Genomic DNA, 72089 nt, shown 5'->3' with positions numbered 1-72089 from the left:
TTTAGCTGTTCATTTCCAAATCCCAAAGATAAAGGAGGTGTTGTGATGCCATGCAATGGAGAAGAAAGACTAGAGAATCTACCTGGACCATTCTTTGAAATGAAAATGATTGGTCAAAGTTACAGTATCTATAATGCTGTGTATGCTTTGGCTTATGCTGTACATAAACTGTATAAATCCAGACCCAAATCAGGATTAATGGTATCCAGAGAGAGGCTAGAACATGGGAAACTGCAGCCATGGCAGGTAATCTCTCTTGATACTCCTCCTCAATTGCCATGAACTATATGAAAATGCAATATCTTGATGCATCAACAATATATCTTTTGTTTCTAAAATCTCAGAACTCGACTGAGATGTGGCCATTAGTAGCTGGTGGCTTCTTTATGAGTTGAGTGGTGAAGATGACTCGGACTTAATCTGAACTATAAAAGATCTATCTAAAGTGTTGAAATGAATCCCCTCCAAACAGGCTTTGCACTTTGATAGCTCTATTGAATCTCAAATTAACATTCACCATCCGCTAACATGGTAGCTAGCAGCCATCACAAAATGTAGTCTTTACATTTTACCCCAGATCATAAAATGGCACTGAGTAGCATGACTTTTATGTGGGTTAATGTAAATTGCTGAAATTAATCTCAGTTCTATTTCAACAGTCAGAATGGTTGCCAAAAAATGGAATCTAAATGAAATGTCAGTAGTGGACTGTTTCTTATTTTGTACCCCCATGTTCTATATGTAAAACTAATATTGTATTACTTTAATAATTATATTATTTTGAAACAATTTATTTTATAAATCAGTTCCAGGGCAAAGCTACAAAACAGCATTATTTTAGCATTCTTCCAGAAGTTCCATCATATTTATTATTATTGCCTTGAATTATTTTTGTTCTTTCATCTAGCTCCATCCTATTTTGAGGAACCTCTCATTTAACAACAGCGCTGGAGAAAGGGTGTTCTTGAATGATAATGGGGAGTTTACAGTGGGATTTGACATTACAAATGTGATTACGTTCCCCAATAACTCCTTTGCCAGAGTGAAAGTTGGAAGGATGAATCCTTGGGCTCCTCCTGGCAAAGATTTCAGTATTGATGAGGATGTGATCATGTGGCCAAGAAGCTTTAACCAGGTGGGATGGCACTATAAACTTTAAGGTCTGCAGTTTCAGATGGACAGATTTCACTACAAGCAGCATAGAAATGGAGCAAAGTCTCTTAAACTACTGAGTAGCATGTCTTAGGCCCGGAACAGATAAGCCAAATGAAGCAGCTTCCAGACACTTTGCAGCATGGTGTTCAAATAATGAACACATTCAGGGTGGTCAGAAGCCACACTGAAGCCACACTCCAGTCCTTTAGACTGCAACAAAATGGAGCAGGCTCAGGTCCTGGCTGGCGCAGGTTGGGGCCTGCATCTACAGCCTGCCTTGGGAGTGGGCCATGCAGACAGGGGAATCCCGACCCACTTGTGGCTGGGGTGGACTTGGGCCTCTCTTTCGTTCCCATCTACTCCAGTCCTTAGCCTATTTTCATTGTTGACATGGGATACATGTGCCATCAGAAGCTCCCAAAAGCTCCAAATGGAAATCCAGGTAGTGGAGCACATTACTGGGCAATTGCTTGAGCCATACATAATATTCCTTAATGTCCAAAATTTTCTGGTGAGCTGGCAGTGAATGAATGACTCAATAGCACTGATGATGTGAATATTTCTTTATTGGCTTGCTTTACACACACAAAAAACACACACACAGGAAATGGGAGAAAGAGGAAGGGAAGGAGGGAAGGAAAGAGATTTAAAACTTCACTCAAGAAGTAGGTAGCTTAGAACTGGCATCCTTCCCATTCCATCACTACCATCACCCTGAACAAGAGTAGAAAAAGAAAGGAACAGTTGTTTAATGAACTGTTAGACTTGTTTTGTACTTCTATGGGATCCAGTTCTCTGATTTTAATATGTTGTTTGAAACTATTATATATTTAAATGAGTGCAGGAATCTATAACCTTGTTTATCAATTCATTTGTTTAGGAAATTTTGTCAATAGCATATATGGTTTAATCCAAAATAGAAGTTCATCCATGTTATAGCTTTGCTGTCTTTGTCATCACACAATACTTTTCAGAGACAATCTCAGAGCATCTGTGTGTTTAGCTCCTTTTATGTCGTAGTAAAAGTTGAGCATATGCATACTTTTTCTAGGCAAAAGAATCATTTTGAATTTAAGACCACAAAGCCTTTGGCTCTTTAAAGGTGGACAAGTTTTATGTTGCTTAAGCATTTGTGTATTCCAGCTCACTTCATCACATACATGAAGTAGTTTGGAAACCATGAAAGCTTTTGACAAATAAAATTTTATTTATTTATTTAGGTATTTATATCCCACCCTTCAGCCCTAATGGCACTCAGGGCGGCTTACAATTATTGTTTTTAATCAGACAGTTCCCTGCCCTCAGGCTTACAATCTAAAAAACACGAAACAAAAGGAGAAGGGAATGATGGAGGGAAAGGGAATGAGGTCCAGTGGTTCTTCTCTCCCTCTGAGGCCTGGACCAAGGCAGATGGATTGGAGGGATATGCTAGTCTTTATGGTGCCATGAGAAGCCATGATTCATTAGAAAAGACAATAATGCTAGGAAAGTCAGACGGCAGTAGAAAGAGAGGAAGACCACACACCAGATGGCTGGACTCAATTAGAGAGGCCATGGGTATGAATTTACAAGACCTAAGCAGAACAGTGGAGGATAGAGAGCTTGTAGTTGTCTCATCCACAGGGATTCCATGAGTCAAGGTCAACTTGAGGGCAGCTAACAATAGCAACAAAGTGGTTGTGTAGAAGCAAACTGATGTTTCATCTACATCCTGTACACTAAAATGTGCAAATGCTTGAGTGGTAGTTGGCCAACCCTACTCTTGGATAAAGCACACAATTTGTATCTAGGTCCATTTCAAAGTGCTCATATAAATTTTGGGCCATGGTCAGATAAAGTCAGGTTACTTGGAGGACCATTTCAACTTACATGTATATAGCTGTATCTTATAATCATATTTTGAGTCTCTTTTTCACATGCTCCTGACATAAGACATGCAGCAGGTAAAAACTAAAGAGAAGCACATTTCAGCAGTGACATACTAGTTTTGAAATACTATTGCCTTCTTGCCACTTTTGTTGATAGGAACTATGACATTTTGGGGTGCTTCTGTGAATGTATTTGTATTGATGGAATGTTCTACTGCTACTGTTATGCTGCATTAGAAATTAGGATTTTGTGTTTTTATTTCAAAACATGCATTTATTTTAAGTCATCTGCTAGAATTTACAGCTGCATCCACACTGCAGAAATAATCCAGTTTGACACCTCTAACTGCCAAGGCTCAGTGCTATGGAATTCTGGGAATGGTAGTTTGTTGTGGCACCAGACCTCTCTGACAATGAAGGCTAAATGTCTCAGAAAACTACAGTTCCCAGAATTCCATGGCCGTTAAAGTGGTGTCAACCTGGATTATTTCTGGAGTGAATGCTGCCCAAAATACTAGATGCATGCAAGTATAATAAGTAAGGAATATAAAAATAAGAAATGCTGAGGTGGGCTGTATATTTCTTGCACCTAAGAAATTTCTTGGATTGGTCTATATAGGTTGTATTCTTATTTACACTCTGGGGGGAGGGGAACATTTTGTCCATATCATTTTCATGAAAATAGTAATGTTTTCTTGTCCTGACAACAGTTTCATTAAAAGTCAAACATTATATATAAAATATAAATGCCAGTGCTCATTCTTCATATTTTCTGAAAAGGTGATGCCTCTTTCTTTGTGTAATGAGCACTGCTATCCAGGTTATCAGAAGAAAAAGAAAGAAGGAGAAGCATTTTGCTGCTATGACTGCACTCCATGTCCAAACAGGAAGATTTCTTGGCAGACAGGTAATATACACAGTGTGTGTGTGTGTGTGTGTGTGTGTGTGTGTGTGTATGAATCAAGATAATTAGATGAACTCTCGTCTAAACTAAGGGCTAGGTTTTATCAATATAGATCAGCCTTTCTCAAATTGTTTACACTGAAGGATCCCTTGAAGTATAAAGTCTCAGGAAACCTGAGTCTCAGGGATCTTTTTTGTTCCCTGGAAGGGGTGTCATAGCCACAGCAGGGTGGCTTGATGACACCCCTTCCATGCTACGTCATTTGGATGCTGCGGTAGAGTCACACCATGATGCCGTGTGCCATGTAAATGGGCACACGGCATCATGGCACATTGGGGGCAGAGTCATGGCATTGAGTGTATGGATGCTATGCCATGACTCCCTTGTACAGTTTTAGTATCCAGCAACCATTGCTTATTTGGCTTTGCTCACATCTAACTATAGTAATTGCTGAAATGAAAGATCAATTAGGTTTGGCTTAGATTAAGAGCTTTCAACCAACTACTGTCATGAGGGAGATGCTGTGTGGGCACAGGCCCTTCCTGCCGGGTTCTCGGTGAAGGACCAGCCCAGGTTAGTTGGGGGGGGGTTAGGTGGGCGGGGTTGTGTGTGGCCTTGATATATAAGAACACCTTGTCTCTTACTAGGAACCACATCCGGCAGACTTCCTTTATCGAGTGTATTTACCTGACCCTAAAAGCTAGGGATAGTCTAGGGATTCTGTTAGTGTATCGGCCACCCCGTGCGCTATCGGACTCCCTTAACGAGCTGACACAGCTGGTCACGGAGCTGATGCTGGAGACGCCCAGGCTACTTGTCCTGGGCGACTTCAACATCTCCCTCACGGCCAGCTATGTTCCATCTGGTGCGGCTCGGGAATTCATGGATACCATGACGGCCATGGGCCTGTCCCAGCTGATTTCGGGTCCAACGCATTTTGCGGGTAATACACTGGATTTGGTCTTTTGTTCGGATGCGGAAAATCCATGGGCGGAAATAACCAGTATTTCCCCCCTGTCATGGACGGATCATTTCCTTGTGGAGGCCAAAATCAAGGTCTCTACCCAGATCCCCCCCGGGGGTGGTGGACCTATTAGGATGGTCCACCCTCGAAGGCTGATGGAACCCTAAAGGTTCCAGGAAGCCCTAGAGGGACACATGGTTGGAAGTGACGGCGACTCTGTTGATGCCCTGACTGGTATCTGGAATACCGGTCTCTCTAGGGCTTTACACAGTATCGCTCCCAAGCACCCTCTCAGATCTGCTTCCAAACGTAAGCCTTGGTACACGGAAGATCTCTGGGCGAGGAAGCGGGACCTGCGACGGCTAGAGCACCACTGGCGGAAACACCTACGCTTAGCCGACAAGGCTCTCCTAGACCGCCTGTTGGAGGACTATGGAGAGGCGATACGAGCAGCTAAGAACTCGTTCTATGGTGCTCGTGTCGCGTCCGCGGAGTCGCGTCCAGCAGAGTTGTTCAGGGTGGTCAGGGAGCTAACTCAGCTCCCTCCCGCCCCAAACCAGATCCTTGAACCTTCTAAGGCCTGCTGTGACCAATTTAACAACTTCTTCACGGATAAAACCTCTCGGATAAGCGAAGGTCTTAACGCCGGCATTAGAGCAGAACCTAGGGTAGAGGCATCCAGAGCCTCCGTGGACTCTATTAAACTGGATCAGTTTGAGTTGGTAAGTACCGATGATGTGGACAAGATCCTTGGAAGTGTTCGGAAGACAACCTGCTCTCTCGATCCCTGTCCCTCATGGCTAGCGGCTCAGGGGGGACCGGCTGTAACCTTGTTGTTACACCGGATTATAAATACATCACTGAGGGATGGGCAATTTCCAACCAGCTTGAAATTGGCCACCATAAAACCGCTGCTAAAAAAGCCCTCCCTCGACCCCCTGGTACATAGTAATTATCGGCCAGTGTCGCTGCTGCCATTTTTGGGGAAGGTGATCGAGAGGGCGGTTACAATCCAGCTTCGATCGATCTTGGATGAAACGGATTATCTGGACCCATTTCAAACTGGCTTTCGGGCGGGCTACGGGGTTGAGACGGCCATGGTCGCCTTGGTCGATGATCTCCGTCTGGGCATCGACAGGGGAAGCGTGTCCCTGTTGGTGCTCTTGGACATCTCAGCGGCTTTCGATACCATAGACCATGGTATCCTTCTGGAGCGCCTGGCAGAGGTGGGAATCGGGGGCACTGCGCTCCAGTGGTTCCGCTCCTACCTCTCTGGGAGGTTCCAGATGGTGCAGCTGGGAGACGTGTGCTCCGATAAGAGGGCCCTCACAACTGGGGTCCCTCAAGGAGCCATTCTGTCTCCCATGCTATTTAACATTTACATGAAACCGCTGGGAGAGATAATCCGGAGACATGGGGCGCGGGGTTATCAGTACGCTGATGACACCCAAATAGTTTTCTCTATGTCTCCGACTGATGCAGTGACTGAGGATGGCGTCTCTCCTCTCGTGGCCTGTCTGGAGTCGGTAATGGGCTGGATGAGGGAAAACCGACTCAGTCTGAATCCAGAGAAAACGGAGGTACTTGTGATAGGTTCCCCTGGTCCAGGAATGGCGGTGGTTCCACCTGTCCTGAACGGGATCACGCTTCCTGTGAAGGACTCCGTGCGCAGTCTGGGGGTGCTTCTTGATTCGTCGCTTCACCTTACAGCTCAGGTGAATGCGACGGTCAAGAGCACCTGTTATCAGCTTCGGTTTATTCGCCAGCTGCGCCCATACCTGGCCCAGAGAGACCTTGAAACGGTGGTACATGCTCTGGTAACCTCTCGATTGGATTTCTGCAATGCGCTCTACATGGGGCAACCCTTATACCATACCCGGAAGCTACAGATGGTACAGAATATGGCAGCCAGACTGGTCATTGGTACTTCCAGGGCCAGTCATATTACACCTATACTCAAAGATCTGCATTGGCTGCCCATCCGCTTCCGGGCACAGTACAAGGTGTTGGTGATAACCTATAAAGCCCTATATGGCTTGGGCCCAGGATACCTGAAGGACCGCCTCTCTCCATACATTCTGACCCACACCCTCAGAACTTCTGGGCAGCAACTACTGAGGGTCCCAGGGGCTAGACTAACCTCCACAACGAGGAGGTCATATTCCATCGTCGCCCCAGCCCTCTGGAATACGCTGCCCATAGAGCTCCGCTCGGCCACCTCCCTGGCCCAGTTTAAGAAGGAACTAAAAACCGTCTTATTTCAATCTGCATTCCCCGAATGAAGTTCCAGCTGGTCTCTCCCCCCCCCCCCCCCGATGACAATGGTGATCGGCTGATGGTGTTTTAATTTTGTTTTTAATATGACTGTATTGTATTTTTATGGTGTTTCTGTATTGTTATTGTGTTGTTCACCGCCCTGATCGATGGAAGGGCGGTATACAAATAAAATTTTTATTTATTATTATTTTATGTGAATCAGTGGGGTCACTAGGGCTGTTGTTACTCAGCGTGATAACTCATAGTATCACACACACCCCACATCCTCCTGTACAAGACCATACAGAAGGTAGCAGGTAGGAGAGTCATCACACTGCTTCATTTTCCTTTTGACCAAGAGAAGCAGCTGCCACATCCACCTCTGTCTCTCTATGTGCCCTCCTTGCCCCTTGCCCACCACCTATCACCATGCCTCCCCATCTCCCTCAGCACTCCTGGAGAATGCGGGGGAGTCCTGTCTGTCTGCTACCCGTGCCACATTGCCAAGCCACCTCCTCCTCCTCCTCTTTTCTCATCTCGTCCCATTTCCTGTGTTCCCCACCTCTTCCATCTGAAGAAACTGTACCTTGGCTTCACCAGAATTCACTGGTGTTCTCTTTTAACAATGTTCAGAAAATGTCCCTAAAAACTGCCTCTGTTGCATTTGGGATACAATTGCTACATTGTCTGCATACAATAGGACAGAGATTTTCTTTCTATCATTGGAGAATGAAGGGTTGGAGATGAAAAGAAATCAACAATAACATTGATGTATAAATTAAACAAGAAAGTGGCCGGAATAACTCCTTGCTTGTCCCCTTTGGTTGATGGCACGAGTGTGTGGGACTATACATTGTATAATCACAGACTATGCATTATATCTTCAACAGCATGTTATTATACAGGATTTTGATGAAAAAATGAGTGTATGGTGAGGCCATTTTGTCTGAAAATATCTACTACATGATACAGAATCAAATCCTGCTTTTAAGTCAATAGCCTTTTAAGTCAGTACTTTTTCAGGTTATTTAACAGTAAGAAGGTTCAAAACAAAGCATTAAACAACAGTTGATATTCCTTGTTTGAACCTTGCTTGCTTTTCTGACAAAAAAAAATGTTTTCATCTAACCGATCAATTAGTATATTGTACAGATGTTCTGTATATTATATTTCATACTTATTGTATGTAACAGACAAACTGGCCAATAATTTGTTAGTTCCATTTTGGGCCCTTTTTATGTCTAGAGATAATTACAAAAACATCCAAATTCTCAAGAATTTTCACTGTTAGCTCAGTACTGCTAAATATGCCAGTGAACAATGAGGAAAATTTCACAGTAATTATTATTATTATTATTATTATTATTATTATTATTATTTCAATCACTACTAGTATGACTATGACTATTACAATAACAATCCAGTTTTGTTTTAAAAAAACGAGTCTACCCTGTAAATGGTCTCTTTATTTCCACAGATGTGGAGTCTTGTACCACATGTCAAGAGGATTACTACCCAAATGTGGGGCATAACCTGTGCATTCCTAAGGTAGCAACATTCCTGTCTTATGTGGAACCTCTGGGCATAGGTTTAGCCATTTCTGCAATTTTATTTTCTTTGGTCACTGCTTTGGTTTTAGGAACATTTATCAAGCACCGAGATACTCCCATTGTAAAAGCCAATAACCGGAATCTGACCTACATTCTTCTTGTTTCCCTCCTGCTCTGCTTCCTTTCTTCCTTACTATTCATTGGTCAGCCTGAGAAGGCGACATGTCTCCTCCGACAAACAGCTTTCGGCATCATCTTCTCAGTGGCCGTCTCTAGCGTGCTGGCAAAGACCATCATAGTCCTCTTAGCCTTCATGGCCACTAGGCCAGGAAGCAACATGAGGAAATGGGTGGGGAAAACCGTGTCCAGCTCCATTGTGCTTCTGTGCTCCAGCGTTCAAGCATGCATTTGTATTGTTTGGTTGAGTACTGCTCCCCCTTTCCCAGACACTGACATGAACACAATAGCTACAGAAATTATCCTGGAATGTAATGAAGGTTCCCTGACTATGTTTTATTTTTCCTTGGGCTACATGGGCTTCCTGGCATTTGTGAGTTTCACTGTGGCTTTCCTTGCCAGAAAGCTTCCTGACACTTTCAACGAAGCCAAGTTCATCACTTTTAGCATGCTGGTATTTTGCAGTGTTTGGTTATCCTTTGTTCCAACATACCTGAGCACCAAGGGGAAATACATGGTAGCTGTGGAGATCTTTTCCATTTTAGCCTCCAGTGCTGGGCTGCTGGGTTGTATTTTCTTCCCCAAATGCTACATTATTGTATTAAAGCCAGAATTGAACAAAAAAGAACAGTTAATAAAGAGGAAAAATTAAGCTCCCACTTGATGCTCCCACTGATTTTTATCAGTTTTTGCTGACTGCTGTGGAAATCTGTAATCCTAACTCTGTACAACAACTGAAACATGATTTCTGTTGACAATTATAATGTCCTGAAAAGATAGAAATGGAAAAAAAGTCCCAAAATGTTCTTGTTGTTGACCAGAATGGGTGAATGGACATTCTTGCATTATTTCAAGACTCTTAGAATTTGGAGACTTTCCAGAAACACCTTTGTATTTTGTATATTGTCTGAATTGTTTGTTGAAAATGATTTTTTTTTTGGGGGGGGGGGGAGTAACTCAGAAATACAAAATATCATTGAATAAAACTGCCCTGAAAATCTCTAACAATCTTATCAAAAGGGAAACAAATTTTTTTTGAAATACTTCATGTTGTCAATTGAAATAAACAAAGATTTTGATCCCTATTGTAATTGTAACCATATGTTGTTAAGGGCGCACAAACCAGAAAACTCTCATGTGAGGGTGGTAGAAACATCAGTTAGCTGCTTCCCAAGACAAGCCCCTGTTAATAGTAGCAGCTGCTGCCCCATAAGTGGGGACTGGGGAACTTTCACATTCACAATCCTAACCTTGAAGTGATGTAGGAGTCATGAATTCATAACAGTCTTCTGTACATAACTCTAGGTTACACATTCCTAGCTGCCTAACCCAGCCACTGATTTTAAAATTCTAAATTCACCAGAAAGTGCATTTGAGGTACTATATGTGTTCAAGAAGCAATCAACTCACACTATGTGTGCGTAATAGGATTTTTAAAAATTGTATCATTATAAAAAGGATTTATGAGGTTTTTACTCTTTGTAATGGTTCTGTTATGTGGTTATAATACATGATGAGATGTTTGAAGCCACCCCTCATCTCTTAAAAGCATTTGAATGCATGCATGGATTTCTGTCTTGTAAACATGAATCAGAAACATCTTGAGACAAAATCAGACATAAAATCTTACTTAGGAAAGATGTCAATGTGCTCAGGTTGCTTGTCTCAAATTCCAGAAATATACAAAGACATTTTAAATCCTAGATTACAGTCCTGAGCATGCCAAAATTTGAAGGCCACCATGCACATGCACAGAAACTCAGGTGTGAAGTCTAAGCTGCTGTAGATAACCAGTTTAGACATAAGTATGAGTATGGGACAGGAACAGAAGATTCGGCCATGCACTGCTGGGAGAATGGCAACAATACTCTGCTGATGAAAGAAAATGAGGCAGTACTAAGAGAAAACTAGGCAAATAGGTGAATCTGTGTAAATGTCACTGTTGGTTTATGCTTCCTCATCGGTTTGTAAGGACAGCTTGCCATTAGCCTATGGGGTCTACTAATACACTTGGGTGAGTAAAGTAATCTAATAGTTCCTGAAAGCATGGAATGAAAAAGTTGTCTAATGGCATTTTAACCTCCCAGTTCAAGACCATCTTCAGTGTCTTTAAAACAGCTACAGAATTTCCCAGGGCATGTTAATGGACAGGAGCTATGTTATTGTTGCTTTTGTCAGATGACCACAACATTGCTAGAATGAATGGGAGTCCTATTGCTGTTGTCATATGTTTCCCTTCATAATGAAAGGGTGAGAACTGTAAGACTATGATGTATAGGCTACTAGAGACTGAGCAATTGTTTGTGGAAGACCTGGAGAGAACGACTGGCATTCCCTATTGCAGTTATGTTACATAAATTGGAGATCCCACTCCACTTGATCTCTCTCTCTCTCTAATGCCAGCACAATGGTCCTTTTAAATACCAAATGCTTGGCAACAATTATATGTGACAGCTTTCCACCCACTGCCACCAGTTTACATGTCTTTATTAATAATTGTTCTTATTACTTTTGGTAGCATTTTAATATACTTGGTAGCATGTTTGTTGTTATCTGTAAAATTACTTTAGGCCACTTATGTTTAAACTTGAAGAATAAAACAATTTTATTTACATTCTATTTTGCCTGTGTTTCTCCACAATTGAATTCAATGGGGAAATTAGTTTAGTTTAGCTCAATGAGGAGCAGTCGGAAGGCTATTGGTAATGGAAAGAAGGGATCTTGCCTATGTCTAATGGCTCCAAACCCAGAGTACTCCAGAGGCAGTTTTGGAAATATAGTTTTATTTAAAAGGGAAATCAGCAAGCATAGAAACACATTCTCTCTCACACACAAGAACTAACATAGGTAGTAAATGGTAGCAATTTGGGGGATGGCTAAGAAGCAATACTGTATTGATCCTGAAGCATAGCTCCATTACAGGGATACTATAATGAAGATGGCTCAGTAGCCACTGCAGCACATGGGGTGGCTGGCGTACAGAGGTGCCAAGCTGAAATTGGACAGGACAGAGATTCTGTTTAATTCCAGACGGGACTAAATTGCTAGTGTCTGGGCACCCATATTTATACCCAGAAATGTGTCCTATGGAAGAGTTTGGTGAGTTGAGTGGCTAAACCTGCTTTTCCAGGGGAGAAGAATAGGATGCAGTATACGGTAATGACTGGACAATCTGCACAAATGTCTTCAGACAAAGGGAGTTGCAATCTTCAAAGGAAACGTTGTTTCTCTGGGATATGCAAATAAGGGGTGGAACAGATGAACCAAATAAAGCGGCTTCCAGCTGCTTTGAAAGTGGGGTGTTTATGCACAGTTCCAAAGCTAGTGGAAACTAAAATGAAGCCATACTCCAGGGCTAAAAGACAGAGCAAAAAGATGCCAGGATAGATCGACTTAGGGGTTGTACAGACCACCCCTTTTAGCACCAGCATGAGGCTGTGGCAACTACATGCTCTGGCCTCGATATTGCCTTTTAGCAACATGGAAAGGGTGCCATAGCCACTGGCATCACAGCTTTTTGGTACTCCTTTGGCACTGTGTCATGTAGAGTCAGCAGCAGAGGAGCACCATGTTGCCGTGCATCATGTAGATGTGATGCCCAATTTCCACACCCAGGCTGGCCAAAGATGCCGGTCTGTACACCTTCTAAGTGCAGAAGATGTGCATCTTCATGCATATATATGAACAGCCCTGCACAAGTGCAGAGGTGGTAAAGCAAAAAAAGTGAAACTGCAATGAAACCAATGGATATTATTACACCATACACAAACCAGACAGTCCAATAGGGGGGCATGGGGTGAAGGGGTGTGAAGGGGGGCCCCATGGTTGTGTGTGGTGTATGAATCATTTGGCATTCCTGTACTCCGATGCTCAGTACCCTCAGAGTATTGCGTGTGTGTATGTGTGCATGATCGTAGGTGCAGCCATCCAACGGGATAGCATCTGAGCAGGATGTGGGAAGTACTTGGAGATCACAGGTGGTGTGTTCATGCCACAGTACACATACATGGTAGTGAAATGACACACAAAAAAAACCCTAACAACCCAGCAGCATGGCTTGACTCCATGCAGTGTGATTTCACATTGTGCATTTCAGCCACCTTGGGAATGGGCCATGTGGACAGTGGGGATCCGACTCACTTTCAGAAAGAGCAGGTTTCCTGCTTGTCTGCTCCTGCCTGGGCATTCTAGGTCTGGTTTTCCTCTATCATCCTCTTCTGTGAAGGGATTATAATTCTGAGAGATTCCAGCTAAGTGCTTTCAGTTTCCCCAATGCTGAGCCAGCCAGATGCCCAAATATGGTGTGGCTATTTTCCTGCACTGGAGAGCCCCCTTTTGTACTGCTTGCCTAAGACATTCCTTTTGATATTAATTTGATAATAGGATCACCAAGAGGTGACTGAAGGCTAGTTCTTGGGTTGCAGCTACAAATTTATAACCTAGATTTATGGATCTATAACAGCTTTGTATTCAGAAATCATTTCCAGAAGTATTCAGTGAGATCATAAGAGCATCTGCACTGCAGAAATAATGTAGTTTGACATCACTTTAACTGGTGTGGTTCCATCCTACAGAATTATGGGATTTGTAGTTTTGTGATGCACCAGCAGCCTTTGGCAGAGAAGACTAAAGACCTTGTAAAACTAAAAATCCCAGGATTCCATTGGTTGGAGGCACAGCACTTCAAGTAGTGTCAAACTGCATTGTTTCTGCAGTGTGAATGCACCATAGATAGTATTACAGTAAGACTAAATAAATGCCCCCTCAGCCCACTTTAGCATCTAGCCGCAGCAGTTGAAGAAAATCTGTTCAACTGGTTATTGGGGCACAAGGAGCATTAAGCTTCTAGCAAGGCTGCAGCAATGGGAAAAAGAACTCATGTCACATTTCTTTGTGGCAGACTTGCTCACCAGTGCAGGAGGCTGGACATGTGTTTCTCCTTCCACCCCAGCCGACAACTGAAAAGACCTCCATTGCCTGATACCATTTCTAGCTGTTAACATGGGTTTCATGGTCAGGCCAGGAAGCATTGCTTAGTTATACATACATAGCAAAGTAGCTAGTGTAGACTTTTGGCGATAGACTGGATCATGTTAAAGTAAAAGTTGTTCAGCTTGAGGTTTTCCTTTAAATCATCACTGTTGCGCTGGCCAGACTTATTTCACAAACTGGCCTTTCTGATAGGTTGACAAATTTTAGTTCTAAAAAATTCAAAGATTGGTATCCTGTAAGCTTTTTACATGGATGAAATAGTCTCACCAATGCTACACAGGTTCTTTCTTGTCCTATACACCTTCAAAATTTCTCCTCTAGAGCAGACTTTTGGGTGGAATTATGATGCTTACAAGTGGAGGAAAACATGTATGTGGAAGTCCCATTATGAGACATGCTACACTGTTCCAGACATTCCTGAATGACCTATTTGTTCTTTCTCTTGATATTTGTCTGGAAATCGTCAAAAGAAATAATCAAGAGAGTTTTTCTCTCAACTATTTTTCATAACAATTTCATCACACTTGGCCATACTAATCCTATCAATTCTTGCACTCATTAAGGGACAGAGGCAAGATCTCAAAAGAAATAAAATTAAATTACAATGTTCCTCAACATTTTGGCTGGGTGCAGATGGGGGGAAAAACACTGTTCACCATACTTAAGGATGTGATGTTGAACATTGTAATTATCTCATAATGCTAGAAATTATCTTTCATCATGTTAATTCCCTGAGATCACTTTCATTATCAGTAAAAATGTTGAAAACAAAAGAGTCTGAAAACACACAGGATTGTGTCAGCGTATCTTTTACTTTGCCATTAAAATCTTGTGTCAGTTAAGAAGGTTCTTATAACTAGTATCTCAGGATTTCCAAGGATTTTGTTTGCTCCGCAACCGAAGCTGTCCTTCCTTGACTAATATAGAGATTGGAACACAGTGATCTTCTGGACTGTGCATTATGCGAGACAACTCTTGGTTCAAAAATTTATAACAGCGTGCATAATTTAAGGAGAAAATTGATATAGAAATGCCTAGAAGGAAATAGGCATCAATATGTGCATTTTATGAGAAATGAATGCAAAATGCTTTTGTCAAGAGACAGGAATGAAAAAGTGAGGTTTTAGGGAAATAATTTAAAGCACATTTTAACTGCGGTTTTTGTGTGTGTATTTTTAAAATGTTTAAACTGATGTAGGATAGGACAAGACAAATGTATGATTGAACATATGCAGAACTTCCTTTTACTGGATATTAATCTGATAAGTGCATATCTGCTGGTTAATGACAGTGAGTTAGACAAACCCTGGGCTCTTAATTTGATTCACATGCCATGGAAAGTTTCTTCCCAATACAGGTATTCTTTTGGATATTTTTAGCTACAACTGAATGCAAGACACCCACTGCAATGTGCACCATGGGTTATTTATTTCAGATCCCATACAAGTATTGTACAACAGGAGACATAATCATTGGACAGATTATTACACAATTTGACTGCCTGTTTGAAACAATGTCATTCCAAGAACTTCCCAAAACCAAGTTTGTAGACCAACTCATGTAAGTAAATACCCTGTTTTCTATAATGTGCACTAGACTAGATCATAACCTTTAGAAATAATGGACTATACTTCAGCCTGTCTCAAACATATTATAAAATAGTACCAGATAAGGTGGGTGTGAAGAAGGAAACTTTGCTCTATGATAATTTTAGCAAAATTGGGCAAAAATCACAGCAGTGTACTTTATATTTATTAATGAATTAATGTGTCAATGGTAGTTTTATTATGCTGTTGCATTTTCCCTTGCCATCTATTTTGGCCCTATTATTTTGTTTTGTAAAAAAAAGATAAAGAAATTAGGTTTGATATTTCTTTCAATCTGTTGAAAATACATTGGAAGCTGATTGGCAAATGTTACACTAAACTGAACATTTCCCATGAACTGCAAAACATAACTCATAAGTGTTGATCAGGACTCCCATGTCTTCATATTGCATGCATGTATGTGAGCTCTCGGTCCCAGAAAACTCCCTGATAGGTTTGCCTTAGGATTGCAATAAGTTGGAAGTTACTTGGAGGCACACAACAACAGTGTGAAAACCAAAAGGCAAAACAACAAATTGGCAGTTTTAAAAGCAGGTTTTAGCAGTAGCTTACCAAGAGTCCCTGGAGTTATTTGCCTGGATTTGTAAATGCTAGGCTCTTCTGAGTATGTTTCTGTGTCCACAAATTTAATTTTCATTTAAAAAAAATAGTTAGGGTCATTTTTGTTTCTCAGTGAAGCAACCTGAACTGAATCAGGACTAAGTATGAATCAGTGAATCAATCATTCTTTTTGCCGAAACAGTTAAAAAAATTTAAATTGGAGATGCCAGTAGCTGAAACTACAAACCCCCTTTTAGTCTAAAGTGGGGAAAAAATACAGAAATTGAAGAATTTTGAAAATTTACAATATTCAAAACTGATTTATTTATTTTTAAAATATTTGACATTACTACATTACCACTAAAATGGGAAAACAAGCTTCTCATCACATTTTGTGGTTTGTTGTGAAATAATTTCATGGGATAATTGGTATAAGTATTTCCAATGAAAGGCATCAGTCATAAACTTTGGATTAGCCTTCATATGCTCCACTTGTTTATAGCTGATAGCTTGCTGTTGGTATTATTACTGCTTGTAATATTGCTTTTTGTCTCTTTATTATATAGCCTAATGTTTTTTAACAAAAAAGTATGTCATTAGTAAATGTTTTGCAAAGAACCAGATCACTTAGGCTTCCCTCTAATTTTACTTGATTTGTCCTAATATGTGTATAGATTTCATGATGTGCATGGTGGTACTCTATCATTTATATAAAGCTGGTTATACATACCTTTATAATAAGGTTATTTGTTACACACATACTATTACCTCTTTCTTTAGTGCAAAAACAAAAAACTACCAGCATGTCCTTGCTTTGGCATTTGCTGTGAAGGAGATCAATGAGAACCCCAAGCTCTTACCAAATATCAGCTTTGGGTTTCACATCTATGATAATTACCTAAGTGCAAAGATGACTTATCAGAACACCTTGAAGCTTTTATCTGCTCAAAATAGGATCGTCCCCAATTACATCTGTGATAGACACTATAACCTGATAGCTGTTATCGGTGGACATAACTCTGAAACCTCGCTTCAAATGGCTACCATCTTAGGCACCTACAAGATTCCACAGGTACAATGAGTATATTAACCATGCATTTTTCACTGATGTTATGTTTCTCTTTCAAGTGATATTCTCAGGACTTTCTTTCCCCTATGCTTCCTTTGGAAAAGAGAGAGTCCAGATGGGAAATTCCTAGGCTATACTGCTTTGAGTTAAAGCATTGGGGAGGGGGGAATATCAGTAACTTGTTCATAAAATTCTTTAGCCCATAGCAAAAAGAAAATGCATGGGTTCTGTTCTGTTTCTACTTGGATAAGTGTTAGTGCAATTCTCTCTATGTCTACCAAGTTGTAAGCCACGGTCCAGAGATGAGACCACAGAGCATATCACACGGGGTTCAGGGAAAGGAAATGGCACAGAACGAAAGGGGACAGGAAAGGAACGGAATGGAGAAAGGATGCGTTTTACTGCATGCCAGAATGCTGCCAATGCTGCTGGAAGTCACTGTACCCTTCCCCATCTGTCCCACAGAGGCCAATTTTCAAGAACTGTTCTGAACAGCCTTTGGTTCTATGCCATTCCCAAGCCCCATGCGATAAGCTCCCAGGCTTGAAGAGCATTTAGCCAACTGATTGCTCACTGTGTGAACCTAATTCTGGAATAGATTTAGTCTTACATAGCATAGTTCTTGATCCTGTCTGCAATAGCCAAGACAGTCCAGGGACAGCCCAAAATATCCTGGCCCTGAAGCTGTCCCAAACTCTCCCCCCCCCCCCCTGTTTTCTCACCCTCTGTTCTGAAACTGGGTGCCTGTTCACAGATTACATCTGATGCTGTTGGAGTTCACTTCACTGTGAGGTAAGAATGAGGTGCCCAGTGATGATCATAAGACTGGGCACTTCGTTCTGACCTCAAAGTCAGTGACTTGTGGCAGCAGTGGACACCAGGTTGCTCAGCCGGATGCATTTCAAACAGCTGTCTGGTGTCAGAACAGAGGACTCTGGATCGATAAACTATTTTAATCCATTTTAACAGGGATACACCCTGGTTCTGGTGGGGAACAGGCTGGATGTAGCCTCCTTTGTTCACACCAGAACCAAGGTTTGGGCTGTGTGTTGTAGGTCTCCCGACCAAGAGGATAGGGTGAAACCATTTTATTTGGCCCATGCACCTCCTTTAAAGAAGAACATCTTACAGGCCCAGTAAATACTTTTGAATCTTTCCTTTGTAAAAGTGTGTAATACACAAAGTTTACCACAATTCTGTCCTCTCTTGTAAAAGAAAGAAAAATCAATGGTTTCTCTCCTCAGATTGCTTACTCTGTATTAGCACCAGTGACAAATGTTAAAGAAAAGCTCCCTTCCTTCTACCGCATGGTCCCGTGTGAAAAATTGCAGTACATGGGAATTATTCTTCTCCTTCTGCATTTTCACTGGATTTGGGTTGGAATCATTGCATCAGATGATGACAAAGGAGAAAACTTTGTGCAGACATTGTTGCCAATGCTTTCTCAGTATGAAATCTGCACAGCTGTGATTGAAAGAACACAAACTCTAGCTGATGTTTTAGAGAATTCCCAGCCATTAGAATCCATCTTTACACTTGCTGCTTCACTATCCAACTCTACTGTCAAAGTATATATTGTAAATGCAGATTTCAAAACCATCTCATGCTTGAAATGGCTGATATTTATTTATGAAACGTCAGGTGGCATTATGCAGATATCTACAGGTAAAATATGGATTATGACAGCCCACTGGGATTTTTCATCAGAGACATTTCACAGGGATTTTGAAATACATGTCTTCCATGGTGCCTTGTCTCTGGCAAGTCACTCAAATGAAGTGCCGGGATTTACAAAATTCATGCAGCAACTACATCCTAATTTGCCAAAAGGAGATGGCTTTATCAGGATCTTCTGGGAGCAGGCATTCAATTGCTTATTTCCTGACTCTAAAGAGGCAAAGGAGAATGATATTTGTACAGGTGAAGAAAAACTGGAGACCCTCCCTGCAACTATCTTTGAAATGGGCATGACTGCCCAGAGCTATAGCATTTATAATGCAATCTATGCTATAATACATGCTTTAGACAAGATTTTCTCATCCTCTACACCTACACCAAAAGCAATGGCAAATAGAAGTAGACGGGATCCTCAAAATCTGCACTCTTGGATGGTAATGTTTCAAATATGAAAAATTCTGTCATGTCTGTTCTAGTGTGTAGTATAGAGAACCCCAAGACATACCAACTGTTATCATTTTTAAAATATCTGAGTATAGTTAGTCACAGGGATTCAGATCTAGACTTGCATGGAAAAATCTATCCATTGCAAGAGATCAGCAGTGTAGAGATGGTGTTAAAGTGTTACATTTAAAGTTTTTACCTTTATTGTTGTGGTTTTTAAATAACTGTACACTTCAAAAAATATTAATGGTGTTTTAATATGGTAGCTTGTTTAATTAAGTTTTGAATTTTTTTAATTGTTGTTTTTAGCTTTATCTTTTTTTTAACCTTGCTATAAACCACCTTGGATCACATGTTGGGAGAAAGGGGAGAAAGACTGTATCTGTTGCTGTGTCCCTTCATATTGTTTCTGACTTATGTCAACTCTAAGGTAAACCTATCATAGGGTTTGCATGGCAAAATTTGTTCAGGTGATTTGCCATTGCCTTTTCCTAAGAGAGAAAGTGAAGCTGCCCAAGGTTTCCAGAGCTGAGTGGGAATTCGATTCCTGGTCTCCCATAGTCCTAGTCCAACACTCCAACCATTACACCAATCTAATTCTAAACATTTGTTCAAAGTAGTTTTGTCATTGCTTTCCTCTAACGTTGAGAGGGTATTACTGTATACTTTATAATTATTAAAAATATTTATCTATCACCTTTCTGCCCATTAGGATGCACCCTAGCAATCACAAAAATATTCAAAAAGACATTGTTTTAAAAGCATTAAAGAGATGAAGCCAATCTGACCAATTGAGTAGGAAGAGAGAGTCATCTCCTCAAAGCATTCCCTGAACATGTTTGCTTGGTCTAAGAGGTGTTTATTTGGTTTGATTTTAGAAAGGATGAAGAATAAACATACTTAATGGATCTTTACATGCTACTGTGTTCTTATTTAGATTGTTTAATTTAAAGGCGTGAGATCTAGACAGAGATACTCACACTTAGACCCTACTGAAATAAATGGGCGAAGTTGTTCATTGAATTCAATAGAAAATGATTTGGTACTGGATTCAGCTCTAATGTATTAACTACCAGGTTGGAAAAACCTTTTCACTTTAACAATGGCCACATTACTCTATCCCATGCAAACTGCCTGCGCTTGAAATTGATCAGAACTATGGCACTACCATATATACTCATTTATAAGTCTAAAATTTTGTACCCCAAAATCCTAGGTCGACTTATTTATGGGTCAATATGGTAATGTGATAGCACCTCTTTCAGATTTCCCATGCAATTTCTTTCTGTCCTGAGCCAAGCAGAGAAGAGTCCTTTGCGACTGATGGATTGCTAAATGCTTCAAAGTCTGGTGATTATAAAGATTAGAGAATTCAAACAAATGCCATTTTTATCTCGTTTCATTACTTCATGTTTGCTTCTCACTACCCAGCTTCACTTCTTTCTGAAGAATATCTCATTTAATAACAGCGCTGGAGACACTGTGTCTTTTGATGAGAATGGTGAATTAGCAGGTGGATTTGATATAATCAATTGGGTTACATTCCCAAACAAATCTTTCTTAAGACGGATTGTGGGAAGAATGGATCCACAGGCTTTACTGGGCCCAAAGTTCACAATGAACGAAGAAGCTATCACATGGCATAGGTCACTTAATCAGGTGAGATGTGAACATGGTTTTAAGATGCCAAGATAAGTTCTTTATTCAGTACTGGATAAATGCCAGTTGAACAATGGAACCCAGTGGAAGTGGAGAGAAAGATCTGATCTTCCCAGTCTTTCTCTTTACGGGGATTGAAAACCTGTTTCAGAGGGCTGGGATCCCCTTCCAAGGGCACTGATGGGAAAGAAAGGCAAGAAGGCTGACTCACACTAGCATACCTACCCAGAGCTATAGCATTTATAGTATATGCCATAACACATGGTTTAGACAAGATGGTCTCATCATCTATATACCAGAGTTATATCAGTGAGTACAGATATGTTCATGTAATAAGGAAGGAGCGTCTTGAATTCATCTGTGTCTTAGGCAATTCTTGCTGTTCATGAAGACAAGCAAATTTAATGTTTTTTCAAGGAATGATCAGCTGGCATTTTTAAAAAGAGGGGGGGGAAAGATAAAGATTCTACATCTTTCCACTTGCAGAAAAAAGAGCAAGTATATCCCTTGAATACACTTCAACTGGCATCCTGTAAGTAGCATTCTTGGATGCAAGCTAATCTTATACTTTGTATGTTTTTATATGTGATAACCAAAAAGGTTGGTATTCCTTTCATCTCTCCACAGTGACCAAAGCCCCTCAGTGAACTTCCCACTGAGCTGCTAAAGGCCCTCCCCATAGACATTCTATGCCACATAGAGACTGTGGAGAAGGACATCACAGAAGCATCTGGCTATGTCTCTTCAATCAGACATGCAATGATTATTTATTTATTTGTTTGTTTGTTTATTTATAGTATTTATACCCCACCCTTAAGCCCTAAAGGCTATCAGAGTGGCTTACAATTATTATTTTTAATTAGACGGTTCCCTGCCCTCAGGCTTACAATCTAAAAGACACGACACAAAAGGAGAAGGGAATGATAGGAAAGGGGATGAGGGGACGAGAAAGGGGAATAACCCAGTGGTTATTCTCTCCCTCTGAGGCCTGGACCAAGGCAGATGGACTGGAGGGAGGGCTCTACTTCTTCAGGCTTGCCCTGATGGAGCTGGGCTTGCCTGGTCACTCTCTCACAGGCTGAAGGATGACACTTATCATGTAGGGAGGGCTCTTTTTTTTTCAGACTAGCCTGGTGGAGCTGGGCCTGCCTGATCACTTCCTCATAGGCTGAAGGATGACAGTTATCATGGAGGGAGGGCTCTCGTTCTTCAGGCTAGCCCTGATGGAGCTGGGCCTGCCTGTTCACTCCCTCACAGGCCAAGGATGACAGTTATCATGGAGGGAGGGCTCTCTTTCTTCAGGCTAGCCCTGATGGAGCTGGGCCTGCTTGTTCATTCCCTTGCAGGTCAAAGGATGACAGTTAGCAAGGAGGGAGGGCTCTCTTTATTCAGGATAGCCCTGATGGAGCTGGGCCTGCCTGCTTACTGCCTTGCAGGTCAAAGGATGACAGTTAGCAAGGAGAGAGGGCTCTCTTTATTCAGGCTAGCCCTGATGGAGCTGGACCTCCCTGTTGCTCTCAGGCTGAAGGATGACAGTTATCATGGAAGGAGTTCTCTTCTTCTTCAGGCTAGCCTTGGTGGAGCTGGGCCTGCCTGTTCACTCCCTTGCAGGCCGAAGGAGTACAGTTATTATGACTTCTGGAGGACTTCAGTGAATGTCAATGGACTTTGCATCTGTCTACAATGATATAATCAGACACTTCTGTGATGTAACTCTCTGCAAGGCAGAGAATCACCAGGCAGGGGAGCGTGTTTCAGCTCCATGGTAAAGTCCAGAAGGTGATAAATAGCTCAGCATAGCATAGTTCTGTGTCCAGAACCCCTATGCTATGCTGTGCCAAGTTGGCTTTTGGCCACTATTATGGAATGGGAAGAGTGCAGCTCTTTCCCACTACTTTGAAATGTAGTTAGAAGCCAGTTTCACATCTATAGGAGTTCTGCCCATCTGGGTAATTCAGAATTTACAAAATCAGCTAGTTCTATTCCCTATTGTCCATTATAAAAAGCATATTCCTGATACAAAGTAACTTTGCTGTTAGCTAAAGGTAGTCTATTTCCCCCCATTAAGCCATCTGTTTTCTTTTCACCTTTGAACAAGATAGATGGTGCCGATTGCTTTGTGTAATGACAACTGCCAACCAGGTTACAGAAGGAAAAAAATAGAGGGGAAACCATTTTGTTGCTATGATTGTGTTCCTTGTCCATATGGGAAGATTTCTGATCAGAAGGGTAAGAGATATTGTGGCCAGTATTCTATATGGTGTTATGTATGGTATTATGTATAATATATTTTCTTTTTTCTTCTACACTGCCATGTCAGATGTTGAAAGAAAAGAGAGCAGATCATGACAACCCACTTATTGTCCAGATTCCATTAAACTGTATACCAAAATGTACAGCTAAATCTCCAACTCTTAACATAAATCTCAGCACCAAACAAGAAATTTCCTAATTTCCTAATTTGCCTCCATTTCTATAGCTTACAGATAAAACATACCTTTTCAAAATCATCTCGAACCTCTGATTGACTTCTTATACATAGGATGTGGTGAAACTGTCATGCATGATCTTATCAAAGTTCTGATTTTGCCCCACCAAATTCATTCTGTCCTAATCATGTTTGATGAGAACAGGAGAAACAATTATGAGAAACAAGTGATCCAAGCTATGAAGCCATGTAACAGAAAGTTTGGAAGGAGATATGTTAATTGATTGACTGATGCCCTTTCTGGAGCTCCTACATAGAAAGAGAGGAAATCAACTGCCTTTTGTATTTCAATTGTCCACAATAATTTCCTTCCTACTATCCAATGGCTCTGTTTTATGGGTTAAATCCAGACTTAAATTAGCTATGTTTAGAATCACTGAAGTCAATGGAATTAAAGAGTGACTAATTTAATATTGCGGTGGAATATTCACTGGATCTGTCATTCATTATTAAAGTATCTCTGGCTTAATTCTTCAGTCCTCCTTCCATCCTGATAATGATGACTTTGGTTAACATTCTGTTGGACTGCTGGTAGAGCATAAAGTTCCATCAGTGCACTAAGACTGATTGTCAGAGTAGCAAATCTGATCTTTGCCTGGCCTTGGCCACCTGGACAAGGGTACAAGCTTCTTTGCCTTTCTTCCCCATGTTTCTTCCCTAGCTACGCGAAGGCAGTTGGACAGTAGATGGATAAATTTTTGTGACACTCAGTGGTTGGTGAGCAGAACTTTCTGGCAGCTATTATGCGACTAGAGCAAACATGTTTCATGAATACCATAGAGATTTGTCTTTGCATGATGCCAGTACTTAGGCTGGGATACAAGGATTTATGCGAACATAAGTCACCAACAGGATTTTAGTGATAACTGGACGCATACAGAATATCTTTTGTGTTTCAGACAAGGATGATTGTTTGCCATGCCCAGGAGATCAGTTTCCAAACAAGAAGCAAGATGAGTGCCTTCCCAAGACCCTACACTTCATCTCTTTCATTAAGCCCTTAGGAATGACTTCAGTTATTTTGCCCCTGTTGTTTGCTTCCATCACAGTTTTCGTGCTAGGAATTTTTATCAAGTACAAGAACACTCCTGTTGTTAAAGCCAACAATCGGGCCCTCACATATTGTCTTCTTATTTCCCTATTGTTCTGTTTCCTCTGTGCCTTATTATTTGTTGGCAAGCCTCTGAGAATGAACTGCTATTTACAACAACCTGCTTTTGGTGTCATTTTCTCAGTAGCTGTTTCCTGTGTACTGGCAAAAACTATTACAGTTGTTGTGGCTTTCTTGGCCATTAAGCCAGGATCAAAGATAATAAAATGGGTGGGGAAGAGACTGGCCAACTGTATTCTTCTTGTTTGCCCCCTTATTCAACTTTGCATTTGTACTGTATGGCTATGCACTGATTCTCCATTTCCAGATTTTGACATGCACTCTCTCGCTGAAGAAATCATAGTGGAATGCAATGAAGGGTCAGTGACAATGTTTTATAATCTTTTGAGTTACCTGGGATTTTTGGCCCTTGTAACCTTTATTGTGGCTTTCCTAGCCAGGAAGTTGCCAGATGGTTTCAATGAAGCCAAATTCATTACTTTTAGCATGCTGGTCTTTTGCAGTGTTTGGTTGTCATTTATTCTGTCCTATCTGAGCGCTAAAGGAAAATACATTGTAGCTGTGGAGATCTTCTCCATCTTGGCCTCTAGTTTTGGATTATTAGGTTTTATCTTTTTTCCCAAATGCTACATAATTATCCTTAGACCAGAACTGAACAGTAAAGACCAGCTAATAAGGAAAATGGTTAAGTAGGTATATACTTTCTGTTATTCTGAAACATGTACATTTATCCTGAAGAAAATCCAGGAAACATATTTATGGATCCCCATATTTTTTCAGTCTGCACTTTCCTTCAGAACTATGATATCAATTCCCTCTAGTTCTATGAAGAACAGCTTGCAGTCTTCCAGGCACAAGAATACCTGTTATACCTCACCGTGGGAGTTCATATGAGTTGTTGCTGAACCTGGCTCAGAAAGACCTTGAAGCAGTGGTACATGTGCTGGTAACCTCTCGTTTAGACTTCTGTAATGCGCTCTACATGGGGCTATCTTTGTACCAAGTTCGAAAGCTTCAATTAATTCAAAGTGCTACAGCCAGATTGGTCACAGGAACATCAAGATCGGACCATATTGCACCAATATTAAAATCTTTACGCTGGCTGCTGATTAGCTTCCGGGCACAATACAAAGTGTTGGTCATTACCTTTAAAGCTCTACATGGCTTGGGCCCGAGTTACTTAAGGGAACGCCTCTCCCTACACAATCCGCCCCACACTCTCAGAACCTCAGGGAAGAAATTACTGGAATACACAAAAAATAACTGGTCACTACTTCCCACAAAGCATTTACAGACGCGGCCCCAAAATTATGGAATAACTTACCAGAAGAGATCCGTCTTATTACCACACTAGAAGCCTTTAAGAAGGCATTAAAGACGGATCTCTTCCGGTGGGCATATCCACCCGACCTGCTATAGCTGAATATTCCCACTCTGATTTGACAATACGGAAAACAGACAATGATTTGGATGTGTTAATTCTCCTATGGCAATACTGCTGGTTGATTAGTATTGTATTGTATTGTTAAATAATGCTGTTTTTATCCTATTGTGCACTTTGTAATTTGTATTGCTGATACTGTTGTGATCACGCCTCGATCTGCAGGGACAGGTGGGAAATAGAAATAAAAATTTATAATAATAATAATAATAATAATAATAATAATAATTATTATTATTATTATTATATAGAGGGCCACAACTTTTATACTCCTGTTTTATTCAGCTTTAGATTTATCATTTAATTCTGTTTAGAGTAGTAGGATGCTAATGTAATGTAACAAGTATCTTTTGTGTAATGTTGTTGTTTTTTGTTGAGTGTTCATTTTTGCTTGAAGCAACAACATCATTTATCATCTTTATAAACACACTTTATTAATAATTGTAATTATAGATGGTCCTGATGGATGCTTCCTCTTCATGTGCAGAAGCTGACAACGTGGGGAAACTTGTCTCTGTTTTGCAAATGAAAGGACATGCTCCCCTTACAGAATGATATCATGGGAGTCAGCTTAGATGCTCCAAAATCCAACTTGATTCTTATACCCAGGCACCTTGTTGGCTTATTTGTTTGTACAATAAAATCCTACATTCTCTCAAAAATAACCTTTTCCTTTATCTCATTGCTATTCCTATCATCTAAAGAACACGTAATGTAAAGAATAAGATTTTCAAGTGAAGACACTTATTAAAAAAAAATTCCTGCATGTTGAAAATGAATGAAATGGACTGAACTAGAAGCAAGGAGGCAAATATACAATGTAGGACTCCATGGGTACAGAAATTAGGAATGGACTGATGTGTGTCTATTTCTTTATCTTACACCTGACTGTTTAAATATCAGGTCAGCTTGGAGTGTTAATAGCGCCAGTGGTGGCAGATGAGATGGCAGATACAGTCATGTATACCTATACAGGTTATCATTCCAATTTTAATATATGTGCTGTCGAATTTTCAAGAATTAACTGTACTATACAAAAGATCTTGGGGAAAGATACAGCATTTAGACCAGATTTGTATATGCTTAACATTATTATTATTATTATTATTATTATTATTAGCATTTATCTATAGAGCACTGTAAAATTTGCACAGCGCTTTACATAGTAGAGATCAAATAAAACAAGAATAAAACCTGCCAAGCGGAGCACAATCTAAAACAACATCGCTAAAATAATACTAACTAGTATTTAACAACCAGTAATTTGGAATGCCTCCCGGAACAAAATCGTTTTCAACTCAACCTTGAAATTAGCCAAGGAAGTAACAGTTCTTAGTTGTGTGAAAAGGAGATTCCAGGCATGGGGACCAGCACAGAAGAAGGAGCAGATTTGAGCAAGGGAGGAGGAGAATCTCAGCTGGGTCAGGAGATTGGTGTCATAAGATCTCAGTGTGTGGGGAGAGCAATAAGGAGAAACAAGCGCTGACAAATAAGAGGGAGCTAAGCCATGAATGGCTTTAAAGGTCAGGAGAAGAATTTTGTATTGAATTCTGAAGGGAATAGGGAGCCAATGGAGGGATAACAACAAGGGGGTAACATGGTCAAAACGACAGACAGAGAAAATGATCCTTGCCACTGAGCATTGCACAGAAATTAGGGGACTAAGGTGGGAATTAGGAAGTCCCACTAGCAGTGAGTTACAATAATCCAGGCGTGATATCACCAATGTATACAACAGCGTCTTAGCCGTCAACACAGAAAGAAATGGTCGAATTCTGGCAAGATTATAAAGAAAAAATCTGCATGATTTGGCTGCAGCCTGGATCTGTGGAGTGAATGATAATGAAGAGTCAAATAAGAAGCCGAGACTACGGGCCTCATAAACAGGTGAATAGAAATATCATCCACAGTAATTGACAATGAACATTGTACAGATGGCTTGGGTGGGAAGACAAGTAGCTCAGTTTTGGCCATGTTGAGCTTCAAATACTGGTGAATCATCCATACAGAAACAGCAGCAAGACATGACAATCGCTGCTCAACACCCGGGGAAAGTTCAGTGGTAAAGAAGTACAGCTGGGTGTTGTCAGCATACAGGTGATATTGAAAGCCATAGGAGCTAATAAGAATCCCTAAGGAGAGAGTATAGAGGAAGAACAAAACCTGATCTCCTGTAGCTACTGCAAAAGATCTGACTGACATGTCGGATTTAAACCAATTTAAAACTGGTCCTGTGAAACCTGGGTCTTGGAGTAAATACACCAAGAGACCATGAGAGACCATGATCAATGGTCAACATGATAATCCATGATAATGTAATAGAAAGAAGACATAAAATGCTAATATCTTATATGTTTACAGCCAGAAGAATTATCTTTATATGAAATCGGAAAAAACAACAAAATCCAAATGTTTCAGAATGGCTGGATAAAATGATGGCATTGGCAGAGCTAGTGAAACTGACCAATCTTGTTAGAGGGAGGGATTTAAAAGAATTTGTGAATACCTGGAAACCTCTTATGGAATATATGAAGAATTTGAGAGGGGACGACACTATATTAGGATTCAATATGTGATTATTAACTGTTTGTTTTGTATTGGCTGGGGTTGATATCGTTTCCAAGTATAATGGTTTGCAGTTGATGGAGAGAGGTATGAAAATAATGATAGATGTAATCTAATCAATTGCAAATTATATGGGTTGGAAGTCTAAGGGTTTTAGGCTTATATCAAATTTATGTTATGTTGTAGTGGAGGGTGGGTGGGTGGTAGAATTTTCTATTTTATACTCTTTTTTCCTTTCTTTTCGTATATTTTATTTTTTCTTGCTTTATTTTTCTCTTTTTTTTCTTTAGATGTAACGCCATAAATTTTATTGTTGTTGGTAAAAGGTTCATCTATTAACTGATTAAAATATTTTTTTAAAAAATAACATTTTCAATTTTGAAGTTTTAATTTTAAAAAAAATTCTGGGGCCTCTCCTTTCTTCTCCCAGTGAGCTTCACCCCACTCTCACCATCTCTTAAAGCATTTTAATGAGAAACAGGTGAATGCCACAGCCTGTTTCTGCCCAAAAGTTGGTGTTTGAGGAAAAGTGATGTCACCCCCCACTTAGGGCATCACCAGCTGTGGTCCACACCTCCAGCAACCCCCCTAGTGATGCCACTGGGTAGGAATGGGGTTTGATGTAGACTAACATGCCTCAGAGATTACACTAGGACAGGATAGCAACTATGTCCCAATTAGGCTTTGGTCTATCCTGTGCCTTATGGCCTACTTGCCCATCTATGATCAAGCACTCAGTAAGGCCTATTCCACACCACACATTCCAAAAAAGAAAGGAGAACAATGAAACCATATGCAATTCAAGACAGACCCTAAGCAGCTCCAGTGACCCAAGGGCTAAGCACTTAGTACACATGTACTGGGTAGGCCCACCTAACCTCATTGAACGCAGCCCACCTTCCAAAATATACTGTGCCAGTATGTAGAGTCATGGCACATGGCAAGGCTGCAAATGCAATTTGGGAATGCACTAAAATTTTCTCATGGAGTTTAGGGAGGTAGGGATGTGAGGAGGTGGGCTGCAAGCTGCTAAACCTACATGAAACCATGTGGCTGTACCAATTCTCGGACAACCTCCACTCACTGCACCGGGACCACAATGCTTTATATCGAGATACACCCTGCAAAATCCAGCCGACTAGCTATAGTTTGCTGTGGCTAAAGCTGAGGAGCCACTGGGAAGAATGCTTTGGGTCAGATTTAGAGATCTAGGGGTTAATAAGTCTGGCAGGCTAGAGAAATACTAATACTAGAAATATCATGTATGTTGCATATGCTCCTTCCTTCCTTCCTTCCTTCCTTCCTTCCTTCCTTCCTTCCTTCCTTCCACTCCCCTCCCCTCCCCTGCCCTCCCCTGCCCTCCCCTGCCCTGCCCTGCCCTGCCCTGCCCTGCCCTGCCTTCCTTTTTCTCTGCCTCCAACTCATGGACTTTCTGTACTTCTAATATCTTCCATTTGGGGCCACTTTCAACTGGTCATCTTCTGGTTATGATGAAACTAAAAACAAATCAAAACAAAATGTGATGATGAAACTCTTCTTTAAAACAAACAAAACAAAATTGTTTTTCCTTGTCTACTCTTTGGCTTCATCTACAGCCCAATACTCCAGAGAAATAGCTTAAAATGTGTAATTATCTCAAATTGCTTGCATTTCTTTGAGGCCAAGGATATGATCAATAATGTAGCCCAAAAACTATTTAAAAAAATTAACTATTCCATTTAAAAATGAGTGGAGGTCACAAAGTCTGAAACCTCAACAGATTTGTTTTACCCAAATAAACCTATACCCATTGAAGAAAAAATGTTAAAAACATGTTGATTGTTAATATAACATAAAAGCTAGAGATTTTATATCAGTTTCCTTTGCGGCAATGGCAGGGATATTTGTGCAGACTGTACTCTCTTTGTTGTTGCAGGCATCTCACACAGAGGGCAAGGCACACACCACAATGTGTTCCCTAAACATTGCGTTCCAGATGCCATATGAATTTTATCAGAAAGGAGACTTATTGATTGGAGCAATTTCCTCCCAGTTTGGTATGGTGTCTGATGAAATGTCTTTTGATGAACATCCCAGCACCAAGTTTGAAAATGAACTTACGTACGGACGTAATTTCTGAAAATGTATTTAGATTTACAAGCAGGCTTTAAAATCTGTGTGATCCCTACTTAAGACTCTCTCCCTCTCTCTCTCTCTCTCTCTCTCTCTCTCTCTCTCTCTCTCTCTGTGTGTGTGTGTGTGTCTGTGTTGACATGTGTATGTATGTGTGTGTATGCGTGTGTGTCTCTCATTATACTCTCCAAAGTGGTTTCAATGTCATTTTGCTTAGTTCTATTTTAATCAACTCAATATTCTGCTTTATGCTTTGCAAGAAGTTTCTCTGTCTCTTGTGTCACTTCCTTCTGATTACATTTTCATTTTCCATCTATGTTTTCTCTTTCATGTATTTCTCCTGCTGTTTATGATTCCTTGCATAAATGGTCCTGTATTTCCTTTCAGCCACAGTCTTGCACTCTGTCAGTCAAAAGCATGAATGAACCAACCTCTAATAATTACATCATGAGGATTTGTCATTTTCCCAACACAGCAATATTCTCTTTTCAGTATGATTTATGACTGGTTCTGTTATTGTAGGCTTCTCCTGTCCTTCCATTTCATTATTATGAGTGTGATTTCTTTGCATTCTGAATTCCCTGAAATGAACTAAGTGGGTATCAATTGAGACCCTATGTTAAGACCACCCTTAAAGGGGATGGAGAGAGAGTGACACTCAACCTTTAAAATCCACTTTTAAAAGAGGGAGAAATGGAAACCAATGTTATAATTTAAAGTTAGGAAACTCACAGTAATCTAGACATCCAGGCTTCTATTAGGAGCTCTATTTATTGTGAATTGCTCCTGGATATAAGAGGGGGAGATATCCAGATCTATGTCATAGTAACCAAAATTGGAGTAGGTGAAAGCCACACCTTGATTGTTTCAGTCTGAGATATATCACCATCAGCACAACATCAAATCCAGGCAAAGTTCAGTGAATTTTTCACACATACATTCTAATGGGTGTGTTGCATTCTAGCCCTACTTTTAAAGCTGCACTGTTATTTACCTGGAAGTGAGCCACATGGAACACAATGAGACTTAATTCTGAGCAGATACATAGCAGGTGCAAATCTTTTGTAGCACATACAGTGTAAGCGTATACATTACTCAAAATTAAATCCCATTTGCTCAATGGGATGCTTTCTCTTAAGTAAGTGGCAGCTCTTCCGGTATTTTATTTTAGTTGTTTATTAGGAATGGTTTCCTTTGGGAAATGTCAGAAAAACCCTTATTAATATATGAATTATTATAGATTACTATAAACTATGAGACTCTAGTAAAGAAGATGGGGTGTGCAACTTAGGAAGCTTCTGCGTGACATTAAGGAAAGGTTGAAATGTCTTCTTCCTTCTGAGTTTGAACATGTATCTTCTTCCATGTTTAAAATTCAAATATCAGATAAGGATGCCTTTACCTCTTATGGGATCTCTCAAGCTGCCTTGACAAAGAAATGATTTGTGGAGAGTTCCAATGAACATCTTGCAAATACATGTGCATATATTTCTTCCTTTAGACCAACACTGAAGTACTATCAACACATTCTTGCACTGGCCTTTGGTGTGAAGGAGATAAACAGCAACCCCAAATTCCTAGCAAATGTCACCCTGGGCTTCCACGTCTATGACAGTTATTTCAATGCCAGGATGACTTACCAAAACACCCTGAAACTTCTGTCCACCTGGAAAAGGATGGTCCCCAACTTCCATTGTAACAAGAAAAAGAATCTGATAGCTGCCATTGGAGGACTTGACTCTGAAATCTCCCTTTACATGGCTACAATCATTGGAAATTACAAGATTGCACAGGTAAAGTAAGTCAGTGTCCCATGCTTGGGAGGGGGATCTTTAACTCTATATCAAATCTGTAATTTAATATACAATTATGCCTCCTATTTCATCTAGTAAATGGCTGGTCATTCAACTAAATGTTTATCTCTCAGTTTCTACAACTTTAAGAGGGCAAAAAACAAGATAGATTTGAAAAGCTTTGCATCTCTCACCCACCTTTCATTCTAACAACGACCACTCCCAAAGTAAATTCAAAACACTAAATTATTTCCCTTCAAGTTAAGACATTTTAATAAAAACTAGAATAGCAAGTAAAGATATCCACAGGCCAGTGTGGCATTGCAGTGTCATATCGAAGTCTCAGGACATTTGGGAGACTAAACCCAGGGCTTTTTATAAGTCAGAGATGATTCAAGTTCCACAACACAAAGTGAACAGAGGCGAAAGACAGTAAAAATGAGAACACTTCAACATAATAAATGGGTGCTATTGCTATGACGATGGCAAGAAATATAAATTTCAGATTGCTAGGTTAGACATATCACATGTACTGAAAAGCTATAAAAAATTCTTCCATCTTCATTTGCTAAGTGTCATAAAGCAAAACTGGTGTGTCTGTGGTTTTCAGTATTATGTTACCAAACATTAATGGTGAGAACTGAATTTAGTCGGAGAAACTTGACATCTGAAAATGTATTAAAACCAGTTTCTTTTTGTTTAGATTGGATACTGTGTATTAGTTCCAGTGATGAGTGTTAAAACCTACATCCCTTCTTTCTACCGGATGGTCCCAAATGAATCATATCAGTACAAAGGGATTGTCCAGCTCCTGCTGTATTTCCAATGGAGATGGGTTGGGATTATAGCAGCTGATGATGACAATGGAGAAAAATTTGTGCAAACAATGGAAACAATGCTTTTTCAGGAAGGCATTTGCACTGCCGCTAAAGGAAAAACAAAACATCTGGCTCAGTTATTAGAATTAGATAATCCCATTGAAACTTTTCAAACTATATTTAATTTTCTTATGAATCCCAAAGTCAATGCAGTGATTGTAAATGCAGACCATCAGACTATATCAAATTTGAAATGGTTTATATATGGCATTGTCATTTTATATGAGAGGGCTACACTGAGATCAGTCACTAAAGTGTGGATTATGACTGCTCAGTGGGATTTCTCATCACAGAATGTACACAGAGGTTTTGATATACAAGTCTTTGATGGTACCCTGTCTTTTGCAATTCATTCAAGAGAAATTCTGGAGTTTCCAAAATTTCTTCAGGCACTTAATCCTAGCTCAACAGAAAGAGATGATTTCCTCCGTTTATTTTGGGAAGAGGCATTCCAATGTACCTTTTCTGACTCGAATGAAGAAAATGAAAGCCCTGGTACTTGCACTGGGCAAGAGAGGCTGGAGCATCTCCCGGGGACTCTTTTTGAGATGAGCATGACTGCCCAAAGCTACAGCATTTACAATGCAGTCTATGCCATTGCCTATGCTTTGGAAAGATTTTATTCTTCCAGACCAAAACAAAGGGCAAAGGCATTCAGAAGTCCAGCATATCCTCCAAATCTACAGTCATGGCAGGTAATGCTCCTTATCTGATGTATTTCATTATTATTTAATTATTTCATCATCAATGAAGTAAAATGTAGGCTTAGAAATTTTTTCCCTATGTGAGAAAGACTTTGAAAAAACAGACAGTGAAGACATTTTATTTGCAAAAATTCTATGCAAACTTTGCACAGAATTAATCTTCATTTTCAGCATTTTCAGGACAGGAAACAGCATTTCCTACACAAGAAAAATATTTCTATGGAGAAACTGTTGGTTCCTGTACAAAACATCCCTAACTACAAAGATACTTCTCAGTCCAGGATTCCTCTCCTCAGGGTTTCTCAGCACTTGGTAAACATGTTTGTAGACCATTTTTCAAATATTTTAAAATATTTTCCCAACCCTATCCTACCCCCCAGAAGCACTGATATCCAATGCTTAAACTAATACCTTCAAACTGTGGGAAGACATAGGAGACAAATAACAGTGGCTATAACAGAAGGGAGGGCATGAACCAAATCACAGTATATTAAATCTAAAATGGAGTTTAGCCATTATTACTGTTTCTGAAATTCAGTGGCAGAGAACACCCCAAAATACAAAGAAGAAACTTAATGGCTCATGCTTCCTTGGAGTTTTTAAACAGCAATTAAATGCAATTGTAATGGTCACATAGGGGCAAACATATTTCATCATCCGAACGCTGTTCTTAGAAGGGAGGCTGGGACTATTAAAATAGAATCTAGTCTGTGGATTAGAATACTCACCTATTGGCAAAAATTGCATAAAACTTCTGGAGGTCTGACAAATTTAATTTTCCTGGATTCCTTTAAATCCTCTTGGGAAATTTCCCTTCTTATGAAATTAAATGAGCTTGGTCTCAATAAAAATGAAATTTTAAAGCTCGACAACGATAGAGCTAAATCTACTATTAAACAAGAAATCCTAGAGGCAGAAAGATACATGGACTCCACTTCCCTCTCAAAATATGTCATGTTCAGTGCTCAAGTTTTAGTCCCCTCCCCAGCTCCATATCTGTTCCATGTTACCCTCCTGAAGTTCAGAAGGGCTCTAACTCTGGCACGTTTCAATGTGTTGCCCACAGCCATGTTGGAAGGTAGATTTAAAAAAACACCTTTTGAATTTCGTCTTTGCCCATGTGGCTCAGGCGCTGTTGAAACCAATGAGCATGTTTTCCTTTATTGTCAATTCTATAGAGACATTCGTCACCAACTGATTAGCCCACTACTGAGTACATTCCCAGGCTAAACTGACTCCTTTTATTTATGCCTCCTATTGGACAACAATGATCCTACAATATTCCATAAGGTGGCTAAATTTTGTTATATTGTTTGTAAAGTCTGCCCTCAACTGTCAAATGGTCATTTTATTACCGTGTAGAAAGAACTGTTTGATACTGTACACGTACAGTCTACCATCAGTTTATATTTTAATTTGTTATTGTTATATTGATATGTTGCTTGTGTGATTTTGTTTTTATACTGGTCAATGACCGAATAAATTTTATTACTATTACTATTTCATCATCTTGGGTGGATGAAGACAATGCAAATGTACAGAAAGGCAGTGGGGGTTATAGTAATGTTTTTAAAAAGAAAACTAGAAAGAAGTGGATGAAAGAAGGGATTATGAAAGTTATAAGGTTGAATGTTTTCTTTTTTAAAAAAGTAAAACAGAAGTATATTCTATTTAAAATGAAAGGACTCATCATTAGCCAACTTAGAAGCCTCCTAGAATTATGAATTATGTGGAGCAACATGTGAATCACACTTCTGCTTTATCCTCTTTCAATCTAGCTTCATCCCTTCTTGAGTAGCCTCTCATTTAACAATAGTGCTGGGGACACTGTGGCTTTTGATCAGAATGGTGAATTAGTAGCTGGATTTGATATTATGAACTGGGTTACTTTCCCAAATCAATCCTTCATAAGAGTGAAAGTGGGAAGTATGGATCCAGAGGCTTCCCTGGGCATAAGAATCAGAATCAATGAAGGGGCGATCACATTGCACAGCATCTTTAATCAGGTGGGATCTATCTAAAAGTTCCAAAAACAAAGGTAAATCAGAAAGTTTTCCTGTATTGATTCTGAGTGCTGATGTTTCTTTACAACAGGGGATCTCAATGTAGATCCTTCATGTCTTCAAAGTCATCTTCTGATCTCTTGACTACAATGTGTAATTTGATTTATAACTTAACCAAGTTGTAGAAACACTTTTAACTATTTCAATGTCTCTTTACCCCGTTTTAAGGTATGTGACTGCTCTGCATATTTTTGTTTTCATACTATTCGGCTGGAACAATGCATTTTCTTCCTTTATTCATATCAGTCATCATTCCAGCTATTTTCAGACGAAAAGGGTTAGATGATAAACTTTAAATCAAATATACTGTGGTGTTGTTTAGAGCGAAGCAGAATGAATGGCAGCTCCTGTTGTAAACTGCTCATCCTAATACCTGGTCTGAATGGCTGAGTCACTGTTTTCTTAAAATATTTAAGCAATAAAAATGAATTCCCATTGAAGTGCCCACCCCATTACTTCATTTGCAAAAGATGCATCTGAAAATTCTTACACAAAGCTGACAGCTTCAGAGCTTGAAAAGACTTGAGCCAAGAAAACAACCCAACCCTATAATCACATGTGTTTTGGGAATAATAAGCATTTTTTTTTTGCCTAAAAGTCATACTTTGAAGGAATCTGACATTCTGTTATCTCATTTATATAGTTCTTCAGTGTATTACTTCCATCATCTTTTTATTTTGCTTTGATCGTATTATCTTTTCCCATGTTGATCATTCCACTTCCATACAGAATGTGGTGGAAGTTGTACGTGGAAGGAATCTGCTTGTCTGCTGTTTTCTTCTATTGCTTTGAACTGATTATTATGATACTTCTTTTTTTTTCCCCTCCATATATGTTCTTGAATTTAGGATTCTGACTCTGCCTGACTCCCTTTTTACTTTTGCTTATTGACTGTCCTCAAATGTTTTAAATGTTTAATCAATCATCCTGTGAGGACTCTTTGTCTTTTTGGATAAGACCAACAATGAAGCTTTTTCAATCACATGGTCAAATGTGTATTTCCAAAATCAATGATATTGAATAGAACGTTCTTGTTGCTGTTTTTAACATGGAGGACTGAGACACTTTCTCTCCTTTTCATGGATAGGTGCCACCTGTTTCGCTGTGTAATGATAAATGCCTTCCAGGTCACAGGAAAAAAAAGAAGGAAGGGGAACCTTTTTGTTGCTATGAGTGCATTCCATGTCCAGATGGGGAAATTTCAGGTGAAAAAGGTAGACAAGCTAATATGTAGTTTCTGTTTTATCTTTCATTTCTTTTGCTTTATCAAATAATTGAGTTATTTACATCAAAACAGACAGCTATAGGTGCAAAAACCTCCCCATTTTCTTTTTCAATGAATATTCTCAGAATTCCAGTGGCATTCTGAAGTGTATTTCAATATCGAGCTGCAAGACTTGTTGTTTCTTCATAGATGCTTGGGGAGAGAAAGTAATGCTTCATGTATTATAATGTACGTATTTAATCATCTATATGTTTGACATTTGGGCATGTTTTTGTGCACATTAATTTCTGGACTGAAATACACCACATGCCTCAGAAATCCATAGATCTCTAAGACAAGATGTGCTTTATCACAGCACATATCAAAAATGGTGCAATATTTATATTTTCAAAGGGAAACCAAAACCTGGTTAATATCTTTTCCATCTCTTATAACAGTTAACTTTGATACATCTGAAATTTTCATTCCACTTTCAAATGACTTAGTTTTATGTGACTGAAGTAGAGCAAAATTATTCAGAAATATGACTTATGGCAATAACAACAGAAAGTAGGGGTAGATTATTTGGAAGCCGGATGACAATTTTAAGAAGAAAAATGATGTCAAACATTTATTTACTTATTTACCAGCTACATTTCCATCTTGTCTTGCCTCACAAAGCAGCATCCATGTCTCCCTACTTCATTGTCACTTTAGTCTCATATTAATCCTGATAGAGGTTAAGCTGAGAGACACTTTCTGGCTCAAGGTTACCAATAGGTTTCATGTCTCAGTGGGTAATTGAACCTGCATTTCCTGAAATAGGGATTAACACACACTATCTGTTTTATTTTTCAGACATGGATAAATGTTCCAAATGTCCAGATGGTCAGTATCCAAACAGGAACCAAGATCAATGTCTTCCCAAAACTATAAACTTCCTCTCCTTCACAGAACCATTGGGGATAACTCTCACTTTCTTGGCTCTCTCACTTTCTCTGATCACAGTTGTGGTTCTACAAATATTCGTCAAGAACAAGAATACTCCCATTGTCAAGGCCAATAACCGCAACCTCACTTATTCTCTCCTCATCTCCCTATTGCTCTGCTTCCTCTGTGCATTGCTCTTCATTGGGAAACCCAAGAAAGTGACCTGCTATTTGCGACAAACAACTTTTGGCACCATCTTTTCCATTGCTGTGTCTTGCATTTTGGCAAAAACCATAACAGTTGTTATAGCTTTCATGGCCACCAAGCCAGGCTCCAGGATGAGGAAATGGGTGGGGAAAGGACTGGCTAACTCAGTTGCTTTTATTTGCTCTCTTTTCCAAGCCAGCATGTGTGCCATATGGCTATGCACTGCTCCTCCATTCCCTAATTCTGACATGGACACTTTGGCTGAAGAAATCATCCTGGAATGCAATGAAGGCTCAGTGACCATGTTTTATTGCATTGTGGGCTACTTGGGATTTCTGGCTATGGTTAGTTTCACTGTGGCTTTCTTAGCCAGGAAGCTGCCAGACAGTTTCAATGAAGCCAGATTCATTACTTTCAGCATGATCATATTTTGTAGTGTTTGGTTGTCCTTTGTTCCATCTTATCTGAGCACCAAGGGAAAATACATGGTGGCTGTGGAGATATTCTCCATCTTAGCCTCAAGTGCTGGTTTATTGGGTTTTATCTTTTTCCCCAAATGCTACATTATTCTTCTGCGACCTGAACTGAATAGTAAGGACAGGCTGATCAGAAATAAACTGATATAGGTTTATTTCACTGCACTGCACTGAAGAAATAGTGTAGTTTGACACTGCCTTAAGTGCCATGGCTCAATGCTAGGGAATTATGAGAACTCTAGTTTTGTGAGACCTTTAGCCTTCTCTGTCAGTGAGTTCTGGTGCACAATAAACCACTATTCCTAGGATTCCCTAGCACTGAGCCAGAACAGATAAAGTGGTTTCAAACTGGATTATTACCAAAGTGCAGATGCAGCCTGTGTTCTAGATGCTGTTATGCTTTTTCCTTCAATATATACTGTTTAATCGTGGGTCTGTTTGTTTAGAGAATCACATGAAATTTTAAATACAGACAATGCAGAGTGAATTGCATTCAACACAGTGGGGGCTATTTCTATATATACCTGTAAGATTATTTATTAGCCAACTGGATAGTCTATGAGAAAGACGCATTGTTAAACACTTAACAATAAAGCTGCTTTCAGTTTTGAGAAAAATCATTGAAAGCCCATAATTCAATCAAATTTAGTGCATGCCTTGATGATATTATGCACACATAATGACTGTAGTATCTAAACATATTTAGCAATTACAATGTCATAGGTCTAATGTACAACAACCCAATTTACTTTTATCGTAATTTCACTATTCCACCAGCCAAATTCCCCACAAGATACCTTTAAAAACCACATATTGGCCTTTACAAGATAGCAAACCCATCTAATTAGAGAGTGAGGGTATGGGTTGGGCTGACAATGTGTCCTGCATTCTTACTGTAGTTAGATATGATGCAGGTGCTTATCTCCAGTTACTGGATCTGGACTGGATGCAGGACCACTCTCTCTCTCTCTCTCTCTCTCTCTCTCACACACACACACACACACACACACACACACTGGAAACTCAGAAATGGGGAGGCTGCATAGCCTAAAATGTGATTTTGGGGTGGTAGCATTAGGAGGCATAGCTACAGAGATGTAGCTCCAAAGCACACTGCATAAATAATCAAGTTTGAGACCACTTCAATGGCTCTGGCTCAATGCCAGGCAATTCTGGGATTTGCTGTTTTGTGAAACATTCAGTCTTCTCTGTCAGAGAGCTCTGGTACACTAATAAACTACAATTCTCAGGACTCCCTAGCACTGCACCAGGGCAATTAAATCGATCTCAAACTGGATTATTTCTGCAGTGTTTTGGGCCATAGCTATACTTCCACAACTATTTGTCATGAGGTAGGTTCTCAGTGAGAGTTATCATGAGCCACACAAATTCATCTTAGCACAACAGGGATAATTTGGACAAATCAGTAATTTACACTATATGTGCATGGTTTTTATCCCCCAGTATGAGAACTTGCAGTTATGTGCACCTTCCAATCCCACCTCCTGCTTAATTGGGATCTTAAACTAAATCATCCCAAGCTGCTAGCTATCCAGCCTCTTTTTCAAGATGGCCAAATACAAAGATCCTACCACCTCTCAAGGCAACTATTCTTACTGACAACAGGATCCTTTCAATGTTCAGTTGAAATCTAATCTCCTGTAATGTCAGACCATTAGACCTGACCTACCCTCTTATCTGCACCCTCCTCTATGTGACATCCCATGAGGTATTTTAAAAAATCAATCATATTGCCAGGTCTGGTCTCAGGTCTGCTGATATGACATATCAGATCTGATATGTATCCAAGAATCACATATTATTAGTAAAGATAGAAGACTAATCATTAGAGAAAATTTAGGTAGGGAATTTATTGCTACTGCACCTAAAAGGAAAAGAGGAATATTTTAATATAATAATAAACAATACGAATCTAAAGAAATCTTTAATGACAAAGAACGTCACTTTGTAGGGGTGGAAGTCAAACTAGAGGGGAGAAAAATTTTAGTTGTGGGAATTTATTGTCCGTTGAAGAATAAAAGTAAATTCTATGCAAACCTGTACCTTAAAATCTTGGACTTGCAATATGAAAATTTGATCCTAATCGGTGACTATAACGGAGTTTGGGAACCGAAAGTGGATAGAATTGGGACAAAGAAAATCAAAGACAAACAAGGAAAATTACCCAAGTCCTTCTTTGAATTAACAGACAATCTAAACTTAATAGACTCTTGGAGACAACTATATGATAAGAAAAAAGAATACACTTTTGCCTCTCCCAGAAATAATTCCTTAGAAAGAATTGACATGATTTTGGTATCTAAATCACTTATGGGAAATCTGATCGATTTGGAAATTTTACCTAGAACTATCTCTGACCATAACATGTTAAAATTAGACTTAAAAGAGAGGAAAATAAGATCAAATTGGAGATTATATGTAGATTTGTTATTAGACCCGGAAATTGTAAAGGGAGCAAAAATTATGATGAAGAACTATTTTAAAGAAAACATGAACAATGAAGTGAGTACAGAAATTGTCTGGGATGCGGCAAAAGCTGTCTTTAGAGGATATTTTATTCAGCAGAACAGTTTAAGGAGAAAGAAACAAACAGAAAATATTTAAAAAATTGAAGGCTTGATAAGAGAAGAAGAGAACAAATTGACGAAGGATTTGGGTAACTCTTAAATAAAAGTTAAAATCAAACTTTTACAAAAACAATTAGATTTGGTCCTAATTCGGGAAATTGGTGACAAAGCAAAAAAAAAAACCTTGACTATTTTGAACATGCTAACAAGGTAGGGAGATGGTTAGCTCTTAAATTAAAAGAGAAGAAAAATAGAAATCAAATTCTAAAAATCAAAAGGATGGGAAAACAATGACAAGACAAGATGGTATTAAACAAACCTTTTTTGAATACTATAATAATTTGTACAGAAGTGAGAACTCTAAGGTGGAAAACCTATCTGACTGGTGTAATGAAGAAGAAATAATAAAATTAGGTGAAGATCAAAGAAATGTTTTAGAGAAAGACATAACCACTGACGAAATTTTAGAAGCAATAGAGGAAGGGGAAATCCGTAAAGCTCCTGGGCCAGATGGCTTCCTTTTACTTTTTTACAAAATATTTAAAGAAGAATTATGTTATCCCCTACATCTAGTATTTAAAGGAGCTCTTACCAATAAAATACCAGATACATGGAAAGAAGAGATTTTTTAAAATCACTTTAAAAAGATATATAAAGCAAATGTAGAATTTGATGGATTGAAGGATTTTCTAGACAACTGTCCTATTCCAAAAATTGATGAAGAAGCAGCTATTAAAATGTATGTAATTCCTAAAATCCTATTTGTATTTCAAGCACTACCAATTATTTGTAAGGATAAAACATTGCATGATTGGCAAAAAAAACCTAGCAGAATTCATATGGTTGGGGAAAAACCAAGAATAAAACAACTTTATTTATTTGACAGTGTGGAAAGAGGAAGATTTGCAGTCCCCAACATCAAATTATATTTTGATAATAAATAATAATAATAAATTTTATTTATACCCCGCCCTTCCATGGAAATGATCAGGGCGGCTTACAAAATTTATAAAAACATTACAATACAGGATTAAAAAATTCAATATAACAATTAAAACCATTACTACAAAAAACAAAAAACAGGAACAGGAACAGTAAAATAAAAAATACATATATCAGGGGCAGGAGAAAAATGCAAAAAAGTTCCATCGGTCCAGGGTCAAAAGGGAAAAAAGGGGGCAGGAAGAATAGACAAACAAATTAAGGTGGGAAGGCCAGCCGGAATAGATATGTTTTCAGTTGTTTTTTAAAAGCAGCTAATGAGGCGGCGGAGCGAAGCTCTGCAGGGAGCTTATTCCAAAGTAAAGGGGCAGCAGTAGTAAAAGCCCTCTGTGAGGTCCGAGTAAGATTAGACCTAGGGACCTCCAACAATTTAGTCCCAGATGTTCTGAGTGTGCGGGGTGGATTATATGGGGAGAGACGGTCCTCCAAGTACCCTGGGCCCAAGCCATTTAGGGCTTTATAGGTCAAAACCAACACCTTGTATTGGGCTCGGAAGCGAATAGGCAGCCAGTGAAGGTCTTTTAAAATAGGTGTTATATGGTCCGACCTGGAGCTACCAGCGACCAATCTGGCTGCCATATTCTGCACCAATTGCAGCTTCCGAGTTTGGTACAAGGGTTGCCCCATGTAGAGCACGTTGCAGAAATCCAATCGAGAGGTTACCAAAGCATGTACAACAGATTCTAGGTCCTTTCGGTCCAGGTAGGGACGCAGCTGGCGTATCAGCCAAAGCTGATAACAGGCACTCCTGACCGTCGCATCCACCTGAGAAGTCAGCTGGAGCGACGAATCAAGGAGTACTCCCAAGCTGCGCACCGAGTCCTTCAGGGGGAGCGTGACCCCATTCAGGACCGGGTGACAGATCTCACCACCAGAAACCGGGGAACCTATCACCAGTACTTCCGTTTTCCCTGGATTCACACTGAGTTTGTTCTCCCTCATCCAGCCCATTACCGACGCCAAGCAGGCATCTAGAGGAGAGATGCCATCCTTAGTTACTGCATCAGTCGGAGACATAGAGAAAATTATCTGGGTGTCATCAGCGTACTGATAACACCGCACCCCATGTCTCTGGATGATCTCTCCCAGCGGCTTCATGTAAATGTTGAATAGCATAGGGGACAAAATCGCTCCCTGAGGGACACCAGATGTCAGGGCCCTCCTGTCGGAGCGACAGTCCCCCAGCTCCACCATCTGGGACCTACCCGAGAGGTAGGAACGGAACCACTGCAAAGCAGTGCCCCCAATTCCCAACTCCCTCAGGCGTCCCAGAAGGATACCATGGTCGATGGTATCGAAGGCCGCTGAGATGTCCAAGAGCACTAACAGGGACACGCTCCCCCTGTCCATGCCCAGACGGAGATCATCAACTAAGGCGACCATGGCAGTCTTAACTCCATAGCCCGCCCGGAAGCCGGTTTGAAATGGGTCTAGAAAATCGGTGTCATCCAAGATCAACTGAAGCTGGAAGGCGACTGCTCTCTCGATCACCTTCCCTAAAAAAGGTAGCAGCGAGATGGGTCTATAATTATTATGAATCAGGGGGTCTAAGGAGGGCTTCTTTAGCAGGGGTTTAACCATTGCTAATTTTAATTTAGATGGAAACTGACCCTCACTTAGAGATGTATTGATTATGTGATGCAACATTAGTCGCACCACATCTCCCCCCTGAGCTGCCAACCACGAGGGACAGGGATCAAGAGAGCAAGTCGTCTTCCTAACACTTCGGAGGATCTTGTCCACTTCATCGGTACTAACAAACTCAAAGTGATCCAGTATAACAGGGACTACGGACGCTTCGGACACCTCTCCTATAGGATCTGCACAAAAACTGGCGTCGAGATCAGCCCTTACCCGAGAGATTTTATCCGCAAAGAAGTTATTAAAATCGTCGCAGCAGGCTTTAGATGGCTCCAAGATAGGGCTCAGGGTGGGAGGGAGCCGAGTTAGCTCCCTCACAACCCTGAACAGCTCTGCCGGACGCGACTCTGCGGACGCAATACGTGCAGCATAGAAGGAGTTCTTTGCTGCACGTATTGCCACTCCATAAGCTCTTAAATGAGAGCGAAGGAGTGTCCTGTCAGACAAGCGCTGATGTCTACGCCATTTATGCTCTAGTCGTTGCACGACCTGCTTCCTTACCCTGAGATCTTCCGTATACCAAGGTTGTTTATTGGAAGCAGGCCGGAAAGGACGCTTGGGAGTGATACTGTGTATAGCCCTAGAGAGATTAGTATCCCAGATGTCGGTTAGGGCATCAACAGAATCGCCGTCAGAGCCAGTCATATACCCCTCTAGGGCTTCTTGGAACCTTATGGGTTCCATCAGCCTTCGAGGGTGGACCATCCTAATAGGTCCGCCACCCCCGGGAGGGTTAATGGTAGGAGCCTTGATTCTAGCCTCAACCAGGAAGTGATCCGTCCATGACAAAGGAGAGACATTAGAAATCTCTACCCACGGAGCCTCCATGTCCGTACTGAAGATCACATCAAGAGTATTACCAGCGCAATGAGTTGGCCCGGAGACTAATTGAGACAGGCCCATGGCTGTCATGGTAGTGATGAACTCCCGAGCTGCACCTGTTGGAATATCACTGGCCTCGAAAGGGATGTTGAGGTCCCCCAGGACAAGAAGCCTAGGGGACACCAACATCAGTTCCGAGACCAGCTGTGTCAGCTCGGCCAGGGAGTCTGTTAGCGCACGGGGTGGCCGGTAGACCAACAGAATCCCCAGACTGTCTCTAGCCTTCAGGGACAGGTAAATACATTCGATGTGATCTGTTTTCCGGACTGGGATCCTGGTTAAGGAGAGAGTGTTTTTATGGACCAAGGCAACACCGCCCCCCCCGCCCACCTAACCTGATCTGGTCCTTAACTGAGTACCCGGCTGGAAGGGCCTGGGCCCACACTGCCTCACTCTCAGGCCCCAGCCAGGTCTCAGTGATGCACGCCAGGTCGCAGTTTTTATCCTTTAAAAGGTCGTACATAATGTGGGTCTTATTTTTTATAGACCTGGCGTTGCATAGGAGCAGTATCAGGGTTTGTGGTACGACTGGGCTGACCCTCAGGCCTCTTTGGTTAGGAAAGTGGAAGGAAGGAGAGATAGGTATCACACATCGATCTCCCCTTCCGTTTAAACACCTGTCCACAGTCCTACCGCCATACCTCCCCTTACCCCGCACAATCTCAATCGGGGCTCCCATTACATATGCATCCGCCACCACAGCTGGCCTCCCATATCCCATTCCCACCCCAAAGTCCAATAATGACAATAAAACCCCGCAGCAACAAAGGAAGACAGCAGAAGATGTCATTCCTAAAAAACACCAACTAATCCAAAATTACCCCAAATTGCAAAAAAAAAATCCCAGCTCAAACCGATGACAATCTGGCGAGCAGATAGATTCCTGTTCCTCCTGGGAAGGAACGCCAGTAATTCGCCAGAAAAAGAAAAAAAGAAAGAAAAAAAAACCTAGGCGAATATAGTAGTGCACCCAGCTGGTCTGTGGCGGCGTCCTCGGGTTGGGGGCCGGCGGGCTGGCTTTTGTAGAGAGAGCCGCTCCCACCGGCTCAACTCCTCCCTCCCTTCAAGCGCCGCAGGGCGGCAAAGAGTCCTCCTGGCGCGGGGGCGCACCCAGCTGGTCTGTGGCGGTGTCCTCGGGTTGGGGGCCGGCGAGCCGGCTTTTGTAGAGAGAGCCGCTCCCACCGGCTCAACTCCTCCCTCCCTTCAAGCGCCGCAGGGCGGCAAAGAGTCCTCCTGGCGCAAGTGCCTTGTTGTGGTTGAAAGATTGGTTAAATCTTGAAAACAAAAAACTATTAAAACTAGAAGGGCATGGCCCTCAGTTCGGGTTTCATGCGTATTTATATTACGATAAAATAAAAGCCCACCAGGGGTTTAAAAACCACTATATTAGAGCATCAATTTATAGAATCTGGACCAAGTATAGGAGATAGATTAGTATGAAAAACCCCTTATGGCTTTCCTCCCATGAAGCGATATTTGACCCTTTGAAAAATCTACCAGATGAACAGAAATGGATGACATACGAAGATATACTAGTTAAGAAAAAGGATGATTTTGTTTTAAAACCTTTGGAACAATTAATGGAGGAGGGCCATAACTGTAATTGGTTTCTGTATCATCAAATCAAATCCAAATTCAGAGAAGATAAAAAAAAACCTCTAGGATTTACAGGGAAAACAACGGAATTAGAGAAAATTATGTTAAAGGGGAAAAAGTCGGGTGCTTTATCGGCTATATACAAGAAACTGTTAGAATACTGGTTGGAAAAGGAAATCATAAAAGATAATATGATAATATGGGCGGTAAACTGTAAAAAAGCTTTGGACTTGTCACAGTGGGAAAAATCTTGGAAAGTAAAACTTAAATATTCTACCTGTCAAGATATTAGAGAAAACTATTATAAGATTATTTACAGATGGCATTTATCACCAGATAAATTGGTAAGAATATATGGAAATGGATTAAATCGGTGTTGGAAATGTAAAAATGAAAAGGGAACCTTGTTTCACATGTGGTGGGAGTGTGAAGAAGCTAAGAGATTTTGGATAATGATTAGAAATGGAATACAGGAAATTGGCAAGTTAAACCAGAAATCCTTCTGTTAAATATGATACCAGCTGAAACCGAAAGGAAACACGGAAGAATAATTTTCCAAATGTTGACTGCAGCACGATTAGTATATGCCAGATACTGGAAAGTTAGTAAAGAAATTGGTATGGAAGAATGGGTTTTAAAACTATTGGATTTGATGGAAACGGATTTGGCATCAAAAAAATTGGAGGACAGAGGAAACATTCGATATCACTCAGATCAGGGAAGGAAGGAAGGCAATATAGAAAAAGAAGATTGGGAAAGAATTATTGATTATATTTCTGAGAAATGGCCAAATATCCAAAATAAAATTGACAAGGGCTTCTTGAAAGAGAACTGATTACGTATATCCAATTAAATTGATATAATAATTTCCTTAAAGGAAAATAAAATAAAATAAGAAAAGACAGTTTAGGTAAATATCACAATTAAGCTATTGGGCATTACGGATATACAAGTTATTGCGTCAAATAGATAATTGGAAATTACAGATATTTAAAATAAATAAAGAAGGAAAAGTAGAAACAGTAAGAAAATGAAACGCTTTGGGTTTGCTTTGGAAGTCTTTTTAATTTGTCGAATGATTGAAGGTATGGAAGGAAGAAAGAAGGTATGATTATCAGAATGATGGGGGCTGGTTATGGGGGGTGGGGGGATTGAATTGTTATTTGTTATATGTAATGCGAGTTGTATAAATGTTGTATGTGTTTATATTGTTTGCTTAATAAAAAATTAAAAAAAAGAAAGAAGCGAACATCACTCTGATTTTGAAAGATAATAAAGCAGACGATGATCCAGCTAACTGTAGGCCCATTTCATTATTGAACTCTGATTATAAAATATATACATTAATTTTGGCTAAAAGATTAAAAAAGATTCTAAGTAAAATTACTGATGTGGACCAAAAAGGTTTCCTCCCTGGAAGACAATTGAGAGAAAACACACAATATGTGCTGAATATATTGGAGTACACTCATCCCTCCATATTTGCGGCTTTGATATTTGCGCCTTTGGTCATTCACGAATTTGATTAATAGGTCCTTCAGTGCAACTCTATGGTCAACTTTAACTAAAAGTTACACTGAAAGATCTAGAGATTCCTAGAGAAAATATTCTACTAGGCCTTTGTAGCTCCTCCAGTTGCACTGGAGGACCTAGAGATTCCTAGAGAGGTGTCATCTCAGGTAAAAACATGGTGTTTTTGTTATTTGCGGTTTTCCCATATTCACGAGGGTCTTGTGCCCCTAACCCTAGCGAATATGGGGGGGGGAGTGTATTATCATAGGCATAATGATAAGCAAGCAGGGTTGTTGTTTATTTTAGATTTGCAAAAGGCATTTGATTCTGTAAATTGGAACACAATGTTTAAGATCCTTGAAGCAATGAACATAGGAAAAAATTTCTGTAAACGGGTTAAAGATCTTTATACAGTTCAAAAAGCTAATATTTTAATAAATGGAGACAAGATTCCCTCCCTTTCAATAAAAAAAGGAACACGCCAGGGATGTCCTCTTTCCCCCCTTCTCTTTTTAGTGGTGATAGAAATTTTGATTAGGAAAATTAAAGCAGGTAATGAGTTGAAGGGAATTAAAATTTAAAAACTTACATATAAAATTAAGATTTATGCGGACAACCTGTTTATAAATTTGGAAGATCCCCTAGAAAATGTAGACAACTTAATGAAGATTTTTTAAAAATTCGGAGACTTCAGTGGTTGTAAAGTGAACTTACAAAAATCCGCGATCCTGACTAAAAATATGAATAAAGACCAAATTTCTAAATTGACTGAATGCACTGGAATTGTTATTATTATTATTAACCTTTATTTATAAAGCACTGTAAATTTACACAGCGCTGTACATACAGTATTTTTAATTAGATGGTTCCCTGCCCCCAGGCTTACAATCTAAAAAGACACCACACAAAAGGAGAAGGGAGTGGTGGTGGGGAAGGGGATGAGGACCAGCAGTTCCTCTCTACCTCCAAGGCCTGGACCAAGGCAGGTGGACTGAAGGGAGGGCTTGGGTTCATAATGGATGGTTAATCTTCATCCAGGGAGGCAAGCGACAATTAAGCAAGGCCTGGGAATGCATCTCTGAACGGGATGGTCTTCAACTCCGTTTTGAAGCTGGTTAAAGAAGTGATGGCCATTGTTCGCGGGGGAAGAAGGTTCCAGGAGTGAGGAGCAGCGAGTGAAAAGGGGCGAATCCGAGATGGGGCAGAGGAAAACCTGGGCTGAGACAGCAGACCTTGACTACCAGAACGGAGGGCCCTAGTGGGAAGGTGAGGAGAAAGAAGGTCTGATAAGTAAAGAGGAGCCAACCCATGGAGTGCTTTAAACGTGGACAGCAGGAGCTTATACTGACTACGAAAAGGGAGAGGGAGCCAGTGAAAGGATGCTAACACAGGAGAGATATGGTCAGAGCAGTGGGCGGATGTGATAATGCGTACAGCTGAATGCTGGACAGAAATTAAAGGACGGAGGTGAGAAAGAGGAAGCTCTGCCAGAAGGATGTTACAGTAATCAAGTCGTGAGACCACTAGGGCATGAACCAGGATCTTGGCAGTAGAGGTGGAGAGAAATGGTCGGATTTTGGAAATATTGTACATAAGGAATCTACAAGCCTTGGCTGTGGTCTGGATCTGAGGGATACATGACAGAAAAGAATCAAAGATAAAACCAAGACTGCGGGCTTGCTGGACTGGTTGAATAGAAATGTTGTCCACAGAGACAGAAAAGGAGTGTTTAAGAGGGACTTAGGAGGAAAGACAAGAAGCTCTGTCTTGGACATGTTGAGCTTCAAACGCTGATGGTGCATCCACTGCGAGACAGCTGTGAGACATGATGAAACTTGCTGTTCAAGCCTTGGAGAAAGGTCAGGGGTGGAAAGATACAACTGGGTGTCATCGGCATACAGATGGCAGGAAAAACCAAAAGAGCTAATGAGTTTTCCTAAGGACAGTGTGTAGAGAGAAAACAGAAGGGGACACAGAACAGAGCCCTGGGGCACTCCAACAGATAAGGGAACAGAGGATGAAGTCTGACCGCCTCTGGCCACTGCAAAAGATTGGCCTGACAGATAAGATCTAAACCAGTCAATAACAGAGTCTGAGAACCCAAGGTCAGAAAGTATATCAACTAGAAGAGTTTGAATTTGCACATATTTATTTCCTCATGTTTAAAACCAAAATACCAGATAAAGATACATTTGCCTGTTATACCATTTATCAAGCCTGATCTATCCTGTGCCTTGTGGCCTACTTGCCCCACTTATGATCAAGCACTCAGTAAGGCCTATTCCACACCACACAGCCCAAAAAAGAAAGGAGAACAATGAAAGCATAGGCAATTCAAGACAGGTTCTAAGCAGCTCCAATGACCCAAGAGCTAAACCTTTAGTACATATGTATAGTGCTCCCTCGTCATACGTGGGCTCACTATATGAGGCTTTCAGCATATGCTGAAAGCTGCGAGGGAGCCCGCGGGAGCACATGGGGCACATGGCACATCCCATTAAGGTTAATAGGGTGCACGTTTGTGGCGCATGCGCTGCTGTGCCACCATGCCATGCACAAGCCCCATTACTTTTAATGGGGCTCAAGCATATGTGTTTCTTTTTTCTGTGGCGGGAGGGCGGAACAGATCCCCCACATAAAAAAATGGCGCACTGTACTGGGTAGGCCTACCAAACCTCATTGAACGCAGCCCACCTTCCAACATATACTGTACCAGTATGCTGAGTCATGGCACATGACAAGGCTGCAAATGCAATTTAGGAATGCACTAAAATTCTCTCATGGGTTATGGAGAGGTAGGGATGTGAGGAGGTGGGCTGCAAACTTCTGTAGCAACATCCAGCCATATGGCTGTACCAATTCGTGGACAGCCTCCACTCACAGCACCAGGACAATGATGCCTTATATCGAGATGCACACTGTTAAATCACCAATCCATCCTACCAACTATGGACTGCTGTGACTAACGCTGGGATGCCACTGGGCAGAATGCTTTGGCTCAGATTTAGAGACCTAGGGGTTAATAAATCTGGCAGGCTAGAGAAATACTAATACTAGAAATATCATGTATGCTGCATATGCTCCTTCCTTCCTTCCTTCCTTCCTTCCTTCCTTCCTTCCTTCCTTCCCCTTCCCTTCCCTTCCCTTCCCTTCCCTTCCCTTCCTGTCTCGTCCCTTCCCTTCCCTGCCTTCCTTTTTTTCTAGCTCCAGCTCATGGACTTTCTTTACTTCCAATATCTTCCATTTGGGCCACTTTCAACTGGTCATCTTCTGCTTATGATGAAACTAAAAACAATTCCAAACAAAATGTGATGATGAAACTCTTCTTTTAAAAAAAATGTTTTTCCTTGTCTACTCTTTGGCTTCATCTACAGCCCAATACTCCAGAGAAATAACTTAAAACATGTAATTATCTCAAATTGCTAGCATTTCTTTGAGGCCAAGGATATGATCAATAATGTAGCCCAAGAACTATTATAAAAATGAACTATGCCATTTAAACAGGAGTGGAGGTCACAAAGTCAGAAACGCCAACATTACCCAAATAAACCTACACTCATTGAAGAAAAAATGTTAAAAACATGTTGATTGTTAATAAAACGTAGAAGCTGGAAATTTTGTATCAGTTTCCTGCCCTGCAATGGCAGGGATATTGGTGCTGCCTGTACTCTTTCTGTTGTTCCAGGCATCTCACACTGAGGGCAAGACACACACCACGATGTGTTCCCTAAATGTTGCCTTCCAGATGCCATATGAATCTTATCAGGAAGGAGACTTATTGATTGGAGCAATTTCCTCCCAGTTTGGTATGCTCTCTGATGAAATGTCTTTTGCTGAACATCCCAGCTCCATGTTTGGAAATGAACTGATGTACGAATGTAATTTTGGAAAATGTATTTAGATTTACAAGCAGGCTTTAAAATCTGTGTGATCCCTACTTAAGACTAACTCTCTCTCTGTATGTGTGTGTGTTGACATTTGTACCTATGTGTGTGTATGTGTGTTTGTGTGTGTGTATTTTTAAAAGGCATATATATACTCTTTGTACTCTTCAGAGTGGTTTCAAAGTAATTTTGCTTAGTTCTATTTTAATCAACTCCATATTCTGCTTTATGCTTTACAAGAAGTTTCTCTGTCTCTTCTGTGACTTCCCTCTGATTACATTTTCATTTTCCATCCATGTTTTATCTTTCATGTATTTCTCCTGATTCCTTCCATAAATGCTCCTGTATTTTCTTTCTGCCACAGTCTTGCACTCTGTCAGTCACAAGCAAGAATGAGCCAGCCTCTAATAATTACATCATGAGGATTTGTCCTTTTCCCAACACAGCAATATTCTCTTTTCAGTATGATTTATGACTGGTTCTGTTATTGTAGGCTTCTCCTTTCCTTCCATTTCATTATTATGAGTGTGATTTCTTTGCATTCTGAATTCCGTGAAATGAATTAAGTGGGTATCAAGTGAGATCCTATGTTAAGATCACCCTTAAAGTCTGAGCAGATACATAGCAGGTAAAAATCTTTTGTAGCACATACACTGTAAGTGTATACATTACTCAAAATTAAATCCCATTTGCTCAATGGGATGCTTTCTCTTAAGTAAGCGGCAGCTCTACCGGTATTTAATTTTAGTTGTTTATTAGGAATGGTTTCCTTTGGGAAATGTCAGAAAAACCCTTATTAATATATGAATTATTATAGATTACTATAAACTATGAGACTCTAGTAAAGAAGATGGGGTGTGCAACTTAGGAAGCTTCTGCGTGACATTAAGGAAAGGTTGAAATGTCTTCTTCCTTCTGAGTTTGAACATGTATCTTCTTCCATGTTTAAAATTCAAATATCAGATAAGGATGCCTTTACCTCTTATGGGATCTCTCAAGCTGCCTTGACAAAGAAATGATTTGTGGAGAGTTCCAATGAACATCTTGCAAATACATGTGCATATATTTCTTCCTTTAGACCAACACTGAAGTACTATCAACACATTCTTGCACTGGCCTTTGGTGTGAAGGAGATAAACAGCAACCCCAAATTCCTAGCAAATGTCACCCTGGGCTTCCACGTCTATGACAGTTATTTCAATGCCAGGATGACTTACCAAAACACCCTGAAACTTCTGTCCACCTGGAAAAGGATGGTCCCCAACTTCCATTGTAACAAGAAAAAGAATCTGATAGCTGCCATTGGAGGACTTGACTCTGAAATCTCCCTTTACATGGCTACAATCATTGGAAATTACAAGATTGCACAGGTAAAGTAAGTCAGTGTCCCATGCTTGGGAGGGGGATCTTTAACTCTATATCAAATCTGTAATTTAATATACAATTATGCCTCCTATTTCATCTAGTAAATGGCTGGTCATTCAACTAAATGTTTATCTCTCAGTTTCTACAACTTTAAGAGGGCAAAAAACAAGATAGATTTGAAAAGCTTTGCATCTCTCACCCACCTTTCATTCTAACAACGACCACTCCCAAAGTAAATTCAAAACACTAAATTATTTCCCTTCAAGTTAAGACATTTTAATAAAAACTAGAATAGCAAGTAAAGATATCCACAGGCCAGTGTGGCATTGCAGTGTCATAGCAAAGTCTCAGGACATTTGGGAGACTAAACCCAGGGCTTTTTATAAGTCAGAGATGATTCAAGTTCCACAACACAAAGTGAACAGAGGCGAAAGACAGTAAAAATGATAACACTTCAACATAATAAATGGGTGCTATTGCTATGACGATGGCAAGAAATATAAATTTCAGATTGCTAGGTTAGACATATCACATGTACTGAAAAGCTATAAAAAATTCTTCCATCTTCATTTGCTAAGTGTCATAAAGCAAAACTGGTGTGTCTGTGGTTTTCAGTATTATGTTACCAAACATTAATGGTGAGAACTGAATTTAGTCGGAGAAACTTGACATCTGAAAATGTATTAAAACCAGTTTCTTTTTGTTTAGATTGGATACTGTGTATTAGTTCCAGTGATGAGTGTTAAAACCTACATCCCTTCTTTCTACCGGATGGTCCCAAATGAATCATATCAGTACAAAGGGATTGTCCAGCTCCTGCTGTATTTCCAATGGAGATGGGTTGGGATTATAGCAGCTGATGATGACAATGGAGAAAAATTTGTGCAAACAATGGAAACAATGCTTTTTCAGAAAGGCATTTGCACTGCCTATAAAGGAATAACAAAACATATGTCTCAATTATTAAAATCAGAAAACCCCTTTGAAATTTTTCAAAGCATATTAAATCATCTTACAAATGCCAAAGTAAATGCAGTGATTGTAAATGCAGACCATCAGACTATATCATATTTCAAATGGTTTATATATATCAATGTCATTTTACATGAGAGGGCTACACTGAGATCAGTCACTAAAGTGTGGATTATGACTGCTCAGTGGGATTTCTCATCACAGAATGTACACAGAGGTTTTGATATACAAGTCTTTGATGGTACCCTGTCTTTTGCAATTCATTCAAGAGAAATTCTGGAGTTTCCAAAATTTCTTCAGGCACTTAATCCTAGCTCAACAGAAAGAGATGATTTCCTCCGTTTATTTTGGGAAGAGGCATTCCAATGTACCTTTTCTGACTCGAATGAAGAAAATGAAAGCCCTGGTACTTGCACTGGGCAAGAGAGGCTGGAGCATCTCCCGGGGACTCTTTTTGAGATGAGCATGACTGCCCAAAGCTACAGCATTTACAATGCAGTCTATGCCATTGCCTATGCTTTGGAAAGATTTTATTCTTCCAGACCAAAACAAAGGGCAAAGGCATTCAGAAGTCCAGCATATCCTCCAAATCTACAGTCATGGCAGGTAATGCTCCTTATCTGATGTATTTCATTATTATTTAATTATTTCATCATCAATGAAGTAAAATGTAGGCTTAGAAATTTTTTCCCTATGTGAGAAAGACTTTGAAAAAACAGACAGTGAAGACATTTTATTTGCAAAAATTCTATGCAAACTTTGCACAGAATTAATCTTCATTTTCAGCATTTTCAGGACAGGAAACAGCATTTCCTACACAAGAAAAATATTTCTATGGAGAAACTGTTGGTTCCTGTACAAAACATCCCTAACTACAAAGATACTTCTCAGTCCAGGATTCCTCTCCTCAGGGTTTCTCAGCACTTGGTAAACATGTTTGTAGACCATTTTTCAAATATTTTAAAATATTTTCCCAACCCTATCCTACCCCCCAGAAGCACTGATATCCAATGCTTAAACTAATACCTTCAAACTGTGGGAAGACATAGGAGACAAATAACAGTGGCTATAACAGAAGGGAGGGCATGAACCAAATCACAGTATATTAAATCTAAAATGGAGTTTAGCCATTATTACTGTTTCTGAAATTCAGTGGCAGAGAACACCCCAAAATACAAAGAAGAAACTTAATGGCTCATGCTTCCTTGGAGTTTTTAAACAGCAATTAAATGCAATTGTAATGGTCACATAGGGGCAAAGATATTTCATCATCTTGGGTAGATGAAGACAACGCGAATGTAAAGAAAGGCAGTGGGGGTGGCAGTAATGTTTTGACAAAGAAAACTAGAAAGAAGTGGATGAAAGAAGGGATTATGAAAGTTATAAGGTTGAATGTTTTCTTTTTTAAAAAAGTAAAACAGAAGTATCTTCCATTTAAAATGAAAGGACTCATCATTAGCCAACTTTGAAGCCTCCTAGAATTATGAATTATGAGGAGCAACATATGAATCACACTTCTGCTTTATCCTCTTTCAATCTAGCTTCATCCCTTCTTGAGTAGCCTCTCATTTAACAATAGTGCTGGGGACACTGTGGCTTTTGATCAGAATGGTGAATTAGTAGCTGGATTTGATATTATGAACTGGGTTACTTTCCCAAATCAATCCTTCATAAGAGTGAAAGTGGGAAGTATGGATCCAGAGGCTTCCCTGGGCATAAGAATCAGAATCAATGAAGGGGCGATCACATTGCACAGCATCTTTAATCAGGTGGGATCTATCTAAAAGTTCCAAAAACAAAGGTAAATCAGAAAGTTTTCCTGTATTGATTCTGAGTGCTGATGTTTCATTACAACAGGGGATCTCAATATAGATCCTTCATGTCTTCAAAGTCATCTTCTGATCTCTTGATTACAATGCGTACGTTGATTTATAACTGAACCAAGTTGTAGAAAAGCTTTTAACTATTTCAATGTCTCTTTACCCCCTTTTAAGATATGTGAGTGCTCTGCATATTTTTTTTTTCGTAATATTTGGCTGGAACAATTCATTTTCTTCCTTTATTCATATCAGTAATAATTCCAGCTATTTTCCCATTTTCCACTAGTAATATTGTATCTTCTGAAAATCTAACAATATTGAGATATGAGAGAAAACAAAAGACTGAATCCAGAAAAAATGGAAGTACTCGTGATAGGTTCCTCCAGTCTAAGGAAGGAAATTTGCCAACCTGTCTTGGACAGGGTCACACTTCCCCTGAAGGATGAAGTTTGCAGTCTAGGAGTACTTCTGGACTCATCCATGCAATTGACATCTCAGGTCGATGCAATGGCTAGAAGTGCTTGCTATCAACTTCGGTTGATACGCCAACTGCGACCCTACGTAGACCAGAGAGACCTTGAAACGGTGATACATGCTCTGGTAACCTCTCGTCTAGACTTCTGTAATGCACTTTAGGGCTACCCTTATACCAAGCTCAGAAGCTTCAGTAAGTACAAAATATGGCAGCCAGATTGGTCACCGGTTCATCAAGGTTTGACCATATTACATCTATTCTAAAAGATCTTCACTGGCTACGTATTTGCTTCCGGGCACAGTACAAGGTTTTGGTTATTACCTATAAAGCCCTACATTCCATGCCTCCTTGAGTACCAGTATTGGGGAAATGGTGGGGGCATAGAGAGATAGATTGATAGATATTCTGTGAATCTGTAGAATCCTCTAGTACAACTGCCTCTAACAACACAAAATTAAATAGGTCTATTGATAAATGAATCTAGTAAATCTCTTGAATCCTAAATTTAGATATCTGGTCATAAAGGTGCACAAGGCAAAAGCCAGAGGCTATATTTTGAGTAGACCAGCAGTTTGGATTGCAGGACACATCTCTGGGAGCAGAGGCCAAGGCAGGTCTGCTCTCAAGTAAATCCCACTAAACACAGTAGAACTATTTTCCCCAACCGTGTTTGGATACAATTTCCATCTTCTCTGCATGCACAGACAAGACACTCCAGACTAGTGTGCTTGAAGAAGAACAAATTAAATGATAAAATAACATTTTGCTGGTGGTGAATTTTCAGACAAAAAGGGTTAGATGATAATCTTTAAACCAAATATATTGTGTTGTTATTTAGATTGAAGAAGAATGAATGGCAGCTCCTGTTGTAAACTGCTCATCCTAATACCTGGTCTGAATGGCTGAGTCACTGTTTTCTTAAAATATTTAAGCAATAAAAATGAATTCCCATTGAAGTGCCCACCCCATTACTTCATTTGCAAAAGATGCATCTGAAAATTCTTACACAAAGCTGACAGCTTCAGAGCTTGAAAAGACTTGAGCCAAGAAAACAACCCAACCCTATAATCACATGTGTTTTGGGAATAATAAGCATTTTTTTTTTTGCCTAAAAGTCATACTTTGAAGGAATCTGACATTCTGTTATCTCATTTATATAGTTCTTCAGTGTATTACTTCCATCATCTTTTTATTTTGCTTTGATCATATTATCTTTTCCCATGTTGATCATTCCACTTCCATACAGAATGTGGTGGAAGTCGTACGTGGAAGGAATCTGCTTGTCTGCTATTTTCTTCTATTGCTTTGAACTGATTATTATGATACTTCTTTTTTTCCCCCCTCCATATATGTTCTTGAATTTAGGATTCTGACTCTGCCTGACTCCCTTTTTACTTTTGCTTATTGACTGTCCTCAAATGTTTTAAATGTTTAATCAATCATCCTGTGAGGACTCTTTGTCTTTTTGGATAAGACCAACAATGAAGCTTTTTCAATCACATGGTCAAATGTGTATTTCCAAAATCAATGATATTGAATAGAACGTTCTTGTTGCTGTTTTTAACATGGAGGACTGAGACACTTTCTCTCCTTTTCATGGATAGGTGCCACCTGTTTCGCTGTGTAATGATAAATGCCTTCCAGGTCACAGGAAAAAAAAGAAGGAAGGGAAACCTTTTTGTTGCTATGAGTGCATTCCATGTCCAGATGGGGAAATTTCAGGTGAAAAAGGTAGACAAGCTAATATGTAGTTTCTGTTTTATCTTTCATTTCTTTTGCTTTATCAAATAATTGAGTTATTTATATCTAAACAGACAGCTATAGGTGCAAAAACCTCCCCATTTTCTTTTTCAATGAATATTCGCAGAATTCTAGTGGCATTCTGCTGTGTATTTCAATACCAAGCTTCCAAGACTTGTTGTTTCTTCATAGATGTTTGAAGAGGGAAAGTAATGCTTCATTTATTATAATGTACGTATTTAACCACCTATATATTTGACATTTGGACATGCTTTTGTGCACATTAAGTTTTGAACTGAAACACACCACATGCCTCAGAAATCCATAGATCTCTAAGACAAGATCCATCTCTAATAACAAACATGGAGCACAAAACCGGAATAAGAAAATCAATTAACTTTGATACAGCTGAAATTTTCATTCCACTTTCAAATGACTTAGTTTTATGTGACTGAAGTAGAGCAAAATTATTCAGAAATATGACTTATGGCAATAACAACAGAAAGTAGGGGTAGATTATTTGGAAGCCGGATGACAATTTTAAGAAGAAAAATGATGTCAAACATTTATTTACTTATTTACCAGCTACATTTCCATCTTGTCTTGCCTCACAAAGCAGCATCCATGTCTCCCTACTTCATTGTCACTTTAGTCTCATATTAATCCTGATAGAGGTTAAGCTGAGAGGCACTTTCTGGCTGAAGGTGACCAATAGGTTTCATGTCTCAGTGGGTACTTGAACCTGCATTTCCTGAAATAGGGATTAACACACACTATCTGTTTTATTTTTCAGACATGGATAAATGTTCCAAATGTCCAGATGGTCAGTATCCAAACAGGAACCAAGATCAATGTCTTCCCAAAACTATAAACTTCCTCTCATTCACAGAACCATTGGGGATAACTCTCACTTTCTTGGCTCTCTCACTTTCTCTGATCACAGTTGTGGTTCTACAAATATTCGTCAAGAACAAGAATACTCCCATTGTCAAGGCCAATAACCGCAACCTCACTTATTCTCTCCTCATCTCCCTATTGCTCTGCTTCCTCTGTGCATTGCTCTTCATTGGGAAACCCAAGAAAGTGACCTGCTATTTGCGACAAACAACTTTTGGCACCATCTTTTCCATTGCTGTGTCTTGCATTTTGGCAAAAACCATAACAGTTGTTATAGCTTTCATGGCCACCAAGCCAGGCTCCAGGATGAGGAAATGGGTGGGGAAAGGACTGGCTAACTCAGTTGCTTTTATTTGCTCTCTTTTCCAAGCCAGCATGTGTGCCATATGGCTATGCACTGCTCCTCCATTCCCTAATTCTGACATGGACACTTTGGCTGAAGAAATCATCCTGGAATGCAATGAAGGCTCAGTGACCATGTTTTATTGCATTGTGGGCTACTTGGGATTTCTGGCTATGGTTAGTTTCACTGTGGCTTTCTTAGCCAGGAAGCTGCCAGACAGTTTCAATGAAGCCAGATTCATTACTTTCAGCATGATCATATTTTGTAGTGTTTGGTTGTCCTTTGTTCCATCTTATCTGAGCACCAAGGGAAAATACATGGTGGCTGTGGAGATATTCTCCATCTTAGCCTCAAGTGCTGGTTTACTGGGTTTTATCTTTTTCCCCAAATGCTACATTATTCTTCTGAGACCTGAACTGAATAGCAAGGACAGGCTGATCAGAAATAAACTGATATAGGTTTATTTCACTGCACTGCACTGAAGAAATAGTGTAGTTTGACACTGCCTTAAGTGCCATGGCTCAATGCTAGGGAATTATGAGAACTCTAGTTTTGTGAGACCTTTAGCCTTCTCTGTCAGAGAGTTCAGGTGCTCAATAAACCACTATTCCTAGGATTCCCTAGCACTGAGCCAGAACAGGTAAAGCGGTTTCAAACTGGATTATTACCAAAGTGCAGATGCAGCTTGTGTTCTAGATGCTGTTATGCTTTTTCATTCAATATATACTGTTCATTCAACACAGTGGAGGCTATTTCTATATATACTTGTAAGATTCTTTATTAGCCAACTGGATAGTCTATGAGAAAGACGTATTGTTAAACAATGAACAATAAAGCTGCTTCCAGTTTTGAGAGAAATCCTTGAAAGCCCATAATTCAATCAAATTTAGTGCATGCCTTGCTGATATTATGCACACATAATGACTGTAGTATCTAAACATATTTAACAATTACAATGTCATAAGTCTAATGTACAACATCCCAATTCACTTTTATTTATTTATGTATTTATTTATGTCATTTATACAGCACCCTTCAGCCCTAAAGGCTATCAGAGCGATTTACAATTATTATTTCACTATTCCACCACAAGTTACATTTAAAACCACATATTGGCCTTTCCAGGATAGCAAATTCCAACTAATTAGAGAGTGAGGGATGGGGTGGGCTGACAACGTGTCCTGCGTTCTTACTGTAGTTAGATATGATGCAGCTGCTTATCCCCAGTTACTGGATCTGGGCTGGATGCAGGACTGCTCTCTCTCTCTCCCACACATACACACACACACAGACACACACACACTGGAAACTCATAAATGTGGAGGCTGCATAGCTTAAAATGTAGATTTCGGGGTGGTAGCATTAGGAGACATAGTTACAGAGATGTAGGTCCAAAGCACACTGCATAAATAATCTAGTTTGAGACCACTTTAATGGCCCTGGCTCAATGCTAGGCAATTCTGGGATCTGTCGTTTTGTGAGACATTTTGTCTTCTCTGTCAGAGAGCTCTGGTGCCCCAAAAAACTACAATTCCCAGGACTCCCTAGCACTGCACCAGGGCAATTAAAGTGATCTCAAACTGGATTATTTCTGCAGTGTTTTGGACCATAGCTACACTTCCACAACTATCTCTCGTGAGGTAGGATGTCAGCGAGAGTTATCACGAGCCACACAAATTCATCTTAGAACAGCATGGATAATTTGGACAAATCAGTAATTTACACTGTATGTGCATGGTTCCCCCCCCCCCCCCCAATAACCCCACCTGCTCAATTGGGATCTCAAACTAAAACATCCCAAGCTCGTAGTATGTATCCTCGTTTTCAAGATTCCAAAAACAAAGATCCTACCACCTCTCAAGGCAACCACTCTTACTGTCAAGTGGTTCTTTCTAATGTTCAGTTGAAATCTAATCTCCTGTAATGTCAGATCATTAGACCTGGCCTACCCTCTTATTTACACCATCCTCTATGTGACACCCCATGAGGTATTTTAAAAAATCAATCATATTACCACTCAGCTTTCACTTTCCCATGCTGAACAGGCCAGCAGCTCCTTCAAGATTTCCCCTTATCAAAATCCCTACCCTTCTCTGAAAATGTTCCAATATGTCTATATCCTTCTTAAAATGAGGTACCCAAAACTAAATGCAGTACTCAAGATGAGGCCTGACTAGTGCAGAATTTAGTGGGACTATTGCTTTCCTTAACTTGGAAATTAATACAGGCAAAAATAGCATTAACCCTCTTTGCTGCAGTATCACATTTCTGCTCATGTTCAATTTAAGGTCAAATATAATCCCAAGGTCCATTTTGGATATCGTATTGCTGAGTCAAGTATCTCCCACCCTAGACCTGTACATTTAGGGTGTGTGTGTGTGGACTAAATGTAGACTTTTGGATTTCTCTCTACTGAATTGCATTGGATTCCAGACAGCCTTAGAGGGTTTACTGGTTGGGAATGCCGGTGATCCTGTCGATGCTCTGGTCAATACCTGGAACACCGATCTTAACAGGGCTATCGACACGATCGCTCCCAAGAGCCCTTGCCATCCCGCCCCAAATCGGAGGCCCTGGTTCACGCCAGAGCTGAGGAAGATGAAGCGGTTTGGACGACGGCTAGAGCGCAGGTGGCGGAAGACTCGACTCTTATCCGACAGAACTCGCCATAGGAACTTTCTTCGTTCCTATAGGGAGGCAATACGTGCAGCGAAGAGAGCCTTCTCCTCTGCACGTATTGCATCTGCAGAGTCCCGTCCAGCAGAGCTGTTTAAGGTGGTGAAGGGAAATGACGCAGGTGCCCCCTGCGCCAAATCCCTTACTTAACCCGACGACGGCCTGCTGTGACGCGTTTAACAACTTCTTTGCAGACAAAATCTCTCAGATAAGAGCCGACTTAGATGCCACCGTTGAAACAGAGTCGACAGGCGAGGCGTCCAGTGACTCCGCTGATGTAGTCATACTGGATCAGCTCTAATCTGTGAGTACTGATGACGTGGACAAGCTGCTTGGTAAGGTGAGGAAGACAACTTGCCCTCTCGACCCTTGCCCATCATGGCTGGCCGTCCGGGGGGGGATGCATTGATGAGATTCCTCACGGATATCATCGGTGCATCCTTCAGGGAAGGACATGTTCCATCTTGTTTAAAGGAAGCGGCGGTTAGGCCACTCCTGAAAAAACCTTCCCTAGACCCCCTGGATATGAGGAATTATAGGCCGGTGTCATTGCTGCCATTTTTGAGCAAGGTGATCGAGAGGGCGGTTGCCCTTCAGCTCCAAGCTGTCTTGGATGAAACTGAAAAACGGGAGGTGTCTCAAGAAACCAGGATGGATGACTAAGGAACTTTCAACCGAGCTAAGTTTGAAACGGAACATGTATAAGAAATGGAAAAAGGGGGAAATCACGAAAAAGGAATTCAAACAAATAGCAGGCATGTGTAGGGGTAAAGTCAGAAAAGCTAAAGCGCAGAACGAACTCAGGCTTGCTAGAGAGGTTAAGAACAATAAAAAGGGCTTTTTTGGATATGTCCGCAGCAAGAGGAAGAAGAAGGAAACGGTAGGGCCACTGCGTGGAGAAGATGGCAAAATGCTAACAGGAGATAGAGAAAAGGCAGAATTACTCAACACCTTCTTTGCCTCAGTCTTTTCAGAAAAGGCAAAGGGTGCTCAACCTGAGGATAATGGAGCAGAGGACAGAATAGGGGAATTTCAGCACAGAATAAGTAAAGAGATAGTAGAGGAACACCTTGTTAATCTAAATGAATTTAAGTCTCTGGGACCAGATGAACTCCATCCAAGGGTATTAAAAGAACTGGCAAAAGTAATATCGGAGCCATTGGCAATCATATTTGAAAACTCCTGGAGAACAGGAGAGATCCCAGCAGACTGGCGAAGGGCAAACGTTGTTCCCATCTTCAAAAAGGGGGAAAAAGAGGATCCCAACAATTATCGTCCAGTTAGTCTGACATCAGTTCTAGGAAAGATTCTGGAGCAGATCATTAAACAGAGAGTCTGTGAACATCTAGAAGGCAATGCCATAATCACAAAAAGTCAACATGGGTTTCAGAGAAACAAGTCATGCCAGACAAATCTAATCTCTTTCTTTGACAAAATAACCAGCTTGGTAGATGAAGGGAATGCTGTGGATATAGTATATCTTGATTTCAGTAAGGCCTTTGACAAGGTTTCCCATGACATTCTTGCAAACAAGCTTGTAAAATGTGGGCTAGACAAAGGAACTGTTAAATGGATCTGTAATTGGTTGACCGGCCGAACCCAAAGAGTGCTCAACAATGGCTCCTTTTCATCCTGGAGAGAAGTGACCAGTGGGGTCCCACAGGGCTCTGTCCTGGGCCCAGTGCTATTCAACATCTTTATCAATGACCTGGATGACAGAATTGGGAGCATACTTATCAAATTTGCAGATGACACCAAATTAGGGGGAATAGCTAATACCCCAGAGGACAGGATCAAGATTCAAAATGACCTGAATAGACTAGAAAGCTGGGCCAAAACTAACAAAATGAAATTCAACACAGAGAAATGCAAGGTATTGCACTTAGGGCGGAAAAATAAAATGCACAGATATAGGATGGGTGACACCTGGCTGAATGAAACTACGTGTGAAAGGGATCTAGGAGTCCAAGTAGACCACAAGTTGAACATGAGTGAACAGTGTGATGCGGCAGCTAAAAAGGCCAATGCTATTTTAGGCTGCATCAATAGAAGTATAGTGTCTAGATCAAGAGAAGTAATAGTGCCACTGTATTCTGCTCTGGTCAGGCCCCACCTAGAATATTGTGTCCAGTTCTGGGCGCCACAATTCAGAAAGGACATTGAGAAACTGGAGCGTGTCCAAAGGAGGGCGACAAAAATGGTGAAGGGTCTGGAAACCATGCCCTATGAGGAACGACTTAGGGAGCTGGGGATGTTTAGCCTGGAGAAAAGAAGGTTAAGAGGTGACATGATAGCCCTGTTTAAATATTTGAAAGGATGTCATATTGAGGAAGGAGCAAGCTTGTTTTCTGCTGCTCCAGAGAACAGGACCCGGAACAATGGATGCAAACTACAGGAAAAGAGATTCCACCTGAACATTAGGAGGAACTTCCTGACAGTAAGGGCTGTTCGACAGTGGAATGCACTTCCTCGGAGGGTGATAGAGTCTCCTTCCTTGGAGGTCTTTAAACAGAGGCTGGATGGCCATCTGTCAGGGATGCTTTGATTTGGATTTCCTGCATGGCAGGGGGTTGGACTGGATGGCCCTAGTGGTCTCTTCCAACTCTACGATTCTATGATTCTATGATTCTATGATTATCTAGACCCATTTCAAACTGGCTTTAGGACAGGCTTTGGGGTTGAGACTGCCATGGTTGCCTTGACCGACGATCTGCGTCTGAGCATTGACAGGGGGAGTGTGACCCTGTTGGTGCTCTTAGACCTCTCAGCGGCTTTTGATACTATAGATCACGGCATCCTCTTGGACCGCCTGGGGGGGTTAGGTATCGGGGGCACTGCTTTGCAGTGGTTCCGGTCCTTCCTCTCTGGCAGGTGTCAGAGGGTGCTACTCGGGGACTGTAGCTCCAGTAAGAGGTACCTCACTTGTGGGGTTCCTCAGGGGGCTATTTTGTCCCCGATGTTATTTAACATCTATATGAAGCTGCTGGGTGAGATAATACGGAGTCATGGTGCTGGGTGTTATCAGTACGCTGATGACACCCAAATTGATTTCTCTGTATCTCGTTCGTCGGCCTCGAATTCCGATGGCATCTCTTCTCTCAATGAATGTCTTCAGGCGGTAATGGGCTGGATGAGGAAAAACAGATTGAAACTGAATCCAGACAAGACGGAGGTGCTCATGGTAGCGGCCCCGAAACCAAGAATTGGGTTGCAACCTCCAGTCCTGGATGGGGTCACACTCTCCTCCAATGACTTTTTTCGCAGTCTGGGGGTGCTCCTTGACTCGTCGCTCCTGATGACAAATCAGGTAAATGCGACGGTCAGGAGTGCCTGTTATCAGCTTCGGCTGATACGCCAACTGCGCCCATTTCTGGAAGTAAGGGATCTCGAGACGGTTGTGCACACGCTGATAACCTCACGCCTTGACTTCTGTAATGCACTCTACATGGGGCTACCCCTGTGCTTGACTCGGAAATTACAGCTGGTTCAAAATATGGCAGCCAGGCTTGTCTCAGGAACATCTAGGAGGGACCACATTACTCCGGTTTTGAGGTCCCTCCACTGGCTGCCTATCAGCTTCCGGGCCCAGTACAAGGTGTTGGTTATCACCTTTAAAGCCCTAAATGGCTTGGGTCCAAGCTATCTCAGGGACCGCCTCCTCCTGTACAATCCTCCCCGCGCTCTCCGGTCCTCTGGGAAGAACTTACTGCAGCCTCTAAAATCTAGGCTTGCAGCAACCTCCCAGAGGGCGTTCTCTGCTGTCGCCCCCAAACTCTGGAACGACCTGCCAGATGAGATCCGTCAGATAACATCATTAGACAGCTTTAAAAAAGCGGTCAAGACGGATCTCTTCCGGCAGGCCTTTCCAGACTAACCATCCCGGCCCAGGTTCCCTGATTCCCTCATTCCTCCCGTGGCCCCATCTTAGTGATGGTTGAGGATCAACAGAGGGATATCAGGGTTTTTAGTTTTTAATTGTTGTTTTTATGCATTGATATTGTGTTTTAATATGTTATACTATTTAATACTGTCTTAAGGGGGGGGAGGGATAAAGTGTTTTTAATTGTCATATTTTATATTTTACTGTTGTTAACCGCCCGGATTGGTTTGCCAGAGGGCGGTATACAAATTATTATTATTATTATTATTATTATTATTATTATTATTTTAGAATTTTGTTTGCCCAGTTTTCTAGTTTATCAAGGTCCTTTTGAATTCTGTTCCTATCTTCCAACATGTTAGCCACCCTTACTAGTTTTATGTCATGTGCAAACTTAATAAGGATTCCCTTAACCCCACCAGATTAGTCACTGATACAAATATTGAAGAATAATGGCATTAAAAACCATAAAGCACTCCACCCGAGACCTCCTTCCACTTTCAAGTGCAACCATTGACAATGACTCTCTGACAATGTTTCCGACTATTCCACACTTGATCAAAATGTTATGGGAGACTTTATCAGGTGCTTTATTGAAAATCACATAGATGACATCCACAAAATTCCCATCATCTGTGACCAAATTTGTTTTTGTTTTTTTAAAGATACTAGATTAGTTTGGCAGGATTTGTTCTTGACAAATCCATGGTGCCTTCCATTAATCACTGCATTTTCATCAAGGCAATTGCAGACAGACCCTTGTAAAATCTGTCCCAATGTTTTTTTCTGCTATTAAGCTCAGCCTAACTGGGCTGTAGTTTCCTGGACCTTTTTTTTTTTTTTTTCATTTTTGAAAAAGAAGATGATGTTTGCCCTCCTCAAGTCCCATGTCTCCCTATGCACTTGGCCTGTCTAGTTTCTGGCTGGTCAGGGAAGGATGCAGGAGGAGAATGAAGGACAGCTAAATAGCTCAGTTTCTTTTGACAGCTGCAATAAGATGGCAATATTCTCCTGGATCTGGGCTGTATATGGCTGCATTCGCCCTGGTACAAGTGGATGTGATAAATTTTGAAAATTAAATACTGCTTTATCCTGTTGGGGATAAGGCACTTTAAAGCCAATGCACTAATATCCTTAGTCACAACTAGTTTGTTTCTATATGAAATATATCACCATCAACACAGCATCTAATCCAGACAAAGTTCTATGGGTTTTTCACACATGCATTTTAGTGGCTGTGTTGCATTCTAAATTCACTTTTAAAGCTGCAGATCTATGTTATTTGCCTGGAAGTGAGCTATATGGAACACAGCAGGACTTAAGTTTGAGCAGATCCATCCCAGGTTGAAATCTTTTGTAGAGATAACAGGGTAATCTTGTGGTTTAGTCCCATTGGCTTAATGAAATGCCTACTCTTGCGTAAGTTTCAACTATACATGTACTTTATTTTAGTTGCATATTACGCATAACTTTGCTTTAGAAAATGTCTAGGAGCCCTGTATTATACTATGAGAGGCTAGCAAAGAAGGGTAGTATGTTGCTCAGAAGTATATTACTTCTTCGAGTATTCAACATCATGGAAAGAGTGAAATGTCTTATTTCCTCTCAGTTTGAATTTGCACATATGTCTTTCCTCACGTTTAAACCAAAATTCCAGATAAAGATACCTTTGCCTGTTATACCATTTATCAAGCCTTGGTCTATTCTGTGCCTTGTGGCCTACTTGCCCACCTATGATCAAGCACTCAGTAAGGCCTATTCCACACCACACAGCCCCAAAAAGAAAGGAGAACAATGAAACCATAGGCAATTCACGACAAGTTCTAAGCAGCTAAAATGACCTAAGGGCTAAGCCCTTAGTACATAGGTATAGTGCACCCTCATCATACGTATGCACACTATACGAGGTTTTCAGCATATGCTGAAAGCTGTGAGGGAGCCCGCGGGAGTGCACGGGGCACACAGGGTGGCACATCCCATTAATAGGGTGCACGTCTGTGGCACATGCACTGCCGCACCGCCGTGCCGTACATGAGCCCCATTACTTTCAATGGGGCTCAAGCATACGTGTTTCTTTTTACACGGGTGGGAACAGATCCCCCGCATAAAAAATGGCCCACTGTACTGGGTAGGCCCACCTAACCTCATTGAACACAGCCCACCTTCCAACATATACTGTACCAGTATGCTGAATCATGGCACATGACAAGGCTGCAAATGCAATTTGAGAATGCACTAAAATTCTCTCATGCGGTTGGGACGGGTAGGGATGTGAGGAGATGGGCTGCAAGCTGCTGTAGCAACATGCAAGCACATGGCTGTACCAATTCTTGGACAGCCTCCACTCACCGCACCAGGACAATGATGCCTTATATCGAGATACACACTGTTAAATCACCAATCCATCCTACCAACTATGGACTGCTGTGACTAAAGCTGGGGAGCTACTGGGCAGAATGCTTTGGGTCAGATTTAGAGGCCTAGGGGTAAGTCTGGCAGGTTAGAGAAATGCTAATACTAAAAATAACATGTATGCAACATATGCCCCTTCCTTCCTTCCTTCCTTCCTTCCTTCCTTCCTTCCTTCCTTCCTTCCCTCCCCTTCCCTCCCCTCCCCTCCCCTCCCCTCCCCTGCCCTGCCCTCCCCTGCCCTCCCCTGCCCTGCCCTGCCTTCCTTTTTTTCTGCCTCCAACTCATGGACTTTCAGTACTTCTAATATCTTCCATTTGGGGCCACTTTCAACTGGTCATCTTCTGGTTATGATGAAACTAAAAACAATTCCAAACAAAATGTGATGATGAAACTCTTCTTTTAAAAAAAATGTTTTTCCTTGTCTACTCTTTGGCTCCATCTACAGCCCAATACTCCAGAGAAATAGCTTAAAAGATGTAATTATCTCAAATTGCTTGCATTTCTTTGAGGCCAAGGACATGATCAATAATGTACCCCAAGAACTATTATAAATATTCACTATTCCATTTAAACATGAGTGGAGGTCACAAAGTCAGAAACGCTCACAGATTTATTTTGCCCAAATAAACCTACACTCACTGAAGAAAAAATGTTAAAATCATGTTGACTGTTAATAAAACGTAAAAGCTGGAGATTTTATATCAGTTTACTGCATGGCAATGGCAGGGATATTGGTGCTGTCTGCATTCTTTCTGTTGTTGCAGGCATCTCACACTGAGGGCAAGGCACACACCGCGATGTGTTCCCTCAATGTTGCCTTCCAAATGCCATATGAAGCTTATCAGGAAGGAGACTTATTGATTGGAGCAATTTCCTCCCATTTTGGTATGCTCTCTGATGAAATGTCTTTTGATGAACATCCCAACACCAAGTTTGGAAATGAACTGATGTATGAATTTAATTTTGGAAAATGTATTTAGATTTACAAGCAGGCTTTGAAATCTGTGTGATTCCTTCTTATGATTAACTCTGTGTGTGTGTGTGTGCGCGCGCGCGTGCTGACATGTGTATGCATGTGTGTATGCATGTCTGTGTGTGTGTGTGTGTATTCTCATTATATTCTTCAGAGTGGTTTCAAAGTCATTTTGCTTAGTTCTTTTTTAATCAACTCCATATTTTCTCTGTCTCTTCTGTCACTTCCTTCTCATTACATTTTCATTTTCCATCCATGTTTTCTCTTTCATGTATTTCTCCTGATTCCTTCCATAAATGCTCCTGTATTTTCTTTCTGCCACAGTCTTGCAATCTGTCAGTCACAAGCATGAATGAGCCAGCCTCTAATAATTACATCATGTGTATTTGTCATTTTCCCAACACATCAATATTCTCTTTTCAGTAGGATAATTTAACGTTAGCATGGTTCACAGTAATCTAGAAGTCTAGGCTTCTATTTGGAGCTCTATCTCTTGTGAATTCCTCCTGGATGTAAGATGGGGAGATATCCAGATCTGAATCTAAGTAACCAAAATTGGAGAAGGTCAAATCCACGGCTTGATTACTTCTGTTTGAGAGATCTCACCATCAGCACAACATCAAATCCAGACAAAGTTCAGTGAATTTTTCACACATCCATTCTAATGGGTGCATTGCATTCTAGCCCCACTTTTAAAGCTGCACTTTTATTTACCTGAAAGTGAGCCACATGGAACACAATGAGACTTAAGTCTGAGCAGATACATAGCAGGTGCAAATCTTTTGTAGCACGTACATTACTCAACATTAAATCCCATTGGCTCAATCGGATGCTTTCTCTTAAGTAAGTGGCAGCTCTACCTGTATTTTATTTTAGTTGTATATTAGGAATGGCTTTGCTTGGGAAAATGTCGGGAAATCCCTTACTAATATATTAATTATTATAAACTATGAGACTCTAGTAAAGAAGTAGGGGTGTGCAACTTAGGAAGCTTCTGCATGAGATTAAGGAAAGGTTGAAATGTCTTCTTTATTCTAAGTGTGAACATGTATCTTCTTCCATGTTTAAAAGTTAAATAGCAGATAAGGATGCCTTTACCTATTATAGGATCTGCAGCTTTGTGGAGAGTTCCAATGAACATATTGCAAATATATGTGCATATATTTCTTCCTTTAGGCCAATACTGAAGTACTATCAACACATTCTTGCACTGGCCTTTGGTGTGAAGGAGATAAACAGCAACCCCAAATTCCTAGCAAATGTCACCCTGGGCTTCCACGTCTATGACAGTTATTTCAATGCCAGGATGACTTACCAAAACACCCTGAAACTTCTGTCCACCTGGAAAAGGATTGTCCCCAGCTTCCATTGTAACAAGAAAAAGAATCTGATAGCTGCCATTGGAGGATTTGACTCTGAAATCTCCCTTTACATGGCTACAATCATTGGAAATTACAAGATTGCACAGGTAAAGTAAGTCAGTGTTCCTTGCTTGGGTGAGGGATCTTGAACTGTATATCAAATCTGTAATTTAATATACAATTATGCCTCCTATTTCATCTAGTAAATGGTTGGTCATTCAACTAAATGTTAATCTCTCAGTTTCTTCAAGTTTAAGAGGGCAAAAAATAAGATGGATTTGAAAAGCTTAGCATCTCTTTCCCACTTCCATTCTAACAAGGATCTACTCCCAAAGTAAATTCTAAAGACTAAATCATTTCCCTTCAAGGTAAGACTTTTAAATAAAAACTAGAATAGCAAATAAAGATATCCACAGGCCTGTGTGGCATTGCAGTGTCATAGCGAAGTCTCAGGACATTTGGGAGACCAAGGTGCAAATTCCCACTCTGCCATGGAAACTGCCTGGGTCACTTTCAGCAACTCACACTCTCTCAGCTTCCAAAGAAGACAGTGGCAAAAGGGACAGTGGGCTTTTTATAAGTCAGAGATGATTCAAGTTCCACAACACACAGTGAATAGAGGTGAAGGACAGTGAAAATGATAACACTTCACCATAATAAATGGGTGGTATTGCTTTGACAATGGCAAGAAATATAAATTTCAGATTGCAAGGTTAGACATATCACATGTACTGAAAAGCTATAAAAATTTCTTCTTATTATTATTATTATTAAGCTTTATTTATATAGCACTGTAAATTTACACAGCACTGTACATAAAATCATTTAATTAGACGGTTTCCTGCCTTCATGTTTACAATCTAAGAAGACACGACACAAAAGGAGAAGGGAATGGTGGAGGGAAAGAGGATTAGGTCCAGCATTCTTCTCTCCCTCTGAGGCTTGGACCAAGGCAGATGGACAGATGGGGGGCTCTGTATCTTAAGGATAGGCCTGATGGCATTGGCCCACCCTCTCTCCCCCTCAGAGGCCAAGATGGAGTCAGATGCCTTGTGGGAAGGGTTCAGTTCCTTTCTCTCCCCCTCAGAGGCAAGGATGGAGTCAGAAGTCTTGTGGGAAGGGTTCTTCCATCTTCATTTTCCAAGTATCATGAAGCAAAACTGGTGTGTCTGTGGTTTTCAGTATTATGTTACCAAAGATTGATTTTGAGAACTGAATTTAGTCGGAGAAACTTGA

General features: G+C 40.5%; 4 protein-coding genes across 4 annotated transcripts in view; all 4 read left to right on the top strand.

The window, feature by feature from the left end:
* LOC149303522 (vomeronasal type-2 receptor 26-like) overlaps positions 1-9526 on the top strand; it is a 14718-nt gene extending 5192 nt beyond the window's left edge. Inside the window, exons 3-6 of the mRNA XM_089480757.1 lie at positions 1-246; positions 908-1135; positions 3804-3930; positions 8625-9526. The exon at positions 1-246 is cut by the window's left edge and continues 612 nt beyond it. Of these exons, the coding sequence (XP_089336883.1) occupies positions 1-246; positions 908-1135; positions 3804-3930; positions 8625-9526 (1503 nt within the window). The remainder of the gene's footprint in view (positions 247-907; positions 1136-3803; positions 3931-8624) is intronic.
* Positions 9527-18389: 8863 nt separating this feature from the next.
* On the top strand, positions 18390-32381 carry LOC149303521 (vomeronasal type-2 receptor 26-like). Its single transcript, XM_089480756.1, has 5 exons — positions 18390-19193; positions 20635-20862; positions 22965-23091; positions 24250-25150; positions 32081-32381. The coding sequence occupies exons 1-5, from the start codon at positions 18390-18392 to the stop codon at positions 32379-32381; spliced, it is 2361 nt and encodes a 786-aa protein (XP_089336882.1).
* Positions 32382-33138: 757 nt separating this feature from the next.
* Positions 33139-38984, top strand: LOC149303520 (vomeronasal type-2 receptor 26-like). Its single transcript, XM_089480120.1, has 4 exons — positions 33139-33945; positions 35733-35960; positions 37105-37231; positions 38080-38984. The coding sequence occupies exons 1-4, from the start codon at positions 33139-33141 to the stop codon at positions 38982-38984; spliced, it is 2067 nt and encodes a 688-aa protein (XP_089336246.1).
* A 15091-nt stretch (positions 38985-54075) lies between these two features.
* LOC149303519 (vomeronasal type-2 receptor 26-like) lies at positions 54076-60009 on the top strand. The gene is made up of 4 exons (XM_089480064.1): positions 54076-54882; positions 55818-56045; positions 58176-58302; positions 59105-60009. The coding sequence occupies exons 1-4, from the start codon at positions 54076-54078 to the stop codon at positions 60007-60009; spliced, it is 2067 nt and encodes a 688-aa protein (XP_089336190.1).
* Positions 60010-72089: the final 12080 nt, after the last annotated feature.

The sequence above is a fragment of the Sceloporus occidentalis genome, unplaced genomic scaffold (assembly GCF_023333645.1).
Source record: "Sceloporus occidentalis isolate IW3139 unplaced genomic scaffold, rSceOcc1.0.p SCAF_14, whole genome shotgun sequence".
In the NCBI taxonomy this organism is placed as follows: domain Eukaryota; kingdom Metazoa; phylum Chordata; class Lepidosauria; order Squamata; family Phrynosomatidae; genus Sceloporus; species Sceloporus occidentalis.
This window is presented reverse-complemented; position numbering and strand designations above follow the sequence as displayed.

Excerpts from the sequence above, each read along its gene's own strand:
- LOC149303521 (XM_089480756.1), top strand. The coding sequence starts at position 18,390 with ATGGTCCCGTGTGAAAAATTGCAGTACATGGGAATTATTCTTCTCCTT. Across the intron at positions 23,092-24,249 it reads GAAGATTTCTGATCAGAAGG|ACAAGGATGATTGTTTGCCA; the intron begins GTAAGAGATATT and ends TTTGTGTTTCAG. Across the intron at positions 25,151-32,080 it reads CTAATAAGGAAAATGGTTAA|ACCAACACTGAAGTACTATC; the intron begins GTAGGTATATAC and ends TTCTTCCTTTAG.
- LOC149303520 (XM_089480120.1), top strand. The coding sequence starts at position 33,139 with ATGGTCCCAAATGAATCATATCAGTACAAAGGGATTGTCCAGCTCCTG. Across the intron at positions 33,946-35,732 it reads CAAATCTACAGTCATGGCAG|CTTCATCCCTTCTTGAGTAG; the intron begins GTAATGCTCCTT and ends CTTTCAATCTAG. Across the intron at positions 35,961-37,104 it reads TGCACAGCATCTTTAATCAG|GTGCCACCTGTTTCGCTGTG; the intron begins GTGGGATCTATC and ends TTTCATGGATAG.
- LOC149303519 (XM_089480064.1), top strand. The coding sequence starts at position 54,076 with ATGGTCCCAAATGAATCATATCAGTACAAAGGGATTGTCCAGCTCCTG. Across the intron at positions 54,883-55,817 it reads CAAATCTACAGTCATGGCAG|CTTCATCCCTTCTTGAGTAG; the intron begins GTAATGCTCCTT and ends CTTTCAATCTAG. Across the intron at positions 56,046-58,175 it reads TGCACAGCATCTTTAATCAG|GTGCCACCTGTTTCGCTGTG; the intron begins GTGGGATCTATC and ends TTTCATGGATAG.